The sequence below is a fragment of the Homo sapiens genome, chromosome 20, assembly GCF_000001405.40.
Source record: "Homo sapiens chromosome 20, GRCh38.p14 Primary Assembly".
Taxonomy (NCBI): domain Eukaryota; kingdom Metazoa; phylum Chordata; class Mammalia; order Primates; family Hominidae; genus Homo; species Homo sapiens.
In genome coordinates, this window is record NC_000020.11 from 37490241 (window position 1) to 37557837 (window position 67597).

Below are 67597 nucleotides of genomic sequence, written 5' to 3' on the forward strand. Positions count from 1 at the left end.
CTATCCGGACCAGTCACCAAATGACCTCCTAGCTACTCATTTCAATGCACCCTTTTCCTTTCTTAACCACCCTACAGAATTTGATAATCAATTTTAACTTTTTCAGGATCAGAAAGTGCACCACAAAGGTCTTTTCCATGCTTTGCTCTCTTCCCTTGAGACATCTCCAATCAGACCCACTTGTTTCCTTTCAGCCGGGCTCAGAGGATAGATCCCAGCTCACTTACAAGTCTTTCTTCTTTTCATCCTCATCCTCTTTCAAGACCAGGAAATTCTAGGGTTTCTCCTGTTTTCAAAAACCCTCCCTTGATCGCTCACATTTTTCTTGCTACCATTCAACTCCTTCCCTAGTCATCCAACCTTCTCTAAGGAAGGTTCTGCCACTCCTCCACCTATTCAGTCCGTTGACCCTGGGGAAGCTAGCTTTTACCCCTTTGCCCCCAAAACAGTTCCTGCCAAGGTTCATAGGAGCCCCCGATTGCTGGATTCAAAGGACTTTCTGCTTCTTATTTTTCTGAGATTCGGGGCATCGAGCTGTGGTGATTACTTTCTCCCTGAAACTCTTCCCTATCTTGGTTGCTATGGCAACCTCCTCTCCTAGTTATTTGTCTCATTGCTCAGGTCCTTCCTTTTCCTCTCTCCTTTGTCACCCACCCACACCTCCGTCAGCCCCTCACATGTCTCCGGGACTCATGATGCTATGAGCTCTCTCCCATCTTCCCTCTACACTCTCCACCTCCCATCTTCCCTCTACACTCTCTGCCTGATGGTCTTGCTCATTCCTGGAGTCCCATTAACTTCTGTCCCCAGGTTGGTCCCTCCAGTCAGATTTCTTCCTGAGTCCCAGCTCTGGCATCCAGCTGTCTGCTAACCTCCTCCTGGCTGTACCCCCGGCCCCTCATCTCTACTTCTCTGAGACTGAGCCCATTCCCCCCACCCAAACTGGCTACCATGCTGTGTTCCCCATCTCAAGCACCTCCTCACCATCTGCCAAGGAACCCAAAGACACACGAGAATCACCCTTGGTTCTACCCTCTCTCTCACCCCAACAGCCAACAATCCTTATGCATTTCTGACTTTATTTTCTAAATTGGTCTCCCTGCCTAGAGACTATCTTCTTCCAAATATAGTCTTCACACTGACCATCTCAGTGGTCTTCCCAAATAACAAATCTGAATGCATCACTCTAGTGTAAAAACTTTCAACAGTGCCCAGTGACTGCAGGACAGTGTCCAAACTCCTTGACATGGGGGCATCCAAGGCTCTGCAGGGTCTGGTCTCTGTCCACTTCATCTTGCTCTTCCCATCCCCTCCTTCTTTTGTCATAGTCCAGGAACACCAAATACCCTCCAGCTCACTCCTGCTGCTCCTCATTCCCAAGGCTATGCTTGTGCTGTTCCCTCTGTTTAAAAGGTCTTTCCAGTTCCTTCTAGCTTGCTCATTCCTGCTCATCTCTAAGGAGATAAGTCACCCTAAGACCAATGGTCACCTCTTCTGGAAAGTTCTGTGCATATTTATGTTTCGTTACTGCACTTACCATACTGTACTATGATGGTCCATTTAAATGCTGTGTAGTAGGATCATATTTTATATATTATTTGATGTGCTTCCCCACCCCCCACCACACTTCCTTGCCCATCACCATGTTGGTGCACAACAAACTACACCAAACATTAGTGGCTTACAAACACAATTTATTGGCCAGGTGCAGTGGCTCACACCTGTAATCCCAGCACTTCGGGAGGCCGAGGCAGGCAAATTACTTGAGCTCAGGAGTTTGAGACCAGGCTGGACAATATGGGGAAGCCCCATCTCTATCAAAAATACAAAAATTAGCCAAGTGTAGTGGTGCACGCCTATAGTTGCAGCCACTTGGGAGGCTGAAGTGGGAGGATTGCCTGAGCTTAGGAGGTCCGACGCTGCATTGAGCCATGATTGTGCCACTGTACTCCGGCTAGATGACACAGAAAGACCCTGTCTCAAAAACAACAACAACAAAAACAAAAACAGTTTATTATTCCTCATGGTTCCGGGGTTGATAGGGCTCAGCAAGGTGGTTCTTGCTTAAGTGTTTCATGCAGCTGCAGTCAGATGGCAGCTGGGGCTGGAGTCATCTGCAGGCTCATTCACATAGTTGACAGTCAGCTGGGGGCTTGCTGAGACCGTTGACTGGAGTGACCACATGTGGATTTACCACAGGACCTGCACTTCTCATAGCATGGCAGCTGGCTTGTAGGAGGGAGTGTTCCAAGGCCAAGCATTGCAAGAGGCCTGGCAGAGGCCATAAGGCTTCCTGCGACCTAGTCTTACAAATCCCAGAATGTGCCTTCTGCTATATTCTATTGGCCAAGAAAGTCACTAAGGCCAGCCTAGATTCATGGGGAGGGAATTACACTTCTCTTCCTGATACAAGGAGTATGATATATATCGCAGGAAGGCAAGTATTGGTGGTGGCCATCTTTGGAGACTAGCTACCAAGGTCACTTTTTCCTGATTCAGTCAGAGCTTTGCAGGATTTGGGTTGTTGCAGCATGAATGCAGTGAGAAAGATGGTCAGTAGTTTCAAAGAGTCTCTTGAAACTTACAGCAGACAGGATGCTTTGTTGCAGTAGCCGGGCTTTTGTAAAGAGGAAAGAGCTTGAGGGACTGAGCACTTGAAATTGATGCCAGAATGGTAAACAGGGAAGAATACAGAAGCTGTTTTTCTGCCTAAAAGGAAATAAAAGTTTGACCAGCTAGTGGGAATAAAGGAATCACAAAGAGATGTAGCTCATAGTAGATACTAGAGCTCCCAGAGTAAATTTGAGGTATCCCAGAGCAGAAGGGACTGTTGCCTGGCTCCTCAGGTGTTGCCTGAGAGAACACAAGCTCCTGGCATGGGCTGGAGAGAGGCTGAGGACCCCTGGTGGGAGAAGGTGGCTGGGAGGTGTCCTCCAGGGTCCTGTTTGTCTTTGTAACACGGTGGTGATGGTGAGGGTGTAGAGAAGAGGGTGAGTGTAGCCGGTGGACTTGGAGGTGCCTCATGGTCAGGACAAAGATTTAGTAGGGATTCTGTGGCTCAGTGGATGGCAGTGGATAGTTGCTGGCAGACCTGAATCACTTGTATGCCCCTGGTGCCAGGTCAGAATAGAAGCTCCCAGAACACTGACTACCCACAAGGAGAAGGAGCAGTGGGAAGCAGAGGAGCTGGAAGTGGACCAAGAATCTACTTAAGATAGTCTTTTGAAATGTCCAGATGTGGCTGGGTTTACCTTCAACTAAGTTTGTGCTACTGAGCAGAATGGAGTGGCAGTGGTGTTGGGAAGAGTTAACCTGAGTAATGAAGCAACATTTTGGAGAGGCTCTGTTTGTAGGTTTCTGGGCTAGCACCTGGGGCCACCTTCAACCTTTCATTCTGTCTCATCTCTCCCGTGCACTTGGCACCATGCCCCCTATTTCTACCTCCAAAACTTCTCTTGCCTCCGCCTTCTCTCCATCTGCACTGTTGCTTAGCTCAGACCTGCGTTATTTCTCACCTGGACAACTGTGGTGCCTCTTAGGTACTTCCCTACCTCCAGGCTGTTGGGGCCTGATCAAACCCTTTTCTGCTGGCAGCCAGAGGGATGACCTCTGTTCTTTTTCTAGAACTGCGCCAATCCTTCTTGGAAATCATTCTGCACCCCAACCTATTTGCTTTGAAATTCACCTTCTCATTTATTGCACAACCCACTTTAATGGCCATCATTGATTTGCCAGAGGTGAACCCCAACTCAACTGGGCCAATGGAAGCTTTTGTCTAGATTTCTGGACTTGGGAACAGAGAGAGCTCATAACATGTATGGAGCACTTAGTGTCCATCCCCGAGGTAAGTACTTGATGGACATCATCTCCTTTGACCCTCACAGCATTAAGCTGGTGCTGTTGTTATCCCCATTTCCTATGTGAGGACACTGAAGACAGAGAAATTAGACAAAACAATGAGTAAGCAAGTAGCCCTGATGCTTAACCAAGTTCCTGCGCTCCTACCTCGATCTCTTTGTGGTCATGAACCTGAGAGGTGTGAAACATTGGCAGTCACGAACGCCAGTGTGTGGAAGAGGCATCCCTGAGAGAGGGAGCTGGCAGGCAAAGAGACGTGGAGACATGGAGATGGGAGAGGGGCAGGCTGCCAGTTAAGTCCCTGGCCCCGGGGGACCGGAAGGTCAACTGAACCTAGCTTGGCCTGTGGTTTGCGTATAGAAGCCAATTAAGTTCCTTCTGTGCCTGAGCTGGTTTCAGTTGAGCTTCTTCCACTGGCAAAGAAACTTAACTAAATGAAAGTGATCACACCTGTCTCCCTGCTTAAGAACAGCCACGGCCAGGCATGGTGGCTCACGCCTGTGATCCCAGCACTTTGAGAGGCCAAGATGGGCAGATCACCTGAGGTCAGGGGTTCGAGACCATCCTGGCCAACATGGTGAAATCCTGTCTGTACTAAAAATATAAAAATTAACTGGGCGTGGTGGCACACGCCTGTAATCCCATCTACTCGGGAGGCTGAGGCAGGAGAATCGCTGACCTGGGAGGCAGACATTGCAGTGAGCCGAGATCATGCCACTGCACTCCAGCCTGGGCAACAGAGTGAGACTCCGTCCATTAAAAAGCAAAACAAAAGAAAAAACGGCCACTGGTTCCTCATTACCCTTGGATAGAAGCTCACTTCTTGTCATGACACAGCAGCACTGCAGGTGCAGCCAGCCTGATCTGTCACTGATCTCCCTCCTGCCACACCCATGCCCCCAACCCTGTGTGTCTCAAATCGGCTGGACTCCCTGCAGTTCCCTTAAGAACCCAGGAAGGTTGCTGGCCCTCCAGGATCAGGTGAGGTGAGATCCACCCACAGCTTGCTCCTCATCCCCAGCTCTAACGCCCCTTGAATCCATCTAGGATTTCACCTGGGCAGTCTCACCAGCTGTGGGCCTTTCCTTTTCTGGAGTCAAAACTTAGCTTCTCTTATGTGTCAGCTCCTAAGAACATTTGACAACATCTTAGAAAACTGCAAAGTATCCAAATGTACCCAGAGGCAACCACTGTTCACATCTTGACACACTTGTTATCAGAATTGTTTGTTTTTAGGGACAGTGCCTGGTTCTGCTGACCAGGCTGGAATGCAGTGGCTATTCACAGGCACAATCACAGCGCACTGCAGCCTTGAGCTCCTGGGCTCAAGTGATCCTCCTGCCTCAGCCTCCCAGGTAGGTGGGAATACAGGTGCATGATGTGCCTGGCTTATCAGAATTTTTTTTTTTAATCCAAGAGAATAGAAGGGCTTTTGATGAAGAGCAGCAAGTTCGGGATGGACCCTCTCCCAACCCCAAACTCTTACCCGAGAGTGTGTGATCTCTGCTCCTGGAGGTTGTCTCCTAGCTGTAAGCTCTCAGCTTGTATTAGGAAGAATGCTTTCACCAGAACGTAATATATCACCTAAAAGTGGCTAAGCAACAAGAACATTTATTTCAAGTAATGAAAAGTTCAAAAGTCAGTGGTTCCAGGTATCTGAGATCTGAGTGAACAGAGAACCATGAGTCTCCTGGCCTTCCCCTCCTGGTCACAAGATAGATAGCTGTCAGGGCTCCAAGCACTATGTTTTCACTCAACAGCACCTAGGCAGAAAGAAAGGGGGCAGCCAAGAAACTTCTCCAAGTGCATCCCTCTTTTTCTTTTCTTTTTTCGAGACACGGTCTCACTCTGCCACCCAGGCTGGAGTAGAATGGCATGGTAGTAGCTCACTGAAGCCTCAACCTCCCAAGCTAAAGCAATCTCCTCACCTCAGCCTCTTGAGCAGCTGGGACCACAGGTGCATGCCACCACGCCTGGTTAACTTTTGTATTTTTTGTAGAGATGGGGCTTCACAATGTTGCCCAGGCTAGTCTCGAACTCCTAGGCTCAAGCAGTCTGCCCGCCTCAACCTCCCAAAGTGCTGGGACTACAAGGCGACAGCCACTGTGCCTGGCCCCACATGCATCTCTTTAATTAGGGAGGAAAGTGTTTCCCTGAAACTGCCTGAAGATATCCCCTTACAAGTCCCAAGTCAAAACTGGGTCATGGGAGCCCTCTAGACAGCATCTGCTACACCCCATTTCTAGTTCATAAGATCCACTGATGTCCCAGTGGATTAGGCATTGGGTCACTTGGAAACTACTCCCCTCTATCCCTACCTCTCCTAACACAGTCTTTAAGTACCTCTGTTGGTTATCTTTTTAAGAAACCTACTTGCCCCTTCATTCCTTATTCTACCACATGTCCACAGAAGCTCTTGCCTCCCCACTATTGTCCCTGTCAACCTTCCTACCCTCTTCCCTTCACTGCTACCTCCCAACTTTTATATCTTTACTTTCACATTGTGACAGATGATAATGTTGACATTCTATTCTGCAACCATAATAAAATTCAGGTCAATACAAAAGTTGAATATTAATGAAAACTAGAAAGATAACATTTTCATTATTTAAGTATACCATATATTTCCTCTGGGTATCTATATATGTAAGTTTTTAGAAACGTCTAGAAAAGTCCACATTGAGCCCATTACTGTGGTTACCTCTGGAGAGGAGGAAGGGAATAGGGTGGCAGTGGGTGGCCAAAAGGGACTCCAGCTTCATCTGCAATGTTCTCTTTTTTAAAAAAGGGGAACGTATTCATGTTTTGCTTGTGTCATTCGACTTCAATTTTTTAAAAAATTACTATTTATTTTCAGCCAATAACGTGGGCTCCGTGTGTTTGGATGTGCTTGCATGTTTGTGCCCAGGGAGGAGGAATATTTACTTTGTGTGTGCCTGTGAATGAAGTAGAGTGATTAGTAAGCAGATGAAAAAGAAATGTAGCAAGCAAAAGCAAAACAAAAAAGGGGGCTGGAGAAAACTAATTCACAACAATAATAAAAAGTATAGGAATAAACCCATTAGGAAATGGGCAAGTTCTTTATGGGGAGAACAACAGTGCATGAGTGAAGGACATACAAGATAATAAGAATAAACGTAGAGCTCTACTGTATTCATGAATTCAAAGGCTCGGTATTGTATTGATGTCAATTTCTCCAACTTGACAAGCTGGCTTTACAATTCATGTGGAGGAGTTAGTGTGCGGTACTAGTTAGCTAAGAGAGCTGAGAAGGAAGCACAACGAAACATGGCATTTGACTTCACAGATACCAAAAGGTGGGACAGCAAAGAAAACAGTCTTGTACTGAAAGGAATAAATGGATTGTTGGGAAAAACAGGGGCTTCAGACACACCTGACTCAGAATATCAGGGAGTTTTACTTCAGGTCAGAGGGGAAAGGAAGAACTAGTCAACCCCTCATACTGCAATAATTGGCTGCCCGTTTGGAGAAAGGTTAGATCATATATCAATATGATAATCAAAATATATTCCAGATGCATAAAGAACCAAATAAAAACAAAATTATAAAATTATTAGAAAAGAAGAAATAATATATTTAAATCTTAGGAGTAGGGAAGGACTAAACATGGTATCTGTATAAAAAAGGATCAAAGGAAAAGATTGATAAATTGGATTATGTCAAAACTAATAACTTCTAACAAAAGATTCTACAAAGAGTTAAAGGCAATGACAAGCTGGAAGAAAATATTTGTCACATATCTACAAAAGATCAATATCCAGATTATATTACAAAACTCCACAAGCCAGTGGGATAAAGACAACCTAATGCTTAAAATGAGAAAAAATAACAGGCAATTCAGAAAAGAGAAAATACAAATGCTCAATATACATATGAAAATCTCACAAGCAAACAGGAAAATACAAATTTTAAAAAGGATTCAATTTTTCACCCATGAGATTGGCAAATATTTAAAACAACCGCCTATGGGTGTGGGGATTACAGCCCTCTCATACCCTCTGGCTGGAAGCTTAAATGGTACAGAAATCATGGAGGACAGTGGTAGTATCTGCTAAAACTAAAACTGTGGACATATTAAGACCCAACATTCCATTTCCCAATCACTCCCAGAGATATCCCACCACAAAGGAACATGCAATGTGGTTTCTGCAGCACTGCTCATGATGGAGGAAAGAAAAAGAAGCAATTAAATGTCCATGGAGCTTACAGAAGATAAAATGTGGTACATTCATGGGAATGAATACAACATAGCTATTAAAGGCAAAAGCAAGCTATGTGTAGCAATAGGAGTATATTGTAAAAATGTAACACTGAGTGAAAAAAACCTGCAGCTTATAGTAAAATCGCTATAATGTGGTATGACTCATTGAAAATACATCAGGACTATGTGTTACTATGGATGGAGATACATAAAACTGTGGAGGGGGTGGGAAATGAGGACTCCAGAGGGTGGCCAAAGGGGACTACAGTTATATTCATATTGTCCTACTTTTAAAAAGGAGAATGTATGCACACTTTACTTGTTTAATTAAAGTATAATTTGAAAAGATTCTAATTTGTTTTCAGCCAATTATGCTGCCTCTGTGCGTCTGGCTGTGCTCAAATTTTTGTGCCCAGAGAGGGAGAACGTTTACTTTGTGTGTGTCTGTGAATCAAGCACAGTGATTAGTAAACAGGTTGAAATGGGATATGAAAAAACAAGGGCCAAACAAATAAGAGCAGAGGGCAACCTATTCACAGTTAACAGCAAAACCTATAATATACCTAGGAATGAATTCAACAAGAAATATGTCAGACTTTAACCAGAGAAAACCATAAAACTGTCCTGAAAGATGTAAAAGATGACCTGAATTGAGAATAGAGCAATGTGCCGTGGTAGGAAGACTCTATATGATAAAGATGTCAGTTTTCCTTAAATTTATCCATAAACTCAGGCCAGGTGCAGTGGCTCATGCCTGTAAACCCAGCACTTTGGGAGGCTGAGGTGAGTGAATCACGAGGTCAGGAGTTCAAGACCAGACTGGCCAGCATGGTGAAACCCAGTCTCTACTAAGAATACAAAAATTAGCCAGGCATGGTGGCGCACGCCTGTAGTCCCAGCTACTTGGGAGGCTGAGGCAGGAGAATCACTTGAACTGGGGAAGTGGAGGTTGCAATAAGCTGAGATCATGCCACTGCACTCCAGCCTGGGGAACAGAGCGCGACTACATCTAAAAAAAAAAAAAAAAAAAATTATCCATAAACTCAATGTAACCCCAATAAAATCCCAGCAGAAATTTTCCCGAAACTTGAAAGGCTTATTTTAAAATTCATGTGGTAGGACTAATATGCAAGAATGACCAAGGTAATTTTGCAAAAACAACAAAGAGGGTGAGATTTGTCCTGCCAGTTAGCAAAGCATATTATCAAGCTCAGGAGCAGACAAATATATCAGTGGACCAGATTTCCTACTGGGATTTAGTATCGGACAAAGGTAGCAATTTTAAATTAGTGGGGAAATGATATAGAACTCCACAAGTAGTATTGGGACTAAAATTATTTAACCATTGTTGGGGAGATGAGAGGGAACTAAAGTTAGATCCTAAGATTCATGTATGCATATGGAATTTATTTTTTGCATGTGGTAAAAAAGGCATACACACACACACACACACACATATATGTAAATGATAAATGTTAGAGAAGAAATACAGGAAAAATGCTTATGACCTCAGTACAGGAAAGGCTTTCTTAAATAAAATTGAAAAAAAGACATAAAATTAAAATAGATCGATTTGACTGTATCAAAATTTAAGATTTCTCCAAAGACACAATACAATTAAATGACAAGAATCACAATACAGAAAATATTTGCAATACACATAAAGTATACAAAATACATAAAGAACTTCTAAAAAATCAATAAGGAAAAGACAACGTACCCTAAAAAAAAGAAATGGGCAAAAGATTTGGACAAGTAATGCAGAGAAGGAAATATAAATGGATAGGAGACACAGACTTCAGCCATCCTGGTAATTCAGAAAAATGCAAACTAAAACAAGATATTATTTTTCACCCACCAGATTGGTTAAAATGTAAAACTTGGAGATGGTCTGGAGAAATGGACACACATACTGCTGGCATGAAATTAAATCAGAAAGGTACTTTGAAGAACATTTTAGCAGTTACTATTAGAATTTAAGATGTGTAGACTCTATGACCCATCAATTCTGTTTCTAAGTATCTGCTCCAGAAAAACACTTGTACATGAGCAAAAGTGGCATGTACAAGGATGCTGTTACAGGTTTGTCTTATTGAAACAAGACTGGAAGCCTTTTAATAGTCGATCAATAAGCAACAACTAAATAAATCATAGCACAATCAGTTCTGGTTGCCAGCGGCCAGCTGAAAGGGGCAGTGGAGCCAGCTGCGGCAGGTGACACGCGACATGAGGAGAGTCCCGTAAGGTGCCCTGAGCTCAGGAGCAGCACCTCCAGTGTGTACACCACCACATCTATGCAAGCAAACAAAAGCAACAATAGAACACAGGACATGTTTCAATGCGCATAGGAGAACATTTTGGATCAACAGCAAATGCCTAACAGCAGCTGCCTCTAAAGTGGGGAAGGGGCCTGAGGTCAGGCTGGGGAGGCCAGTAGAGACTTCTTTACCTAAAATGCTCTAATTTTATTTAAAGGAAAATGTATTCATGTATTACTTGTATAATTAAAATTTAATTCAAAAATTCTAATTCATTTTCAGCCAATTAGCTCTGATTTACATGTGTGCTGTGTTTTCATTTGTGTGCCCAGGGACAAAGCACATTTGCTGTGTGTGTGTCTGTGAATGAAGCATAGTGATTAGTAAACTGATTAAAATTTGGAAAGCAAAATGAAAAAAGGGAAAGTTTTTCCACTCACAAAAGCAACAAAACTAATAAGGTTTTCAGGAATAAACCTATTAAGAACTGTGAAAAATCTTTATGACAAAAGCAACCAACCTTTATTAAAAGGCATTAAAAACAAAACAAAACAAAACAAATACAATTCTGATTAAAAAGAGACAGACACCATGTCCACAGATGGGAAGAACTTATATTCTAAAGATGTTAATTTCCCCTTCAATGCAATTCTTCTCAAACTTCCAACAGACATTTTGTTCACAGAACTTTGACAAGCTGATTATAAAATGTACCTGAAAAAGTAAATGTGCAATATGACCAAGACAATTTTAAAAAAGAATAAGGGGCTGCGCACGGTGGCTCATGCCTATAATCCCAGCACCTTGGGAGGCCGAGATGGGTGGATCACTTGAGGTCAGGAGTTTGAGACTAGCCTGGCCAACATGGTGAAACCCTATCTGCACCAAAAAATACAAAAATTAGCCGGGCATGGTGGCGCGTGCCTGTAGTCCCAGCTACTCAGGAGGCTGAGGCAGGAGAATCACTTGAACCTGGGAGGCGGAGGTTGCAGTGAGCGGAGACTGCACCACTGAACCCCAGCCTGGGCGGCAGAGCAAGACTCCGTCTCAAAAAGAAAAAAAAGGAATAAAGGCCTTGGGGGAAGGGTGGAGTGCTTATCTTATCAAGCCATAAGACACTTTATTAAGCTTTGCTCATTAATATGTACTATTGGCTCAGAAATAGACAAATAGATCAACAGAACCGGAGTCTAGACAGGGAATTGAGAGAAAAGATGGTGTTGGAACAATAAATGGTGCTTAGCAAACTGGATATCTGCAAAAAGAGCAAATTAGAGCTCTGTGTCACACCATACATGAAAACACATCTCAGATGGGTTAAAGATTTAAACATTTCAAACAACTATAGACGTTTTAGATGCAAACACACAATGTATATACACTGCGGTGGGGACCTGCTTTCATCAGCAGTGCGGCAGGACACTTAAGCATCCAGTAGGGTTCCAGGCCGACCTCACCTCCCACCTTTGGAAAGGGCCTGCCGAGCATCTCCATCTGGACCTCACAGACTCCTCTTCCTCCTTCTCTCCAGCTCCACCTGGTCCTGGGAAGAGGGACTGCCACACCGGATGGACTGAGGTCTGAAGCCAGCTCCTGCCACTTGTGCTCTGTGTCAATAAGGCATCTCCCTCTCTGGCTTCCAGTTCCTCCTCTATGAGTAGGTAATGGGGTTACGCTCCATTTCTTGTGGGGAAATGTGAAGCTCGTATGAGATGATCAATGTGAGCATGGATAAATGGCATGGAGCTTACAAGGATGAGGGGAGCAGATACCTCTACTTTGTCTTGATCCACTCCCCATAACCCCTGCTACGCAAGACTTAACATCCAATTCTTCTTCCTTGCATTGTAACTTCTGGATAATTGTCGTAGAATCTTTTTGGTCAAAAGAAGTTTGAGTGTTGACTTCTGACATTTGATTCCAAGGCAGAAAATACTGATTCGGCACCCAAGGAGCTTACTACCTGTTGCTAGGTGCTGAGAAACACACAAAATAATAAGACATAATCCCAGCCAAAAGACAGGATAAAACTGGTGCTAATTAGAACTATAGTCGGTACACAGGTCAGATAAAAGCTCCCAAAAGAACATGGAGATCAAGTTACTCTCTAAAAGGTACATAATTTAATTTTGCCCCATTCAGTCAAATACACATTATTGCCCCAAACTAATTTATCCACCTCCATAGTTGATCCCAGCCCCTTTGGGAGCTCATCTCACTAATTGTCTCCATCCCTAATCGCTCAATTACTCAGGCTCCTTATCCTCAGAATGTTCATCTGCCAGCATTTCTCTCTCTTTTAAGATTAAAAGTCCTGGATCTTGCTGCTTCTTTCCTTAATCGACTCCCACCCAAACTGCTCTGGCAGAGATTCTCAGAGGTCCCCCAATGGCCCCTTGGGGTGCTCATCAGCAGGGCCACCATGCTACCCAATTCCAGAGGCACCATGGAGGTTGTGCAGGTGCACACTGGAGTAGTTCAGGGATTGCCCTGGTCCTCCTGACCTCTCTGCACACACCCACTGCTGACCACCCTGTCTTTCTGCTGAGACACCTCCCGGCTCTTTCTTTTCAGTGCTCTCAGAGGATTCTTCTTCTCTTTTCTAATCTCCAAATGTTGGTGCTCCTTGGGCTTGATTTTTTTGTCCTCAGCCATCCCCTCGCCTAAAAATGCCCCAGAAGCCTGTCAACATCTGGATCCATATTTCCATTTGGGAGCCCCCTGGAGCCCTGGACTGGTCTCCATAATTTCTCACCTTGTGCTCTGGAGCTGTGCCTTCAGCTGTTTCTTCTCCATCTGCATTGGGATGTCTCAGCTTTTACCACTGGACTTGGGGTCTACCTTACAGACCTGGCCCCTTTCCAGGGCTCCCCAGCTCTGAAAATGGCATTGCCATCTCACCAGTAAGGCAAACCAGAAGCTCAGGGGTCATCCTGAACGCTGCCCTCTTCCAGCCCCTCTTCATTCCATCCAGCACCAAGACTAACCAGAATATGCAGATCATGTCCAAATCCTGTCCACTACAACAAAGCTTCCGAACTAGCCTCCCTGTCTACCCATGCTGCTCTAATGATTTCTCCACAGAACAGCCAGAGTCCCAGGCAGATTACAGCAACATACCAGGGCAGGTCACATCCCCTGCTTCCCTCGCTCTCAGGATGTTGGCAGGAGCTCAGCCCTGGTCTCCAATGCTCTGTATAGCCAGAACTGCTTGTCTCTCTGGTCTCACCTCTCCTTCCTCTCTAGTCAGGCCCTTTGCTCAGAATGCTTTCCAATTTGCTTTGTGGTCAACTTTGTTCTCTTCTTTCTATCTTGGTTTGGAGGATCACCTCCTCAGGGAAGCCTCCCAGAGTCAGATGAGGGCAGGTCCCCTGGTGGCACACCCTTCAGTACTCAGTACCATTCCTTCAGAGTGCCTATCAGTGTTGGAAATTGTACATTTACATATGTGATTATCTGACTATGTCTTTCTCCCCTACCACCATGAGAACAGGGATTCTGACTATTTTAATTCATTCACCCAAGTATCCACAGTGCTAGGCACACTGCTGGGCTGGGCACACAATTAGGTGCTAAAAGAGAATTATGTGGAATGTATCAACTTTCGTATTAAACAATGGATGCTTAACACTTTGGGAGCTGAGCCTATACACCTGCTCATCTTTCCTAGCCTCAGCCTCCCAGCCCCTACCCTTCACATCTCCAAATCTCCCTTCTGGACTCCTTAGAGGACTCCTAGTGACAGATCCATGTCCTCTCACATCTCACCATTATTCCAGCCTAGGCCATCACTCCCTCAACATGCTCTTATTAAGGCCATCAAAACTTACTAATTATGAAATCCAAAGGAAAAATTCTCTATCTTATTGGAATTCTCTGCTGCATTTGACAGTGTTGATTACTTTCTCCTTGAAACTCTTCCCTAACTTGGTTGTCATGGCAACCCCCTCTCCTGGTTGTTTGTCGCATCTCTCAGGCCCTTCCTTTTATTTCTCCTTTTTTGCCTGCCCACACCTGGCTCCTCAAATGTCACTATGACTCATGATTCTGACCTGAGCCCTCTCCCATTTTTTCTCTACACACTCTCCCTGGTAATCTCACTTATGCTTAGGGTCCCCATTACTCTGAGTGGTGACAGCCCTGGGCTAGTGCTTCCAGCTAAATCTCTTCCTGAGCCCTGGACACCAGGATCTAAGTGTCTGCTGGGCCCCACTTGGCTGTGTCTGAGTCCACTATCCTGTCCCTCAAACTGGCTCTCCATGCTGTGTTCCCCACCCCAGGGGCCTCCCCACCATCCACCCAGGACTCCACTCAAGATACACGGGACTGGGCATGGTGGCTCATGCCTGTAATTGCAGCACTTTGGGAGGTCAAAGTGGGAAGATTGCTTGAGCCCTGGAGATGGAGATCAGCCTGGGCAACATGGTGAGACCCTGTCTCTATGAACGAACAAACAAACAAACAAAACCAAGACACATGGGAATTACCTTTGGCTTGACCTTCTCTCTCACTCTCACAGATAAGTACTCACTAATTATTTCTGGTTTTTATCTACCACAAGTTCTGATCTCTCTCCATCCCCACTGGTCTACTTCAGGCCTTCCCCTCTCTTACCTGGAAGTCTCCTGCCTCTGAACTGGCTACTTCTTCTAATGGATATCTGGGAGTTTTGGCTTTTTAGCATGCCTTATTCCTCCCTGAAGCCCCTTATTACTTTTAGGGAAATTTTCTATCTTATGTGGCTGTGGTGGGACCTGGGCCGTTCTCTCACATGGAAGCTATGGAGGCCCCTCCTCCAGGTCCTGCCTCTTACCACCCAGGTCCTATCGGGGATGGCACAAGGCCCAAGCTCAGCCAGCTAAACCAAGCCTCTCTCTGGACTTTGACTTCTGTCCAAATAGCGAAGAAATAGAATTCTTTGATGTCTAGGCAATACCAACAAATAGAACTGCTACTGAGACCCTGAATGTCCCATTCAAGCCTGTGACCTGGACCTTACCTATTTCATTGCTCCCTGGATATTGTCACAAAGTCTTTTTGATACAAAGAAAAATTTCTGAATCTCTATTTCAGACACTGGATTTCAAGCAGAAAATAATTATTCTGCCCCTACCTAGCTGGCTGCCTGTTGCTAGGTGCTGAAAGGTACAAGAAAATGAGAAAGACATGGCCCTAGCCACGAGGCAGACAAACCCGTGCTAATTAGAGCTGGAGTCAGTACCCAGAGGGCAGAGAAAAGGCCTCCCAAAGAACATGGAGATCAGGTTACTTGCTAAAATGTACATAATTTACTTTTGTCCCTTTTCACCAACACTGCTAATCCCTTCACCTCTACACTTAATCCCAGAGCTCCAGGGCCCCTCTCACTGCCCCGCCCTGCCCTTCCAACTGGGCTTGTACTGCTTCCTCCCTCCCATGTCTCCTGGAAGAATTAGCTCCTTCCTGGACCCACTGCCTGCTCCAACTCCCCCTCCCTCCTTTCTCAGCCAGACCCAGTTCATTCCCCCCACACCAAGAGGAGCTTCTGCCCCGTGCCCCAAAGTTGCTGTGACAAAAGTCCCCAAAGGCCAGGTCTAGGAGATGCCTGAGCCTCCACTGACCTCTGTGCATGTGGCCCACCAGTGGCCACTCTGTCCTTTTGGAAACTGTCCTCTGGCTTCTAGGAACCCCATGTTTTTGGTCTTCTCCTCTGGCCCCTCCTTCTCAGTCTCCTCAGCAGGACTCTCTTCCTGTACCCATTCCTAAAATGTCACGAACTCGTTTCTGGCCTTGTCCTTCTTTGAGTGCATCTCTGGTTCTTCATCTATCCCTGTTGAGATGCTCACCCTTCTTTGGTGAGCTCCCAACCGGTACAGGTACATACACTTTCCTACTTGATGCCAGCTATGCACATTTTCCTTCCTTGCCCACCCTCGCCCTTTGCTCCTGCCTCTGACTCAGACAGGTGGGAGGACTCTAGGTGATAGCCTTCTGGACTGCTTCTATCACATCTATCCTTAGGTCATCTCAGTCCAGAGCCAGCTCAGAAATTGTCCCCTGGCCCAAACTGTTACTCTAGCAGCTTTCCCTGAGAGGTGGCCATGCTGCCTGCTTTCCTTGCCCTTTCATTTTCCTCTGCCCCATCTCTCACAGGAAACTGTTCTTGATGAGGGTCTAGTGGCCCCTAATTACTACATCCAGTGGGCTCTCGGTCCCTGTCTAGCTGGCCTTTCTCTTTTGTCTGTTGGCTCTCTTTTGGAAGTGCTCCACATCCCCAGGTTTCCATGCCAACATAGGCTACAGGTGCTTTTTCTATGTCTCTCTGACTTCTTTTTCACCTTTGTGGGCTCCCCTCTCTCTGCCCACCCCTTAAATGGGGGCAAGGCTCTTTCTTGTTCCTGGACCCCTCTTTTCTCAGCTGACACGTTCTGCTAGAGCCAGCTCACCAAAGCCCATGGCTACAATGACCATAGTCTCAAACCAAATCTCTTGTTTAAATCTCCTGCTGGATCTAGACCCTCTATCTAGCTCCTTGCAGGCCACCTCCTCCTGGATGCCCACCTCTGACTCAACCTGTCCAAAATTGAGCTCAATAACTTTCTCTTAGCCCCCAAACCTGCTCTTTCTCCTAGGTGTTCTTCCATTCACCCAGTCACTCACGACAGAAAACAGGAAAGGTATCCTTTACTGTCTTTCTTTAACACCAGCAACCAACCAGTCAGCAGATTCTCCCAATTTCACCTCCTGGATCCGACCACTTCCTTCCATCCTCTTGGCCCCTACCCTTATCCCTCCTGGACCCCACCTGGACCAAGGCAATCATCTCCTCTCTGGCCCACACGCCTCCAAATTTCTCCAAGCAACCAGAGTAATCACCTCAAAAGAGAAATCCTACCATGGCACCTGCTTGCACAAAATGCTTCAGGGGCTCCCTGCTGCAATTGAAGACCCAAGTCTTAAATTAGACATAGTAACACTATGTGATCTGGTTCTGCTTTCTCCACCCCTAGCCTCTCATTTCATGCTTCAGCAATCCCCAGCTGTCTGAGTTCATCCATGATGGCTCTCACCTCTGCCTCTGCCTTCTACTTGAGTAACTCCTACCCATCCAGTCACCTCTTCTAGGAACCTCCTTGGATATTCCCATGAAATTTCACACCTGCACCACCAACCCCAGCTGCCCATGCTTCCATGTCCCAGGCACCTCTCTGGCCTTCTCCTTCCTATGTATCATTTTAGTGTCTGTCTGTGTGTTTTTCTTAACTCTTTGAACTCCCAAGGGCAAGGATCATATTTATCTTCAGGTGTGTGTGTGTGTGTGTGTGTGTGTGTGTGTGTGTGTGTGTACTTTTATAGATACAGGATCATGCTATGTTGCTTAGGCTGGTCTTGAACTTCTAAGCTCAAGCAATCCTCCTGCCTTGGCCTCCTAAACTGCTGAGATTACAAGCATTAGCCACTGTGCCTGGCCAATATTTAAAAACCTATCATCATGCCTGACGCAAAGTAGATACTCAATAAATGTTGAGTAAAGTTACAGGCCACTTACTCTCTCTGAAAACTTCTCTCTTCTTCCGACTTTCCAAGAAGTGTACACCAATTCACATTCCCCCCAGTAGTGTGAAACAGTGCCTATTCCACTATCCTCATGAACATTGGGTATTCTTAAATTTCTTCCCCTAATTTGTTAGGGAAAATTTGTATTTCCTTGTTGTTTTTATTGTTGATCTTTGGTTATTAGTGAAGTTGAATGTTTTTTCAAAAAGTTTTTCAGTCAATTCCATTTCTTTTCCTGTAAACTCAATTCAGGTGACTTACACACACTTACCTGTTTTGCTTTTACTATTAAAGTTTTGGGTGTGTTCTTTTATACATTAAGAATCTGCAACCACTCTGCTTTTTGGTTGTTTGTGATATTACTTGACTTTGAAAATATTTAGTTTTAATGTAGTCAAATTGGTTGGCCTTTGCCTTCTTGATGTCATTTTGCTGCTTTTTAGCTTAAATGGGCTCCCTCATTCAGTCACTTGTTAAATATTCCTTTTCCCTCTGGTTTTTAATGGGCTCATTTTTCCTTTTGACCTTTGAAAATAATTTTTGAATTTGGGTGTGTGCTCTGAGGTGAAGTTGGAATGGACTTTTTCTCTTTTTAGTGAATCAACAGTTCATGCCTCAATTTTGGGTAACCCTTTCCTTCTTGGCTCTGGCTCTGAGCTTAGCTATTCCCGGCTGATTACAGCATTTATGGTCCCAGCCTTCTCAGAGCACATACCACCTGAACAGGAACTGGAAGGCTACAGGAAGGTATGATTCCAGGCACAGTGACAGTGAAACACAGGGAGGTGTTTAAGGGATGGGAGCAGAAAGCCTTTCTGGAAGCCTGACAGAAGAGTGTGTGGAAAGATGGATCACCTACTTTGCCAATGTGAATGGCTAAATCTAGCTGGCATCCACCTGTCCTAGAGGCTTCCAATTCTGCAAGGAAACATTATTCGGGGTCACAAGAGACAAAATGCCCACCCCACTCCTCACCTACACCAACCTACCTGTATAGACTCTGCCAGCACATTTCACCATCAGCAGAAAAATCATCTCAGCCAGCTCCTGCCAAGTTCACCTTCTGGGGGCTGCAGCCATCATCACGATTCCTCCATGCTGCAAGATGAGTTCTTGACCCAGAACCTGGGGTCCCCATCCTCCTTGTTCAATTACTGCTCTAGGCACCAGGGTATCTGAGGGTAATGCTAGAGCTGGAAGGGAACTGTGGAATTATCTAATCCAACTACCTCATTTCACAGACGGGGAAACCAAGGCCCAGTGAGGGGAGGTGACCCACAGCCATCCAGCAAGTGAGTGGAAAGCATCCTTGCTGGGAAAACTCAGTGTGAGGACTTTGCCCGTCGAATCTTGACCACAAAAATATGTGGACCCTGGGTTCTAAAATAATTACATGGTAAACTTGTATATTGTTCAGGAAAGTGGCATGGTGCGTAAAGAAGACAGTGAAGTCAGAGGAGTACAGGCCTATTTTTGCCAGTTCTTTCTGGAAGAACTGAAGTTTGTTCTCTCCTCTAAAAAATAGGGATAATCAAGAATCCAAGATGATAGAAGCAAACTCACCCAACAGACTGAGGGTAAGTCTACATAGGGTCCTCAAACCTCAAGACCCTAAATGGGTAATACCATGAGTATGTGAGGCCCGCCCCCACCGAAAAAAAAAAAAGAAAGAAAAAAAAAACCCTTGTAAACTGTACAGAACTGTGCCCATAGGAGAGGTTGGTCATCCTAGTACTGGCCACCATGTAGGTGTCAATTCTCAATACTCCAGGCAGCCCAACTTAACTAGCCAAGGGTGGTTCCTGGCCTTCCTCTATCATCTTTTTTTTTTTTTTTTTTTTTTGAGACAGGGTCTCGCTCTGCCACTGAGGCTGGAGTGCAGCAGCATGATCTCGGCTCACTGCAGCTCCGCCTCCCGGGTTTAAGCGATTCGTATGCCTCAGTCACCCGAGTAGCTGGGGTTACAGGTGCATGCCACCATGCCCAGCTAATTTTTTGTATTTTTAGTAGAGATGGGGTTTTGCCATGTTGGCCAGGCTAGTCTCGAACTCCTGGCCTCAGGTGATCCACCCGCCTTGGCCTCCCAAAGTGCTGGGATTATAGGCGTGAGCCACGGCACCTGGACACTTCTTGTATCATCAATAGCTTAATGCTGGTATTTTTCCTCTTTGATCTAATTTCCCATTTCAGTTATTTCACCCCAGCAAATATTTATTGAGTACCTCCCAGTGATGGCTTGAGAACAGATGAGGTCACCTGCCGAGTGCTAAGCCTCCCAGGTTTGGGTGGGTGGGTCGTTGCATGCTTGCTATCCAAGGCTAAGCCCCTATCTGTCCATCTAGTGCCGTCCACTCCAGGCCACTTGGGACACAGGCCATCACTTATCCCTGTTCGCTGTTGGCCTTTCTCTTCTTGGTGTCATTTCCTTGCTTTTCAGCTTAGAGAGGTCCTCCACTCAGATACTTAAAGATTTTATTAAACATTTTATTCCTTTCCTCCTGGTTTTTAATGGGCTCATATCTATTTGGCTATTAAAAATAGCCTCTCTCTTCCCTGGCCTCTTCCCCCTCTGAAAAATGATGTGTCCCAGACTTCCAGTCCTATCTGAGCACCGGGAGCCTCCCTGGTGCCTTTGCCCCAGCTCCCTAACTGCAGGCAGCCCTCCACCTCCTTCTTCCCCTCATGACTACAGGGAAGACAAGGACAGTGGTGAAAGTGAGGCTCTGAAGGGCAACAGAATGGGACACAAATCCCAGCTCTGCCCCCCATCTTGGGAAAGTGCCTTCATCTTTTGAAGCTCTTCTGTATAGTGGGCAAAACCACGTCAACCCTAGGATGTTCTCTTAAGGTTTCAGGGAGATATTGTTGACAAAATGCTCATCAGGGCCTGATCCAGAAAAGCACAGGCCAAATATTAGCTACATAAAAAAAGACCAGTCCAAACGGGTCACTTCCACTCATCCACCTCTTTCCCTTCATAGTTGGAAGAGGTGACCTGTTCCTCTCATCTCCACTTCTTCCTCTTATTCTCTTCTCTTCCCATGGTGATGTGATGTCTGTCTCTATTGCTCTGCCAACCCCAAGATGGATGACAAGACCTCCTAACTGACCAACCCAACTGCCTCTTCTTGGTTGTCTTGCTGGTACTGCTCACCACTGGAGGCTTCATATTCCTTCTCAAAACCCCTCCCTCCACACCTTCTCCCTGGGCAATCTCCTGGAATCTCAAGTGAAAGGGGCCATCTCTTCCGGGAGGACAGGTGGGCTCCTCTGGCTGGGCACCTGCAGAAGCAGAGCAGGAACACCTAGGGGTAGGGAACCAGGCTGTGAAATGCTCTGCTCCATTAACAGAGAGAATGCCATCCTCTAGGCAATAGGGAAGGACGAAGTTAAGCCAAGAGCCACAGAACATGACCTAAGCTGGTAAAGATGGCCAATGGTGGCCATTTGGTTGATGGGTTGAAAGAGACAAGATTGAAAGCAGAGAGACATCTGGTGCAACTGTTCAGCAAGAGATGATCTGAATTAAAAGAAGGAGATGGATATAGGAAAGATCAAGGGACCGGAGAGACAGGACTAGAGGTGCAGTGGTGTCATCACGACCAGGGATCGGGAGGCCCAATCCAATCTTGCTGGTTTTGGACATCACTCATACTGCACACCCAGACTGTTAGGAGGGCACAGCTGCCAGGGCTATTAGTCACAGTAGCTGTGGTGTGTGCTATGTGCCTGTGGTCCCCAGTTCCTGTCAGTACAAAATGGAACCATATGGCGTTCATAAAAATGGCTCTGAGGGTGGAAAGAAGAACTGGATCCTATTTGGCCAGTAAGTAAAAACAAACAAAACCAAAAGCCAACCACCAAAAAGCAGCCCCCCAAATGGCCCACCCCATCTGTGAATAGTAGTCTAACCCCCACAGTATTGTAGCTGGAGTCTGGGGGTTGGACTGAGGACAGTTTTTCCCTGGAATGGTCTGAGGGAATAGGATGAAAGGACTTAAATCCCGGTGATGGGCTCATATGGGTGTGTGTGGCAGTGGGGCCCGGCTGCAGGGAGTTCTCAGACTGTCTAAAGAGGACACTCATGATCTAGGAGGGGAAGAGGAGATGGAAATGGGAAAATGAGCAAGGCAGAGGACCATCTAAGATGTGATCAGAGTTCAGGAATCAAGGGCCAGCCTGGCCTAGCTGTGAACTCTTGGGCAAGTCAAGAAACCTCTCAGCAGAGCTTCGGTCAACTCTCTGTGAAACAGTAGTTCACGATCTGCACTCCTGCAAGCTCACCTGCCTGCCAGCCTATGGGGAGGAATTCATAAAAGCGGGAAAGCTGGGGAAGTCCCATATGCAGGGTTAGGGGGTGGGAAAGGTAGAGGGAGGGAAGAAGAGGGAATCCCCTTGGCTTACAAGTGACCCAGGAGTCCACCTACATCCAGACCTTACAGGGTGTCTACCACCTGGTGGGGCTACTCCTAAACCACATGTGAGCTGCTGCCACAGCGAGGATGCCAGGCTGGGCAGTCTTTTATAAGGTTCTTCTCGCATATCTTTGTTCACAATACTAGTCTGGAGGCTGGAAAATAATCTCTGTCACTTCAGAGTTGCCAAGAGATTTGGGAGGCAAACAGAGTTCCTTTCCTTCTAGGAAAGACTGGGCCACCCAATTACTTAGGGACTCTTAGCAATTGATTGAACCACCTATTCATCTAGCCACCAGGTCAGCCAACCAGCAGGTACTATGCCAGGCCTGGTCAGGTAAATTCTGTGCTTGGTCAAGGAACAAAGACTAAGCCCCTTATCTTCAAGGGTTGTGCAGGGCCTTGATGACCAAGCCAAGGGATTGGGCCCATAAACAATATGGAATTACTGAAGGGCTTTGTCTGTCTTTCCTGCCTCATAGACACTTCCATGTCTTCTTTGGCTCTAAGCTAAGATCCTTGACAGTTCTGCACCCAAGAGACTTCAAGTTTATTTTTTAATGCAAAAGATCCTTTGATTAAACACTTGATTGTCTTAATATACTTTCTTTCAACCACTGTCTCTAAGACTAAAATAACAAGGAGATAAATGTCACTGATGTTTCACAGAAGACAGCTTTGGAAATGTTAAAGATATCTTGGTCCAGCCCCCTCCTTGACTTATAAATGGGGAAACAGAGGCCTAGAGAACAGTAAGGAGAGCAAAGCCACATGGAAAATGGATGGGAATCAGTCCCAGGGCCTTAGCACCTGCCTGCCTGCCCCCTCCTTGGAGGGTCACCACTACCAGTGTGGGGCAGGAGGCTGGCAGAGGGTTTGGCTTTGGAAAAGGTGTTGAGCTGTCCAAGTACAGGCTCCACACAAGCTGCTCAGGAAAAGTACTGAGAGGCCAGAACCACCCAGAAGATTAGTCTTTGAAGAAGACTCATATCTGACCCTTTGGGATATTTGACAAAGCACTCTCAAACATATGCTTCCTCTGGTTCCTCGTTGGGAGGAGGCTGGACAGACAGGGGTTACTCTCCAAGAGAGGGAAATCCATGGAGGGTTGCTGGGTAAAATGGTGGCTAAGTAGGGGCTCAAACTGAGGACTTTGGTCTCCCAGAAAGAAAGCTACACCTTGGTGTTTTCCTTTTCAGGATACTGCCTTTGCAGAGAAGGTAAAAAATAATTAATGGACTTCACACAGAGGTACTGAGATATGGTCTCCCAAATAATCTCTACCTAACTCCACTAAAGCCCTAATAACATGGTATTATCTACCCACAAGAATGACTCTGCCCTCCCTCCTGCTGATCTGAGCTCCTCAAGGAGGGCACAGTCATTCTGCACCAGCTTCTCAGAGCTTGGAAAAGAGCCTGGCAAATGCTCCTCAAATGAATGAATGAGAGGGAGAGCTGGGGGATCAGATCACATCCCTAACAGGCTGGAGCTTAGTAAAGGCCAGTGGCAGGGAGCCATAAAACAGAGGAAATAACATTTACGGAGACTGTGCCTTGGGGCCGATGCTGTAGTGGTGGTGTGTTCTCTATGAGACAGGTGAGGTATAGTCACAAAGGCAGGGCGTAAGCGCTGGGACTCTCTCAAGCCTTGCATCAAGGTTCTTCAGTCCTTAAAGTCTATCTCTGCCCAGCCTCTGAGTCCCTTTTCCAGGATCCCAAAGGGAGACCCAAGGCTTCTGTCTGAAGCCTTCAGTTGCTGCTTAGGCAGGTTCTCTTCTTCACCTCAAGCCTGCCTAACAATAGAAGTTTTTCTCAACATACTTCATTCTCCCCTTGAAGCCTGGCAGATCAAACTGTGTTCTTCCTGGGACTTTCAGGAAGATACTGGGGAGGGAGGGTTGCTGGGCTGAGACAGGCCAAGCTCCCTAGGCAGGACCATCTTCCATCAGGGAGAGCACTTCTTCAGTCATTCCTCTTTTCAGAACAGTGGCCCTTTCACACATTTTGGTGCGTTGGGGAGTGAACTTTGCATTGGATGGTAGAAGACAGGGTTCTGGCTCTGCCCACCAAATGGACACAGGTGACAGCCCTTCTCTGGCCTCCTTTCCTGCAGCTATTCAATAGGAGTTGGCTTTCCTTCTATCATCTTTCACTGCTTCCTTCTCCCCAGCCTACCTTTTCTCCTGTGTCCCTGCCTCACCCACACTCACTCCTTATGTCTACTTCTCCCCATTCCCAGTCATCTAGAGAAGCCAGTAGCCTTCTCCATGGCCCTGCTACTGTCACCACTCAAATGCTGTCCTGTTTCTTGCCGACAGAATCCCATCTCAAAGGCTGTTCTGACTGGGTTACTCCCCAACTCCCATCAGATCCTCGTTTGTGATGGTTCCCAGTTGGATGGAAATGAAGAGTTCTTAGGGCTGAGTTTAGGGGCCTGCCAATAGCATTTCAGCTTTAGATTTCCTTAGTATCTCCCAACAATTTGCTAGCTTTAGATAGACTGACCTCTTTATCCCAAAAAGCCTTTTTGGGTTCTGATTCTAGGGCAGCCAGATAGTGGTGGTCCTTCATTTTACTTTCATCCCAGTCTCTTTATCTGTAAGCAGAGATGCTTGATTAGATGGTAAAATAATAATAACATCTCATTCATTACTTCACTGCTCAAACCTTTATATTTGTTCTTCAGGTCTCCACCTGAAAGTCAATCCTTCCAGGCCTACATTGGGTCCCCTCTTAGACCTTCTCTTCTAGCAGCTGACACAGTCCACGGTTGTGTATCGCTGGCATTATCTGCTCAATGTTGTGCCCTTTCCCATTAGCCTGGAGGGCTCCCTAATGGCAGGAACTGTCCACCCTGTAGTCTCAAGGCCTATTCCTGCATGGGATTCTGCCAAATACCAGCCAAATGACTGACAATGCAGGCCCCCTTGGGAGACAAGAGGAGCCCATGAACTCAGTCGCTACAGAAGGGGAAGTCTGCGTAACACTAGCAGTAGCACTCAACAGAAGGCTGAGTGAAACGCTCCAGTCAAGTAGATCCCCAGGGAGAAGAAATCCAGGGAAGCTTCCTGACAGAGGAAATACCTGGGCTCACATGGTACACTGACTAAAGCATAAAGCCCATGCCATCCTGAAAGTGCACTGCCACCTACTCAGAGCCCAGCTAACATCCTCAAATGGGTCCAGGAAGACCCTAGATCTTGGGAGAAAGAACTCCCAGGATATTAGGACTAGAAAAACTGTCTGCTCCAAAGACCACATTTTACCTCTCTGGAAACTGGGGCCCACAGCAGGGTAAGAACCAGTTCCTAAAGAAGCCCAGACCTAGGCCTTATGGTGTCTTGTGGTCACTAGGTACCATGTGGGCAACCGTTTCACACTGAGCCACAGTGACCAATGTAATTGTGTGTTTTTCTAAGGCCTGCTGCCCCTACTCTTTTCCAGAAAAGGTATCTACTTTTCATTTTCCTAAAAGGCAGTTCAGGAAGAGGGGGTGGTTGCCTGGCAAGGTAGGAAGCACTGTGGGGTGACAGAATGCTGATTTGGCAGTCACTTTGGGAAGGGGTGGGCTGCAGGCTCCCTGCTGGAAAGGGCCACAAATCTTTCAGAGGGAGGCCTGTTTGTGACTCTTAAGCGGGCTTGACCTAAAACAGAAAGCTGCTTTCCGAGGGAGAGCAAAATAAGCAATAATCTTGGCTTCATTTATCATCCAGGTGTCGCCACAGGAGAGTAGGGACACAAAAGCCTTTTTTTTGTTTGTTTTGTTTTTGGAATTTGCAATTGTCTATTTTGTTAAGTCTTCCCACTAGGCTACAATCATGAGCTCCTGAAGAGTCAGGTCTGAGTCTTGCCCCTGAAATCCCCAGCAAGCCTAGTACAGGGTCTCAATGTTTGTTGAACAAACCATCCTTTCCAGGTATGACTCCTCAGCTTGTCAAGACTTTGCAGAACCACGAAATCTATCCAGAAACACAGAAAAGAAGAATTCAGAGATAAAAGCATAAAAGAATCAGGTAAGAAAATTACCCAGCAGATATGATCGATAAAAGTTTGGTTCTTTGAAAATACCTCTAAAATAGACAAATCTTTGGCAAGTTTTGAATGAAAAAAGGAATAAAGTGACAATGGGGAGACTTAAGTGAACAGGAGAAAACCATACTCAATTTTATAGCAACAAATTTAAAGCCTAGGTAGAACAGGTGATCTTCTATGAAATTACCAAAGCCCTTCACGACTGTGACTCAATAAAACCTCACGACAGCCCTGTGCCTTGGACAGGCAGTATTCCTACCATGCTTTCTAGAAGAAGGAGATTCAGAGGTGAATACTCAGCACAGGACCTGACAAACTAGCCTACACTGTCTCAAAGGTCATGGCCATGGGAGCACGTGCATACCTACAACATGGAACCACACCACTCTCGGCACTTCCAGCCATCACCTTACATCCGGCTGGTTGGACAGCCAGTCTTATTTATTTTTCCACTTGAAATGCCATAAGGGGTTTCACTATTTTTACTTCAAAAGCAGCACCATAAAAATCCTTGATGATTAGAGCTCCAGCTGTCTTAAGTTGTTTGTCAAGGGATCGGTTACTCAAATCTCCTATGGAGGGAAACAATTTCAGGCAAGAAGCCATGGGAGCTGAGAAACGCAAATGTCTCATCTCTGAAAACTTTCAGACTCCCTCCTGTTCACCGCCTGTCCTGCCCCCTGCTCCCCCTCCCCCATCCCCACCATCTGCTCTCCAGAAAGCAGATCAAATTTTCAGGCTAAGGTACTCTGGCGCCAAAGACTCAGCCCCTCCATGCTTCCCCCTGCCCCCCACCAACTCCGAAATCCAACACCACGACCCAAATGGACTGCAGCCACATAAAACCACAAAGTAAAGTTTATAAAGCTTTATTAAACATTTCAAACAGCTGTGCAACGAACACACCAAATAAAAGCTCTAGAATAGCAGTCCAGACGTTTCACAAGTATGGCCTCACAGTCCCATTCCCTAGATGGACTGCCTCCAGTTCTGTTCTCTGCCTGGCCCATCTCTCTTTCCCCTCAGGCAAGAGAGAGATGGATGGATCAGACTGAAAGGACAGGCATGCTGATCTCCAGCAGGCAGGGGCCAGGAGAAAGTCTCGTTTGCCAACACTTGTTACTGAAGCGCAGAAAAAGCAGCAAGTGACAGTCACAAAGTCTTCCTGGGTATTCTTCATAATGTACAGTCTATATGCGCAGGAACGAAGAAGCTCCTGGCGGGAGGATGATGGCCACTGCTCCCCTCTGTCTTGTCTGAACCACCTCGGAGTCCAGTGTGCTGGTCACTCTGCAATCCCCATGCTAAATAAAAACTGTAGCGGCACCTACCATATATAGCTAGCTATTGCTAAACCTCAAAATCAGACCACGTTCGATAAAGCTTCTTTAAAAGGAATATACACATGTATTTGTACACACACACACACAGGGCACACCAAAAAATATCCAAACATCTATCAAGGGGATCAAGGCCGTTACGAAACACACAGGTACTCTCCCACTCACTCAGCTGGGGACTGCTAGAACTACGTGAACACACCATACTTCAATGCTGCAGAGCATGCACGGGAGACACAATGAGGCCCCCTCCTTGGGACAGTTGAGAAAGGCAGGAGGAAGGGCAAAGGAAGTGAGGCTGGGCGGGAAAGCTTGAGCCCAGACACCCAGGTGAAAGAGCAACATCTATCTGTTGCTTCCTTTCTTAAAAATGAAGTGGAGAAAATACTGAAGATTTGTGGACAACTAACAGTCAAGACATGTTTCTGTCTAGCCTGCTGAACAAGGAAAGAAGGATGAAAAAGCGAGGCTCTCGGGCGTCAGCAATCTCTTCAAATTCGAGATAAGTGCAAAAATGAGCCCTGTCTTGGACAGGTACTCCCCAAAAAAGGAAAAGGGTAGAAGAGAAATAAAGGGAAACCAGAAGAGGGACTGAGGAGTCAGTAACATTCTGGGAAGGAAGGAGACCCTGACAAGGAGGGGTCACAGAGGTGACAATGAGACTGGCATTTTATCTGCCCCAGGTCACATTGGGGCAGCTGACCAGGATGGACCCAGACTCCTCACAGTAATGAGGCGAGAGGGGTGGTCATGCGGCCAGCCAGGACCTAGATGGGGACAGAACACACACAACCACAAGACCACCCACGACTATAGGACTTTACAATAAAAGCACCGGTCAGTGCCATTATTCACATTGTAAGGATAAAACATCACAGGCCAAAAAGGCGCCGTCAGGAATGTGACACCCGCGAGGCTGCGGGATTTGAAACTCCAATGCTTTATGACCTATGTCAATGCCTCCCCTCCCGTCTTCTGCTTCCTTGGAAAGCTAACAGGGCAGGCCGTTAGGTGCCCACAACGCCGGGATCATGCGCCGATTCTGGAAGCGGGGAATCGGAGCAGTGGTACAGGAAACAGTTTCCCCAGCAGCTATAGCAGATAAGGAACAGGGCTGCCAGGAAAACCAAGGCACAAATTGTGCAAGGCTTCCGTTCCAGGAGGAAGCTGAGCAGGTAGAAGCCCATGAACATGGAGTGGCTGAACCACAGGGCGGGGTTGAGGGGCTTGGGGATGAGGAGGACGGGCAGCAGCCACTGGAGGCAATACATGATCTCTGCCGGGCAGGGCCTTCACCAAGGCTGCCGGGCACCGCTGCAGGAACCGACCTAATGGGAGCCAGCGGGCGCAGGCGGCTGCCCTCCGCTTTCTTCAACCCTCACTCTCCAGGAGCTGAGCCGCTGTGCTCTCTGGCTGTCAGCCCGGGATCACCAAGGCAGCAGGGATCCTGAAGAGAAAAGTCAACACAACAGACAAACAGACAAAGAACAGACAGACAGACAAAAAAAAAAAAAAAAAAAGAAAAAAAAAAAAAAAACAGGAACAGAATGTATACTTATTTGGGAAAATGGATCATGGTTAACAACAGCAAATGTGAAATGCCCTTTCCTCCCTGCCCACCCGTGAAAGTTCTACTCCTCTCCAAGTCACTAATTCGGGAAGCTTCCTGGGATGTCTCCCCGGGGCTTCTCCTGGGGGATCGGGGAGAGGGCTCTTTGGCACGGTTTCACACAGTGGGCTGGCTTTGCCTGGGCCCTGCCCAGCAGAGATCATGTATCGCCTCCTGGGGCTGCAGCCCGTCCTCAAGGGGCCCAGACCTCACAATACCGCCCAGTGGTTGCCAAAGGACGACCAAGGGCTCCCTGCTGTGCCCCCACGTGGTAAGGACAGGGTTCTGTATCTAGCATCTCTCACAGCCATAGGTGCTCAGGCACTAAGTGCAGAGTTAAAGCTGTTAGCGGGGCACTGCCGGCCACCAGACCACAGGCAAAGGATCCTGAGGCAGCTACAGCCTCGAAATATTTTAAGATGGCAGCCTAGGCTAAGCTTGCCTTTTTCAAACAGCCCAGCGTCACTTTGCCAGAATCTGCCAACTTCTCCGAAAGTCAATGTAGAAAAAAAGTCACTATGCTACTTTGTCCAAACTGAACTCGTTTGGATCATTACACCTCCATCTGCTGCTGGCACTGTATAGAACCTGACCTCTGGGAGCTTTTAATGAAAATTAATTTTCTATCCACATAGGGGCAAATGCCAGTTGGTCCCTGGGCCAGGCAGCTTGCTGGAAAGAGGTGCTTTCGGCTGGCTACCGGTGCGCGGGGACCACACTCACAAACCGCATTCCGGTCTTCCCGCCCGAAAATCCGCGCTGTGCGAGGGACCCACAAGACTGGCGGTCTAAAAGGGACCCGCCTCACTTGGAAACGGGGCTGCGGTAGCCACAACCCTCCGGTAGCGGTAGCGTAACCCCGTTCGGTGATCCAGCCGCACAGCGCAACGGGTACAAAGAACCCCACTGGCTAAGGCCGACCTACCAGGGCTTGGGGGAGGGGAGCGGAAGACTGAGGTCGAAACGACCTGTCCAGCAGAAAACTATCCCCAAGCATATTCCAACCACTTCTCCGTAGAGCTCATTCCTTCCGTGCATACGAAGGGCGCCAATCCTTCCTGTATCCCTCCTACAGATACCGGGTGACTACTGCTTTTGCGCCCAAAGCGCAGTGCTCTGGCTCAGCTCCCTACAGTAGCGACCTCCACCGCAGATTCTCATCTCCTCGCTACCGTAAGAGAGATGTAAAGAATCAGACGGGTTACGCGCTCAGGCACCCTCATGAAGCAGAGGACCTGGGCTTAAAACTCATTCAGTATCAGGAAAAGAGCGCCGAGCACGGGCCTATTATGCCAAAGCTTCTGAAAGGGGCACCACGTTTTTTGCTCTATGGGGCAGATGACCCCTCCCTAATTTCGGTTTTCCATCCATCCCCAAGGTAGGCTTTGGAGTGGCACCGGAGACTGAGCTCAAATTTGCAGGCCAGGGACTGGGGAGAAGGGCGCCACACTAAGAGACCTGCACCCCCATTCTCGCCCTGTACTCTACCCAGAGTCGTGGTACCCCTCCATTTTAAAGCAAAATCCAAAAGCAAGCACGGCGGAATCTTCTGGAAGGGGGCTAAGATGGAACTCAGGAGGCGGGGGTCGGTATGGAAAGAGCAGATGGATTATTTTTTTCCTCTCCTGGCGAATGAGGAGCGCCCCCAGCCACCCCTCCTCATAAACACCCCCCAAGGCGCGCATGCGCACTTAGGTGGCGGGCGGGTACTTAAGGCGCGGCCACCGCGGCTGCGGCAGTGCGCCCAACAGCGGACTCCGAGACCAGCGGATCTCGGCAAACCCTCTTTCTCGACCACCCACCTACCATTCTTGGAACCATGGCGGCAGTGGCGGCGGCCTCGGCTGAACTGCTCATCATCGGCTGGTACATCTTCCGCGTGCTGCTGCAGGTAAGTCTGACGGGGTTTCGGGTGGGAGAGGGTTCCCAACTCGCGCCCCTAGAACCCGCAAGACTGCGTCGCGATTGCCGCTTCCCGGACCCGTCCTATTCCGATTGCCGCGATCCTTGCCTGCCCAAGTGCCGCTGCCGGCACCGCGCGCCCCCTGCCCATTCCCTGCGCCGTCCTCCTCGCGCTGACCCTCCCTAGTGCGCCCGCGCCTGCCAGGGAACAAAGACTCGGGGCGCGGCGGGCGACCGCTGCGGACGATCACCCAGGCATTTAGCGACCTACGCGGTAAGAAAAACCCGCTACACCCGGACTCGACCCCAGGAGGGAGGCGGGGCACTACTGTGTTGAAAGACTTTACAGCTCGCAGAGTGAAAATTTTCCACCTTAAAAAATTGCGCATTGCGGAGAAATTTTATTTAAAAAAACATATAGCGCTTGCGGGGGTGGAACAAAAAATAAGTTAGAAAAAGGCACTTCTCAGAAAAAATAAAAATTACTTCGCAAAAAAAAAAAACCCTACAACGAATTAGAGAAAAAGTAGTTCACAGGAAAACAGAAAAACGCGCATTGCAGGAAAAATAAATCGGAGAAAAGCACTTGGCAGAAAAAAATGCATTAGATTAAAAACGCACTGCAGAAAAAAATTAGACAAGGGAGCTAACGGAAAAAAATGGATCGGGCAAAAACGCTTTAAAGAAAAAAATTAGAGGAAAAAGCCCCTCGAGAGAAAAATAGAAGGGGAAAAAAAGCACTTCCAAAAAAGGACAATTGCTTTACAAAAAAAAAAATAATAATAAAAAAAATAAAAAAGAGGCAAAAGCGCTTGGTGTAAAAAGAGATAAATCAGAAGAAAGCGCTTTGCCCATAAAATCATTTACCCTAAAAGCTCCCTTTGCAGGAAGAATTCCCTGCTAAAGGAATCCTTTGCCAAAGGAATCGCATATTTCCTTCAAGGTGTTCCTGGAATGCTGCATTTACTGGGTAGGATTCGCTTTTCGAAATCCTCCAGGGACACAGCCCATTGCGAGAAGTGAGGTATACCTAAGTTGTGGGTCCAATCAGCTTGCCGCCATGCAGCTCTCAGCACAGTTGGAAAAGCTCCAGCTGCCCTGACTCGTGGACAAGCTGCGCCCGCGCCCGCCTCTCCAGCCTACGCTGGATGGGCGGGCGGGGCAGGGGGTGGGGCGGGGGTGGGCACGGCAGCACCACAGACATGCTGTGGGTGCTCTCCACTAAGGGTGGGTCCTGGGTTTCTCGTCGCAGGTGTTCAGGTACTCCCTGCAGAAGCTGGCATACACGGTGTCGCGGACCGGGCGGCAGGTGTTGGGGGAGCGCAGGCAGCGAGCCCCCAACTGAGGCCCCAGCTCCCAGCCCTGGGCGGCCGTATCATCAGGTGCTCCTGTGCATCTCGGCCAGCACGGGAGCCAGTGCCGCGCAGGAATGTGGGGTCCCCTGTGTTCCCTCGCCAGAGGAGCACTTGGCAAGGTCAGTGAGGGGCCAGTAGACCCCCGGAGAAGCAGTACCGACAATGACGAAGATACCAGATCCCTTCCCAACCCCTTTGCACCGGTCCCACTAAGGGGCAGGGTCGAGAGAGGAGGGGGGATAGGGGGAGCAGACCCCTGAGATCTGGGCATAGGCACCGCATTCTGATCTGGACAAAGTCGGGACAGCACCATCCCAGCCCCGAAGCCAGGGCCATGCCAGCAGGCCCCACCATGGAAATCAAAACACCGCACCAGCCAGCAGAATGGACATTCTGACATCGCCAGCCGACGCCCTGAATCTTGGTGCAGCACCAACCGCGTGCCTGTGTGGCGGGACTGGAGGGCACAGTTGAGGAAGGAGGGTGGTTAAGAAATACAGTGGGGCCCTCTCGCTGTCCCTTGCCCAGGGCACTTGCATTCCAGCCTCGCTGCATTTGCTCTCTCGATTCCCCTTTCCTCCTCACTGCCTCCCAAGCCCACCCTACTCCAAAATAATGTGTCACTTGATTTGGAACTATTCAAGCAGTAAAAGTAAATGAATCCCACCTTTACTAAAACACTTTCTCTGAACCCCCCTTGCCCCTCACTGATCTTGCTTTTCCCTGGTCTCATGCAGTTGTGGTCAATATTGTGGTAATCGCTAATTGTACTGATTGTTTAAGTGTGCATTAGTTGTGTCTCCCCAGCTAGATTGTAAGCTCCTGGAGGACAGGGACCACCTCTACAAAAAATAAAAAAAGTACCTCCCCTGTCTCGCACAGTGTCCCAGGACCCTGCGGTGCAGTAGAGGCGCACCAAAACTTTGTCTCTTGTGATTTCTTTAGCGGCATCAACATACACTTCTAAGACTCAGCTGATGTGCCCACTGTGGAACAGGCACACTGCTTGGGGGAGGGAGGAAAAGGAGGGCCATCAAAATTGCAATAAGCTGGGCCCCTCACACACCCAACCCCATCTCAATGCTGTCCTGTGATAAAGGACCATCTCCCCCTCTCCCCAAAGAGAAAGGCTGACATCTTCACTTGTGGTCCTGGAATAAGGGACCACTTCCCCCTCCCCAAAGGGATAGGTGCTTTACTTGTGGTCTTAGGATAAGGGGCCAAAGCAAGTATCACTTTGGGAAAGATGAGAGGAGGGGAAAAAGGTGGGAGTAGCCCTCCAAAGAGGTACTAGGGACCAAGGGGGTGATTTCAGAACACAAAGCCTTACTTCAGGTCTCCATCCAGGAGCCCCAAAGAAATGAGTAGTGGGCAGGGTGGACAGTGGCTTAGACAATGAGTATGGGATAAGAGGTGCAGCGTGGCGCCTTCTTCACCCAGCTTAATGCTGCAGGCCCCACATCCACCAGGACCACTACAAAGACAATCTGCCTGGCCTTGCTACTCTGCAGGGTCTCCTGGCCCCACCTCACCCCAGAAACCTCTCTCCCCAATACTGGGTTTCTGCTTTTCCCAGCACCAGCCTCCGTATTCTTAGGAATGCTTACCAGGTCCGTGGCCCTGGGCTCTCCCCTGCCATCACGTCAGGGTGGGCAGTGCTCGGCCTCGGACTTGTCTTCCTCTCCCACTCCCCAGTGAGTCAGGGCTCTTTCTACACGGGGTCAGCTGACTGTCTCACCAAATGGCCCTGCCGCCTGTTCAGCCTTGTCTCTGGCTTTATGTGTCCCTGTCACTACACACCTGTTGCTGGGTCAACACCAAGGGAGGGAGTTGGAGGGCCATAAATCTCTCTTCCTGCCACTTCTTCGAATCCCTTAGTCACAGCTGTCACAAATACTTCTGAAGCACAAAGTACCTTGCCCCCTTAAGCCTGATCATGTTTCCCTCCCCTAAGCAAGCCCTTAAGTTTCTTAGCCCAATCACCAGCACCTCTAAAGGCATCTAAAACTTCATTCGGTATCAGAGAATTATAGGGGTGGGGAGGTGCAGATCCCGGTTCTGGTCTTGACTTTGCCATCAATCAGCCTAGGGAACCTGGACATGTCACCTTGTACCCTTCATCTCCAGTTTCCCTCTCGAAGAGGGCCTTTGAGATGCCAGTGAACCCTAACACGCTAGAAACTGCCATAGCAGTGGCAATCAGGACTCATCAGGACTTGAAGAGGATGTGCAATCTGAGACTTCATCTTTCTTAGGCTGGGTGGCTATAGCTGCTACCATAGCCTGAAGGTGAGGCAGGTCTCCTCTCGCCCCAGTGTGACTCATCAGCAGGCAATGCCCACACCTCCTCCCTTCTGAACCCCATATCTTGGCAGGCCTCAAAACTGGGAGTTTCTGTGGTTTTCCACACTAAACCCACAGAATCATGAACATACCAACATGTGTTCTCCATGAAGGCTGACCCTCCCTTCGGAGCTTTTGAGGGGTATGCCCATAGCCCCACTGCCCTTCTTGATGCTCTAACCTCAGCCCAAGTGACAAGGTAGCAGATTTCAGGGAGGTAGGCCAAAGCAGCATGGTAAGAGCTGGCTGCTCTGGACACAGCACCTCTTGTGCCCCCACTTAGAGGACAAGAGGCTCCTGGTAGCCCCAGAGCTTTCCATATCATCTTGGCAAAGCCCTTTTCCTCCATCCGTCCATCAGCAGGGCTGTGAGTGTGGCAAGGTGAGATGACAGATTTCCAGGCAAGGGCTGCCCTGGTGGCCTGCACCTGCACGTGTGGGCTTCAATGTGCAATGTCCACTCCCCATTTGCATCCTCCACCCACAAAACTTCATGTTCTGGCAGCAAACTTAACCCACCAGAGAAGACAGTGCATTCACTTTCCATCCAGTGCAATGCCATGCAATGCCTAGATGGTCCAAACACACCTTGTTTATAAAATTTTTTCCACAAACTATACCATTAAACATTTTATTCTGATAGAGAGCAATGCGAAGAATTGAAAATGACTAGTGTTTTACTGCACAGCCCTTAGTCACAGTGCTGAACGTCCCCTTTGCCTAAACCATCATTGCTCCCAGAAGACTTTGCCCCCACAAGGCCAAGGACAGAGCAGATCGGTTGGGAAGGAATTGGGAATAGCTCTGTGGGACTCCAGCAACAGGTGAGAGACCCTTGAGACTAATACTCCAGGATGTTAGTTTCTTAGCCTAACGAACTGAAGTTAAGTCCAGAGGTGTTTAGGTACCATGACTTTTAGGGGTGCAGGGTGCTATGTGACACTGTTACCTTTATCTGTGGAATATTTGAATTGTCACTGAAGGAAGGGATGTCTGCTGTCAGGGAAGGGCAGGGGCAAGTTCCTTGAGCTTGGGCAACGGATTACTGTTGGATCGGGGAGCAGGTTTGCTGTGAGCCATTTACTAGATATCTATTTTGAAATGTGTATCTCCTCAGGAGCCAACACCCCAAAGGGAGATTCTGAATTTGCAGTTAACTTCCCCCCCCCACCGCCCCCACCCCCCCTCAGAGATTTAAACGTGTGCACTCATGCACATACACAAAACACTAGTCAAACAACAATCTCTTTTCCCCCCGGTAACCTCTGACTTCCTCTATATGCCCCAGAGACACGTTGTCACCATCTTCCCTGGGAGTGATCCTGTTTATCCTCCCCTCCCCGACTTGCCCTCCCACAGGGCCCATGCATGCCCCAGCAGGATCCAGATTCCTGAGCATTTCCAGAGCAGGAAGTCAGAGAGGCAGGCAACGCGTGGTTCTTGGTATATCGCACAGGGACAGGCTTGAAATGGAATGCATGTGTTTCAAAGATAGGAGAACAACAACAAAAAAAGACAGTCTAACCCAGATTCCTCTTTGAAACAACATATTACAGATTAAAGGTTAAACTGTTTTTGGCAGCAACTCTAACAAGACTAATTTCAGATATGGAATTGACCTGGTCACTGGAAACCGACCAGGCTTCCCGTGATCAAATCTTTTAACAGATTTGCTTGACATTAATTAGTCTCTGATTTAAAACAAACAAGCAAACAAGATCTAACACTTGGCATTAGCACTTAAGCTGGAACTTTTTTTTGGTCCCAGCTTTGGTGTTGCCGTCCAGAAGGCTGACGGGATGACTGGACCATGTCAGGCAGGGCAGAGAAGCCGTCCCCAACACACCAGTTCCCTGAAAGGGATAGACGATCCAAACCTATAAACAGAAAGGCTGTTTCTTTCCGAGGACAGACCCCAGTCTCCCAACATTCGGCGATGAAATGGGACACGGAGGCCTGGAAGGAAACTAAAGGAGATTTGGAAAGGGGAAGGAAAAAACAACTGTCCCCCATCCCCCATGCTTCCTTTCCAGGCCATTAGTGCGCCAGGCATTCCGTTCCTTCAGCTGCCCTTGAGGGCCACTCCCCACGTCTATAGAAGGAAAGGGAAGGGATGTCCACCCTTGATGTAAAGTTGGAGGGAGTAAGAAGCGCCCGCGACTCTTAGCAGAGCGTCAGCCTATCACCCCAGACACCGAAGCGGAGCCTCAGGAGACCCTCTCTCCCCTCACCCCCACGTCCCCCCACCTCCCCCCCAAAAAAGCAACTAAAGCAACGCAACTAAACTGATGGGGACAGAATGACAGGCCTCTCACAAGCTGGGCACCCTGCCGTGGAACCCGGGGCTGCAGAGATGGTGGTCGCGCTCCCAGCCCCGTGCCCCCGGCTCTGCCTGTCTCATCCTGCAAGGGCGCTGACCTTGGACAAGGCCAGAGCCAGCACCCAGGAGTACTATGACCCACCTCCGGGCTGGGAAGGGACCCCCCAAGGCCCAGGCTAGGTCCAATCACGGCAATCACCTGAAGCCGGACAGGGGCGCCCTGCCTTCCCGGGGTATGCGGAAGGAAAACCCCAGTGACGGGGACCCGGCGACGCCTAAGGTGACCCAGAAGGGACAATATGGCGGCGCGGCCGCATGGAGGGCCTCTCATCCCGCCCCAAGCAGGTTGACGCCACGGTACCTGCAAGCCCTGCCATGGCGCCGCCGCCACTGTCGCCGTCTGCCGCAGCCTGCCTCCACCTCAGCTCGCCACCGACGCCGCAGGAAGCCGGGGAGACGCCCCCTTAGTCTTCTAGTCGAGCCGGCCGAGGACCCATCCTGGGATCGGGCTGTCTACCGCAAACGCCTGATCACAAGGTCCGAAGTGGGGGCTCATCCTCGCCCCATTTCCCGTAAATATCAGCCACAGACCACCTTTGAGGACTTTGTATGCACTTTTACAAAACTCTGGGAGCCCCGAGATCTTCAAGCCCGAATAATTTTTATCAGGCGCAGTGTGGACAGCCCCGAAGCGCGGCCGGGTCCCCTCATGCATATGCAGCAGATTGTGATCCTTACTCCGTGAGCGCTGGGCGGGCCGGGTTGTGTTCATGTTGGTGAACCCGCTTCGTTCTTGCCCGCGTGGATGGTCCGTGGACTCCGGGAAAACCTTCTCGTGGCTCAAAGTCCACCCCCTCCCTAGCGTTTCATCATGCAGCCAAGGCTCAGGAGCTGAAAGGTCCGGGCTCAGAACTTGGGACTGCCTTGGGTCAGGCCTCGGCTCCCCCACTTGCCCCGTACCTTGGGCCAGCGAGCCCCTCGCCCACCCCGACCCGGCTTCTGTTGAAATGCCCACCTTAGGGCTTTTATGAGGCTTGAATGAGTCCGTGTAGTCATTTATTAGCTAATTAAGCATATTCCTTGGGCGCTTACTGTACCCAAGCGCAGTGCTAAGGGCAGGTAGAGTCGGTAACCTGGGTCTGTCCCTGACCTCAAGGCACTGCCAGTCTAATGGCGGGTAGGCGGGGAGACAGTCATATAATCACTGTATATTAGTGACTTTAATCAATACATAATTACACATCATGGGAAGTGCTGTGAGAAGAAGTAGAGAGTGTTAGGAGAAATTAATGGAGTACTAATGTAGGGAAAGGGTGGAACCTCCTTGGGAAGATGGCATTTAGGTTGAGAAACAAAGGACGATTAGGGTAAGAGTGAGAGGGGAAATGTTCTAGGCAGAAAGAACATTTGTCCCAGATCTGGAGCTGGGAAGCGGCAGAGTTGGGGTGAGGTGAGCACAGAAGAAAACAGGTCAGCTACATACTGAATTTGGCTTTTCTCTTGAGAGTCAGGGAAGCCATTTTCATCAGGAAGAGGATAGCAAATTAGGATTTCTGAAAGGCCACCCAGGCCGCATGGCTTGGAAAGCACTCAGGAGTGGGTGTAGGCAGACCAGTTAGGAGGTGGTTGCAGCTTTCCAGACAAAAGCCAATGCTGACTCAGACAGGGTGGTAGCTTGGGGAGGTGAAGGGAAGGGTGGAAGATTGGACTTGGGTGGATGTGGAGGCATTGGCAATAACTCCTCGCTAGGTTTTAGCCTTGAGTAAATGAAAGGGTAAAAGATTCCTTGACCAAGACAATAAAGCCTGAAAGAGGAACGGACTGAGGGGGAAGATCAAGTTCGGCTTTGAGAAGTTAAGTTTGAAATGTCGGGGCAACATGCAGGCAGAGAGGGTGAGTAGGCAGGTTTATGTGACACAGAAGCTGCGAACGGAGGCTGGGGCAGGAGATACATATTTGGGGGCCATCAATACAAAGGTCATGGTGCTGGGTGAGAACGCAAGTGAAAGAAGGTGGAGAGAAAAGAAGAGGAGGATCCGGGAAAGGAGACTAAGAAGCAGTGGCCAGTGGGGTAGAAAGAGGACCAAGTGAGTGTGGGTCCTAGAGAGGAGGTTTCAGGAAGGAGGGAGTGCTCAGTGGGGCTGATGCTGTTGAGAACAGAAATGGAGCCGTTGGGGTTTGGGAATAAAGAAGGTTGGTGGACTGTATCTTTTATGTTGCAAGTTAAACACACAACTACATCAAGTGGCTTAAAAAAATAAGTAGCCTGCCACTCAGTGGCTAGGCAGTGTCATCAAGGACTGAGGTTCATTTTATCTTCTGTCCTTGTGCTGGTTTATGCTCATGGCCACAAGATGGCTATCCAGTTCCTGAGGTCACATCCAAAGCAAGGAGATGTCCATTTCTCCTCCAGCTGAGACTCAAAACAGGCCTGAATGTGGCCTCCCACCATCCTGCTGCTTACAGGCTAAAGGATCAATGCATCCATGGCAGCCACACCCAGTATCCAACACTGAATGACAAGAGGAGTCTTGTAGTGGAAGCTCTTGTTTAGAAAAAGAGAGAGCTGGCTTTGCAGATGCCGCTGGGATCCCCATACTATCAGCCATGGTCAGCCCCACCTTGTTCTTTGACATCACTGTCGATGACGCGCCCTTAGGCCCCTACTCCTTCGAGCTGTTTGCAGACAAGATTCCAAAGACAGCAGAAAACTTTCGTGCTGTGAGCACTGGAGAGAAAGGATTTGGTTAAAAGGTTTCCTGCTTTCACAGAATTATTCCAGGATTTATATGTCAGGGTGGTGACTTCACATGCCATAATGGCACTGGTGGCAAGTCCATCTGTGGGGAGAAATCTGATGATGAGAACTTCATCCTAAAGCATACAGGTCCTGGCATCTTGTCCGTGGTAAATGCTGGACCCAACACAAACGGTTCCCAGTTTGTCATCTGCACTGCCAAGACTGAGTGGTTGGATGGCAAGCATGTAGTCTTTGGCAAGGTGAAAGAAGAAAGAAGGCATGAAGATCGTGGAGGCCATGGAGCGCTTTGGGTCCAGGAATGGCAAGACCAGCAAGAAGATCACCATTGCTGACTGTAGACAACTCCAATAAGTTTGACTTGTGTTTTATCTTCACCACCAGACCATTCCTTCTGTAGCTCAGGAGAGCACCCTTCCACCCCATTTGCTCCCAGTATCCTAGAATCTTTGTGCTCTCGCTGCAGTTCCCTTTGGGTTTCATGTTTTCCTTGTTCCCTTCCATGCCCAGGTGGATTGCAGAGTTTATGATTATGAAATAAAAACTAACAAAAAAAGAAAAAGAGAGCTGAATGTTGAGAGGCTGTGGAGCAACAAATTCTTGCAGTGCTGACGGCAGAGCAAATTGGTACAGCCACTTTGGAAAACCAGCATCTACAAAATCTAAACATACACCTATGCTGTGATCTAGAATTTCCACTCCTAGGTATGTACCCGAGAGAAATGAGTGCCTATGTTTACATGGAGACTTGTGCAAGAATGTTCATAGCAGACTTATTCATAGCTCAAATTGGAAATAGTTCAATGTCCATCACTGGAGAATGGATAAATTGTGGCATGTTCATGCAATGGAATACTGTGTTTTACATATAAAAGAACAAACTACTGTTACATGTAATAGCACCAGTTAATCTCACATATAGTATGTGGACTAAAAGAAGCCAGATACAAAACAGTACATACCATATGAATCCATTCATATAAAGCTCAACTAATCTATAGGGTTAGAAATCAAAATGGTAGTTACCTGGGTCAGGTCAGGAGTAGGGATGGGAAAGGAGCAAGAGGAGCTTTTCTGGGATGCTGGAAGGATTATATCTTCTTCTGGCTGGTGATTATGTAAGTGAAAATTCATCAAGTAAAAATTCACCATAAGACTAGGGGACTTCGGGAGGCAGAGGCTGCAGTGAGCCAAGATCGTGCCACTGCTCTCCAGTCTGGGCGACAGAATGAGACCCTGTTTCGGGGGAAAAAGAAAGAAAGAAAGAAAAAAGACTGGGGGCTTTATATACTTTACGTATGTTATACCTCAAGAAAAATAGAAGAAAGGGGCTGGGTGTGGTGGCTCACGCCTGTAATCCCAACACTTTGGGAGGCCAAGGCAGGTGGATCATGAGATCGGGAATTTGAGACCAGCCTGGCCAACATGGTGAAACCCTGTCTCTACTAAAAATATAAAAATTAGCTGGGTGTGGTGGCACGCGCCTGTAATCCCAGCTACCCGGGAGGCTGAGGCAGGAGAATCACTTGAACCTGGGAGGTGGAGGTTGCAGTGAGCCAAGATGGCACCACTGCACTCCAGCCTGGGCGACAGAGCGAGATTCCATCTCAAAAACAGAAACAAGAAAAATGGAAGAAAGGAAGGGGTCCTGCCATCCCATGGAATGTGACATGCTGCTAAACAAGGATCAGGTCTGTTTTGCGGGATACCACCTTCCAGTAACTTCAGGCTGAGTGTTAGCATGTACAAGGCCTCAGTGGCCAGCCCTTTCTCCCTGGGGCCCAGAAAACTGGGGAAGCTGAGGCAGGGCTTCTAATGCACATGGAACTCGCTCCTGCTCAGCTGGACCCTTTCCCCTCTGTCCTCAAGATTGCTCCACCTTCCCAGCTCAGTTCCAGGCTGTGGAAACACCATCAACACCGGCTTTGACTTGAGAGACCTGGAAGGTCATTCTGCCCTAAAATTTTGCTGAGCCAAACTCAACTTCCTACCAAGGCTTCCCCAACTTGCTCCCACCCACCAGACACCTGGAGTCACCCATGACTCCTGCTCCCTCTTGCTCCATACTCCTCAACTCTTGCCCATTGCTCCTGAATTTCCTTTAGGCCTTTTCTGTCCCCACTGCCAAAGTTTGGTCCAGGCCACCATCCCTTCTCCCCTGAACCCTGCAGCAACCTCCTCACTGGTCTCTCTGCTGCCTGTCTCACCCAGAACCTTCATCTTCCACCCAGGATGATTTTTTCTTTTTTTTTTTTGAGACGGAGTCTTACTTTGTAGCCCAGGCTGGAGTGCAGTGGTGCGATCTCAGCTCACTGTGACCTCTGCCTCCCAGGTTCAAACGATCCTCCCACCTCAGCTTCCCCAAGTAGCTGGGAGTTCAGGTGCACACCACCAAGCCCAGCTAATTTTTGTATTTTTAGTAGAGGTGGGTTTCACCATGTTGGACGGGCTGGTCTCAAACTCCTGACCTCAGGTGATCAGCCTGCCTGGCCTCCCAAAGTGCTGGGATTACAGGAATGAGCCACCATGCCTGGCCCAGGATGATCTTTGTAAAATGACCTTGTCACTCTTCTTGAGGTGGTGTCCCCTGTCCCCTGTCCTCATCTGTCAAGATCTTCCCCAGTCTTTAAAGGCCCAGATCAAATGCCACCTCCTCCATGAAGCCTTTGCATTCATTCATCAAATATTTTTTGGTTACCTAAAATGTGCCAGGCACTGTGCTAGGCATGGAAGATAGAAAAGAGAATAAGAGCTGGGCACAGTGGCTCGTGCTTGTAATCCCAACACTTTGGGAGGCCGAGGCAGGTGAATCACTTGAGCTCAGGAGTTTGAGACCAGCCTGGGTGACATGGTGAAACCTTGTCTCTACAAAAAATAAAAATAAAAAAATTAGCTGGGCGTGGTGGTGCGCATCTGTGGTCCTAGCTACTTGGGAGGCTGAAGTGGGAGGATTGCTTGAGTCCGGGAAGTTGAGGCTGCAAGTGAGTCATGATCATGGCACTGCACTCTGGGTGCAGTGCCTGGTGACAATGCCTGGGTGACAGAGGGAGACCCTATCTCAAAAAAAAAAAAAAGAATATATATATGTTTTCTAAAAAGACACTACAGACAGTCTGGAGAGATGGGCAATTATGCAATGCCAATGCATGTGCATTTTCTGTCTGTTAACCCCCATGAGACCGTGAGCTCTTGGAGGGCAGGGTTCATTTTGGGTCTGGTAGGAAGGAAGAGGCAGTAACTGTTGAATGAATAAGTGAATGATTGAAAGGCTAGACCGAGCTCCTCCCTTTGTCATGTATCCTCCAAGTCTCTGATTCAGCTGGTAACCAGGTCTATGGAATTCAGTTGGGACTGGATGGCAAATTTGGGGCTAAATGATAAAGAATCAGGAAATGGTTATGTTATGAATAGAACAATGTTTTGTGAAATCACAATACTTACTTTCCTATACATCAGTCTGCTTGACAATTACTTTAAAAAAAATCAACATTATCTCCTTACCAATACTTATATATTCAGGAAATTCTACCTGTAATGGAACAATAGTTAAATGTTAAAGCACTAAAGAAGCTATGTGATATCAAAAGATTTTAAAAGGGATAAAAAACATTATTACCAAGGTGACCAGAGAATGGAGTAAGCTCCAGGATGGCGCAGACTGCAGCCAGAATGCAAGGGTTCATTTCCATTCTACATTTACTGGCTGTATGTCATTGAGCAAGTTAATAAACCTCTCTGTCCCTCAGTTTCTCCATCTGTGAAATGGGGACACATTTGACTCTACCTCATGTGATCATTTGTGGGAATTCAATGAGTTTGTGTTATAAAATGCTTAGAATAACACTGGTTGGCCGGGTGCAGTGGCTCACACCTGTAATCCCAGCACTTTGGGAGGCCAGAGCAGGTGGATTACCTAAGGTCAGGAGTTCGAGACCAGCCTGGCCAATATGGTGAAACCCCGTCTCTACTAAAAATACAAAAATTAGCTGGGTGTGGTGATGCACGCCTGTAATCCCAGCTACTAGGGAGGCTGAGGCAGGAGAATCACTTGAATCCAGGAGGCAGAGGTTGCAGTGAGCAGAGATCACGCCATTGCATTCCAGCCTGGGCAACAAGAACAAAACTCCATCTCAAAAAATAAAAGACTAGCACGGGTTACATAGTTAGTACCCTTAATTACCTATTGTTACAAATATGTAAAATTATCCTGGGGACTGGAGGCACTGTGGGAGCCCTGGCAGGGAGGGCCTCTCCCCACCATGGCTTTTAAGGTGTCAGGACAACTGGGTTTAAATCCCTGACCTACTTTCCTGACCTTGGGAAATGTTCCCAACTCTAAGGCCCTTTTGTTCCACACTTCTCAGGGCTTTCTCAGATGGGAAGCAAGTATGCTATTTTAGCCAGGTCTGTGGTGACACCTAATGGTAAAATGGGGAACTGCCTGATCTTACTAAACTTCCATCAACCTATTAATAGTACAAGCAATAACTATATATCACGCTCTTACCATGTGCCAGAAACTGAAAGCTGTGTGAACTGTCTTAGTTCACAGCTTAGGCTGACTGATTTAACCAATCAGCAAGTCCTGACAGCCCTGCCTCCAAAATAAGTCACAACCTAGCCCATCTTCTTATATCACCACTGCCTCCATGCTTGACCAAGCCACCACCACCCAGACACCAGCCTCCACCTCCCCATCACCTCTTCCCACTTCTTCTCTTGCTCTCCAGTCCATCTAAATCCTAAAGAAATGGGAGGGTCAGTGGGAGGTTTTAAAGAGGAAAGTGATCTGATCTGACTTGCTTTTTTTTTGAGACTGAGTCTCGCTCTCGTTGCCCAGGCTGGAGTGCAATGGTGCAATCTCGGCTCACTGCAACCTCCACCTCCCGGGTTCAAGCGATTCTACTGCCTCAACCTCATGAATAGCTGGGATTATAGGTGCCTGCCACCATGCCCAGCTAATTTTTTGTATTTTTTTAGTAGAGACGGGGTTTCCCCATGTTGGCCAGAATTCAGGCTGGTCTCAAACTCCTGACCTCAGGTGATCCACCCACCTCGGCCTCCCAAAGTGCTGGGATTACAGACGTGAGCCACCGTTCCTGGCCACGACTTCCATTTTTAAAAGATCACTGTAGCTGATGTAAATGGATTGGAGAGCGAGAGAGGAAGTGGGGAGGTGGTGGGGAGGTGGAGGCAGGTCTGGGTGGTGGTAGCCTGGTTAAGCATGAAGGCAGTGGTGATACAGGAAAGTAGGCTAGTTTGTGACTTTCTTTGGAGGCAGGGCTGTCAGGACTTGCTGATGGGTTAAATTGTTCAGTAGGTAGTTAGTCAGACATGGTCAGGGCAGGAGAGCTCTTCCCCCTGCCTCCCCACCCACCAGGATTCTCAGGCGACCATCAGGTGATGGTCAGGTGGTTGTTAAAACTGTCTCTCTAAAATAATAATTGGTTGCAGCTGGCGTCAGAAAAGGTGGTAGACTGAAACACCTGAAACTGGTGATCAGCAGCTTCCTGATAAGATCACAGGAGTTGGGTGAGTGGGCTCAAGAATGCGCACTATGAGGCAAAATGGTGGGGTTTAAGTGGTATGTGGCCTTCTAGGAACACTCGAATGGTAAGGGAAGAATGCCTCAAGTGAGCATGTGTACAACTGCAGTAAACACACTGCGCATGCGGCCCGTCCCAAGTGTGGGCAGGCCCCTGTGCATGCAGACAGCCCACCCCAAGGGAAGAATCAGGGGAGAAGTAACGCAACTCCAGAAGCATGCCAACGTATAAGACCCCAAGTCAAAGGTCAAACCACACACTTGACTCTCTCAAGTCGCCAGCTTGGCCCCCTTCCAAGTGTACTTTACTTCCTTTCATTCCTGCTCTAAAGCTTTTTAATAACCTGAAACCACCTTTGCAAAATTATGACTGAGACAGTGAAAGAGATCCAATTTAACAGACTCTTGCTTCGAACCTCCAAGCTGTCCTTGTTCATTCCTGGGTGTAGGCCGAACGAACTTTGGGAGAAACTTAGTTTATGGTTTATAGTTTAAACAAAGACGGTACCAGCCCTTTCCCAAAGCAGACTTCCTTCTTGCCTGGAGACTAGATTGCCTTTGTAGGACTAATATTAGCCACAAGATTAGAAATTATGGTTTAGGAGTCATGCAGCTGGAGGCTCAAGATTCTGAACTCTTGAGATCAATGCTTGAGATATTTTGCAGACCCTGCACTTGATGGATCAGCTGGCCCCACTCAAATCAATAAACTGGCTCATCTGATCTTGTGGCCCCCACCCAGGAACTGACTGAACCCAAGAAGACAGCTCCGACTCCCTATGATTTCATCTCTGACCAATCAGCACTCTTGGCTCACTGGCTTCCCCCACCTATCAAGCTATCCTTAAAAACTGCTCCCCAAATGCTCGGGGAGACTGATTTGAGTAATAATAAAACTCCGGTCTCCCGCACAGCTGGCTCCGTGTGAATTACTTTCTCAATTTCAATTCCTGTGTCTTGATATCGGTTCTGTATAGGCAGCAGGCAAGGTGAACCCCTTGGGCAGTTACAAAACTTTCACTCCTGCTCTGGAAACTTGCCTTGGTTTCTCACTTATGCCACCTGGATTGAGTTCTGTCTTCTGAGGAGGCAAGAACTGAAGTTGCTGCAGACCCATATGGATTCACCACCAGTAACAAAACCAATCCATTGCTCCTCTCCTTGGCCTGTAAGACCCTGTGTGATATGACCATGACCCAAGTTGCTCCCTTCTCATTCTCAGAGGTTCAGTCACACTGACCTGCTCTTTTGGTCTCTGCAACAGACATGATGGCTTACGTCTGTGCTCACTCAGATTCCTTTATCTTTGATGGGTTAAGGAGAGGACTCAAGGATCAATCTTGGAATTTTGGCTTGAAAAATAGATGGATTTACTGAAATGAGTAAAACCTAGGGAAGAGCAGATTTAGGCAGACTATCTTGAGTTCAGTTGCCCAGAGGATGGAGAATCCTTTTTGTTCTGTTTGTCTCAGATTATCCCAGGAGATTGCCCCTGACACAGGAATGGGAGGCGGTAATAGGTGTCAGTGTTGCTCAAAGAGACCCCTGGGCTTCTGCTGCCCTGGCCATTGTATGGGATAGTGCCAATGACTCTTTCTGAAGAGTCAACAAAAGAATAACAGAAATCAGAGTGCTTTTCAATACTTATTGCTCAAGAGGATACTTTTGATTATTTCTTGGAGAAGCCAGATGGGCCCACAGATGCATTAGAATAGGAACTTCTTTCTGGCAAATGAGTCCATTGAGGTGGAAATTTATTTGAAAGACTCAGGTTAATGTGATTCCCACAAAAGTGTGTAGGAAATGTGGCCCCAAATTCCTACCTAAAATATTAAGTGTACCCATTTTATTCCTTTGGTGGAAAACAGATAATTTAAGTACAAAGGAAATGTATCAGCAGGACCTTGGGGCTCATGGAATTGAGAGGCAATTGAAGAAGCAAACTTGGAAAGCTCAGGAACCCAGCAGGCTCTCTTCCTGCTGCAGGGCCTTTGCACATGCTGTTCCCTCTGCTGGAGGATCTTGCCTGCCCTTCACCTGGCTGACTCCAGCTCACTTTTAAGGTCTTAGCTTTAATGTTGCTTCCTTAAAATCCCTACCTGGTTCTCCTGATGAAGCTGGTATCCCTGGCAGATGCTGTCCGGGTACCAGGTCCTTTTCTTTTGTAGCCCTTAATATCATTGTGACTTAATAATTATTCATTTGATTAACATTAACATCTGTCTTCCCAAGTAGACTGTAAGCTCCATGAGGGCAGGGGCTGTTTGTCTTGGTTCCTGTTGTACTTCCAGAACCTAGCACAGAGAATGGTAGATGAAATTATGCTGCAGGGACAAACAACTCCAAAACCTCAGTGGCCGATGACGACAGATGTTTCTTTCTCGTTCATGCTACATGTGCATTGCAGCTCAGCGGTATCTGCTCCATGCTGTTTTACTCTGGGACCCAGTCTGATGGAGCAGCCTCAGATCTGGCAAGGGCTGGGTATGACTCACTGGTGTGTGGCAAGCCTCTATCAATGGACAAGGCAGAGGCTGGTGCAGCTTGAAGGTGGTTGAGCAGAATTGTGCTGAGGTCCTGGCAGGGAAGAGGGAGTTAGTCCTAGAATAGCTGAGCGTAAAAGACACAGACTTTCCCCTGAGGATCTTTGTCATCCACCACACATGCCTCTTCCAATAAAGCTGAGTTTTAGAGAGGTTAAGTGATTTGCTCAAGGTAATACAGCTGCAAGTAGCATAGACGTTAATATGGTTTGGTCTGTGTCCCTACCCAAATGTCACGTCAAATTGTAATTCTCAGCGTTCGGGGGGTACCTGGTGGGAGGTGATTGGATCATGTGGGCGGATTTCCCCTTTGCTTTTCTTGTGATAGTGAGTGAGTTCTCACGAGATCTGATGGTTTAAAAGGGTGTGGCACTTTCGCACTCTTTCTCTCTTTCTTGCTACCATGTAAAGAAAGTCCTTGCTTCCTCTTCACCTTCCGCCATTACTGTAACTTTCCTGAGGCCTCCCAGTCAGGCTTCCTGTTAAGCCTGTGGAACTGTGAGTCAATTAAACCTGTTTGCTTCATAAATTACCCAGTCTCAGGTAGTTCTTTATAGCAGTGTGAAAACGGACTAATACAGACATTAAGAACATAGGCTTTGGAATCAGAAAGACCTGGGTTCAAATCCTGCCTCTTTGTGACAATGAAACATCAGCATAATGATAGTAATACATTATTACACACTGAATAAAATAAGAATCCATGAGTCTATGCTGTTAATAAAGAAATAAATGGGAGCAAAGGAGAGCTCTTCCTTACAAGTTGAATGCCAAACAGCTTATTAATTACAAAGGAAAAAAAATGACAATATAGTGGAGAAACCTGACAGGCTGCACCTTAACTGAGTGATCAAAGTTAACATCACCAGTAACAGGACAAACCACACTTCTCTGGTATTCCTGCCAAAAGTACATAATCTAGTCATGAGAAAACAATTAGACGAACTGAAGTTTGGGGACAGTCTACAAAATAACTGGCCTGTCTCTTTAAAAAATGCCTTTATCTAAGATAGAAAAAGAAAGGAGCTGTTCCAGTTTAAAGGAGACAGAAGATATATAATAACTAAATGAAACATGTAATTCTGAACTGAATACTGCACTGGAAAAGATTCGCTACAAAGGACATTATTGGGAAAGCTGGCAAAACTTGAACGTGGACGATAAACTAAATAATAGTATATTATTTATTGTTAAATTTCCTGATTTTAATAATTATACTACGGTTACAAAAGACTAGATCCTTGTTCATCTGAAATCTTTAGAAAAATAGAGGCATGATGTCTGCAACTTACTTTCAAATGATTGAGATTGATCTATCTATCTATCTATCTATCTATCTACCTATCTATCTATCTATCTACCAATCAATCATGGATGAAAAGAGTCACACTGTAAAATATTTGAAGAAACTTATTCTGAACCAAATATGAGTAATCATGGCCCGTGACACAGCCCTCAGGAGGTGCTGGGAACATGTGACCCAGGTTGTTGGGGTGCAGCTTGGTTTCATACATTTTAGGGAGGCATGAGACTTCAATCAAATGCATTTAAGAAATACATTTTTTAAAAATTTTACAAAATAACAATAAAAAATTACTGCATAAAGACAACAAAAAGACAATGAAAATCACCCAAAATATCATAAACTGGATATATTCATGGTTAAAAAAAAAAGAAATACATTGGTTTGGTCCAGAAAGACGGGACAACTTGAAGCAGAGATTGGGGGAGGGGGGTGTTCCAGCTTATAGGTAGATTTAAAATTTGTCTGGTTGGCAATTGGTTGAGTTTATCTAAAGACCTGGGATCAATAGAAATGAATGTCTGGGTTAAGATACTATGGAGACCAAAGTTCTTATTTGCAGAGGAAGCCTTCAGGAAGCAGGCTTCAGAGAGAACAGGTTGTAAAATATTTCTTATCAGACTTAAAGTCTGTGTTGATGTTAATGCCGGGGAGATATAAGGAGGCATGTTCGACTCCCACTTCCCATCACGTCCCAAAACAGTCTCTCAAGTTAAATTTGAAGAGCCCTGGCTGAGGGGGAAGTCCATTCAGATGGTTGGGGGCGGGGGACTTAGAATTTTTTTTCTCGTTTACACTATATTTATCTGAGAGAGAGAATTTTAAAATAGATGTGGCAAAATGTTAGCAGTAAGTGATTCGAGGTAAAGGGTATATGGGAAATCTTTGTGCTATTCTCATAACTGTTTTTGTTAAGTTGGAAATTATTTCAGAATAAAAGTTAAAAACTTACAAAACAACACATTTAAAAATCATGGTTTCTGTCAGTTTGGGTTCACAAGAAATTAAAATAAAAAGAAAAAAAGAAAAAAATCATGGCTTCTCTAGTCTATATTTCATCAAAATTCCAATTTTAGCAATGTGAAAAAAACTGTCAGAACTGAATACACGTGGCCAGGCGCAGTGGCTCAGGCCTGTAATCCCAGCACTTTGGGAGGCCTAGGTGGGCGGATCACCCAAGGTTAGGAGTTTGAGACCAGCCTGGCCCACATGGCGAAACCCCATCTCTATTAAAAAAAAAAACAATATTAGCCAGGTGTGGTGGTTCACACCTATAGTCCCAGCTACTCAGGAGGCTGAGGTAGGAGAATGGCTTGAACCCAGGAGGCAGAGGTTGCAGTGAGCTGAGATTGTGCTACTGCACTCTAGCCTGGATGACAGAGCAAGAATCTGTCTCAAAAAAAAAAAAAAAGAAAAGAAAAGAACTGAGTACACATGAAAGGGTGTGATCAGAAAGTGAGGCAAATCATTTCATTTCGCCTCCCTATGCCTCAGTTTTCTCATCTGTATAATGGGGCTGATAATTCTTAGTGTGGCTTTGAGTACAAATCACAAAATGGATGAAAAATCTTTAGCATTAAGCTGACACATAGTAAATGCTTTAAAAATGCTAGCTAAAAAGCTAGTAGAAAACTTTTGGGGTAATGAATACATTAATTATCATGATTGTGGTGACAATTTCACAAGTATATGTATGCACATGTCAAAACTTACCAAACTCTGTTTTTTAAATATGTACAGTTCCTTGTATGTCCATTATACTTCCACAAAGAGATAAAAACAAACTACTATAAGCTCCTTTAAACCAACTTCTATTTACCCCATGCTCTCCAGTCCCCTGTAAAACACAGCAACAGGGACCGTGCCCTTCTGAGCATCTGGTGCACTGTGGCATGTGCAGGAGCCCCTGCCCCACCCAGACAACTCCAAGTTCACCAAGAGTCAGCTGTGCTTGTTCACAAACCTATTTATGGCCGTTGATCGAATCATTGTAACCACCCAATTTAATTTAATATGCAGGCCGGGCATGGTGCTTACGGCTGTAATCCCAGCACTTTTGGAGGCCAAGGCAAGTGGATCACCTGAGGTCAGGAGTTTGGGACCAGCCTGGCCAACATGGTGAAACCCCATCTCTACTAAAAATACAAACGTTAGCCAGGCGTCATGGTGCGTGCCCATAATCCCAGCTACTCGGGAGGCTGAGGCAGGAGAATTGCTTGAACCTGGGAAGGCCAAGGTTGTAGTGAGCCAAGATTGCACCACTGTACTCCAGCCTGGGCAACAGAGTAAGACTCTGTCTCAAAAAAAAAATAAATAAATAAAATAATATGCAAACTGACAAAATGTAAGAGACCACAAAATTATAGATTATAGATGAATCTCAGAAACATTTATGTTGAGTGAAAGAAGCTAGACAGAAGAGAGTCCATGCCATCTGATTCCATTCATATGAAGTTTTAGAAAAGGCAAAACTAATCCATGGTGGAACATCAGAATGATGGTTTTGGGGTCAGGGATTGCTGGGAAGGGGCATGAGGGAACTTTCTGGATTGATGGCCTTGTTTTACATCTTCATTGTTCCTCTCTGAGCAGGAAGGACAAGGGAGCTGAGAGACCCAAGAAACAGGCAGACAAATCTAGTTTCTCAGAAACATTTAATAGGGACTTACAAGCAAAAGCAGTATCTTGGGCAGTCTCAGGATGGTGGCTCCCTGCACCTTCCCTCCTGAAAATATCCTTTTTATAGCAAGCTTTCAGAGTAAAGCTTGTGCAGCTGGTCACGTCTCAGACTTCCTTTGGAAACTCGTGACCACTGTGGAGGTTAGATAAACATCTTTATGAGGGGTGACCTGTGCTATAGGCATTGTGTGTTTAAGAGGGATTGTCTATGCTACAGCAACACGTTGGTATGCAGGAGTCAAACATCGGTCATCATGGTTTCACTTCAAGATGGCGTCACTCTTGCTATGCAACAGGTATTTTTCTACATTCATACACATTTGGGTTACACAGGTGTGTGAATTTGCCAAAGCTCAGAATGATCCGCTTAAGATTTGTGCATTCCACCACATGTAACTTTTACATAAGCAAATATTGAACTCTGGTTAATGATACAGATGTTAAGGCCGGGTGTGGTGGCTCATGCATGTAATCCCAGCACTTTGGGAGTCCAAGGCAGGCAGATCACTGGAGGTCAGGATTTTGAGACCATCCTGGCCAAGATGGTGAAACCCCGTCTTTACTAAAAATACAAAAATTAGCCAGGCGTGGTGGTGCATGCCTGTAATCCCAGCTACTCAGGAGGCTGAGACAGGAGAATTGCTTGAACCCAGGAGACAGAGGTTGCAGTGACCCAAGATCGCGCCACTGCACTCCAGCCTGGGCAACAGAGCAAGACTCTGCCTCAATAATAATTAATAATAATAATAATAATATATACAGATGTTGAAGGGTTTAGAAAGAAGCGTACTGATATTTGCAACTTACTTTGAAATGCATCAAAAAGTAAGATGACCAGGCATGGAGGCTCATGCCTGTAATCCTAGTACTTTGGGAGGCAGAAGCAGGAGCCCAGGCGGTCAATTTCGAGGCCAGTCCGGGCAACATAGTGAGACTGCCCCCGCTACAAAAAAAATTAAAAATTAGCCAGGTGTCAGCACATGCCAGTAGTCCCAGCTACTTAGGAGGCAGACATAGGAAAATTGCTTGAGCCCAGGAGGTTGAGGCTGCAGTGCGCTGAGATTGTGCCACTGCACTTCAGCTTGGGCAACAGAGTGAGAACCTGTCTAAATAATAATAATAATAAGATGAATGGATGGACAGAGAGGTCAACATTTCATAAAGCAAATATAACAAAATGTTACTTGCAGAATCTAGGTGGGATATACGAGGGTATTAACTGTAAAATTATTTAATATTTTCTGTAAGTGTGAAATGTTTCATTTAAAATGTTGGAGAAAACAACAAGCAAAAGACCCAATATTGGCAAGTTGTTAGAATACTGCTCTCTAGTAAGACATGAGCAGGGCAACTGTGAGAGAGAAATTTTCAAGAAGTCTGCATGCAGGTCACTTTACAAGTCTTGAGTTCTTATTCCATTTTAAAGATGCAAAAATTGGAAATCATAGATGTAGCAATGAACTGGAATTCTGATCAGTGGACTCCTCAAAGAAAAGCCTTAGCCCCGTTTCAAAAGATTGGAGAGTGAATACACATTTACATGTTTTAAGTTAAAATGAAACACTGAGGCTTTGTATCTAGCATTTTAAGACTTTTAAAAAAATTCACTGACTGCCAGCCCATATAGCATGTTTGTGTGAATCAGAAACAGTCACTCCCTCTTCTGGCTGGATACAGTTTCACAGCGAGGGAACAAAGCTAGATTTTTGTCCTTCCTTGGCTGAATGTGCTTGTGCAATATACATCGCACTCAACTGCCCATGGCATGCTAGACACTAATTTCCAGGCCCAAACACAAATAGGTAAGAGGACTGTGGCTGGTTGTATCACCTATCCCCCAAGTCTGAGGGGCACCTCACACTCAACAGAAAGGTCCCTAACAGAATGCCACCCTCCCTGCCACCACTCCCCACTGCCAGCTTTCCTGGGCCTCGCTCCAATTTCATGATCACCTTGACCTCCTCCTTCCCTGTCTGTCCATCTCCTAAGAATGGGGCTGGTGGTGATGAGAGGAGGAAGGAGGGGGATCTCAAGGATTATCAGGGTGATAATCAGAGAAACTGACTTTTCAGAAAAAGTGATTAATAACCCTCTCCTGCCCTCAACACCCTACCTGTTTTCAAAACGTGGAGATGCGGGGCATTCTAGGTGGTGCAAGGAAGGAGGTCTGAAAAGAAGGAGAAATGAGAGCAGGAGGTCTGAGGGACTCTTTTTGATCCTTAGTGCCTTCCCACGCACACCTAGCAGTGGTTGTCCTGTCCCCACGGCCCCTCCATGGGGACTACAGACTAGCAGGGACATGTATCTTGATGCCAGGCCCAGGAGGCCAGAATGGCTCCAGGTCCTAGAGGGCTGGGTGGCCTAGCCCTCAGCCAAGGCTCAGAGAGGGAAGCTAGAGCCTCCAATACCCCTGACTCTGAATCAGCCCCCACTGCACTAAGCCAGCAGAGCTTAGCAGCTTGGATTCAAGGACACCTCTGTGGTCCCTCAGAGTGTTTCAGTCCTGCCTGCAACATTCATGCCCTGTGTGACCTTGGGCAAGTCACTTTACCTCTTGAGGCATCAGATTCCTCAGCTGTACAGGTCTAATCATAGCACTGTTCTCCTGGGATGGTTGTGATGTTCAATGTGTTTATGCAGATGCAGTGCTTGGCACAGGACATGGCATACAGAGAACACCCAGGAAGCAGCAGTGGCCCTTGCAATCCCTGGGATCCCATGCAATCCTCTGGGTCCTGTGAAGGAGATCTCTATTCCTACACACTTGTCAACTGTAAGACAAATGCTGAAAACCTTTTTGTGGTCTCAACGATCAGGTTATAAACTCAGCTGAAGAACTTGGTGAAAGTATTTTGAACACGATGAAGAGACATTTAAACAACTGAATTAAAAGGTCTTCGTAAGTATTTTCCCAAGCTGGAAAGCAGCTGTGAGTAGATAAGAACCCTTCTTCCATCGTTTTGCGGACATCAGTGAATAACTTGACACAGTCTACAGAAGGACAGATTCTGGAGATTGCTTCAGATGGCTTCCAGAAACAAAAGGTTGTTGTACAAAAGTCATTACATCATTTTGATAAGGAATGAATTATCAGTGTCCACCTCTATCAGAGAAGGGGGTTAATATCATTCTTCTGGATTCCAAGTTTGTATGTTCAACTGTCTACTAGTTACCTTCACTGGGATGTCTAACAGGCATCTCAAATCCAACATGTCCAAAACAGAGATCTTGACCCTTGTTTCTTGATCCCAAACTGCTCTACCTGTGGTCCTGTCTCATTGATGGCAATGCTATCCTTCCATTTTCTCAGGTGAAACACCTTCAAATCATCCTCCACTCTTCTTTCTCTACATCTGGTCAATCTCTGTGACTCTACCTTTGAAATATCTCCAGAATCCAACTACATCTCACCATTTCTATGACTAATACCCTGGTCCAAGGTATGATCATCTTTCACCTGGATTATTGCAAATGCCTCTTTCCTGCCCTTCGTGTTTCTAGCCTTGCTCTGCTATAGTCAAGACAAGCAGCCAGAGTAATTTTGTTAAAAATAAATTAGATTATGTCAATACTAGACAGATGTGGTGGCACACACCTGTAGTCCCAGCTAGTTGGGAGGCTAAGGTGGGAGGATCACTTGAGCTGGGATCAACCTACTGCACTCCAGCCTGGGCGATAGAGCGAGACCTTGTCTTGAAGCAAAAACAAAACCAAAAACCAGATTATATCAATACTGTACTCAAAATCCTTGATGTCCCTCTATCTCTTCCAGAACTAAATCCTAAATCCTGTAAGACTCTCTGCGAATTGGCTCTGTGCTATCCCTCTGACCTTATCCTCACACCACTCCAGCCTCATTGTCATTCCTTGAAGATTGCAGACATGCTCCCCACTTACAAACTTGCACTGGCCGTTCCCTCTGCTGGAATGCTCTTCCCAGATATTTTCATGACTCACTTCTTCACGTCCTGTAAGGTTTTTTATTTTTTTTAGTTGAGACGGAGTCTTGCACTGTTGCCCAGTCTGGAGTGCCGTGGTGTGATCTCGGCTCACTGCAACCTCCGCCTCCCGGGTTCAAGCGATTCTCCTGCCTCAGCCTCCCAAGTAGCTGGGATTACAGGCACCCATCACCACACCCAGCTAATTTTTTGTATTTTTAGTAGAGACGGGGTTTCACCATGTTGGCCAGGCTGGTCTCGAACCCCTGACCTCATGATTTGCCCACCTTGGCCTCCCAAAGTGCTGGCATTACAGGCATGAGCCACCGTGCCCAGCCCACGTCCTGTAAGTCTTTACTTAAGTATGTCCTATAAAGAGGCTGACCCTGACCATCCTTTCTGAAACTGCAACCTACCCCCACCCTCGAATCCCTCTCTCCCTGCTCTATGTTTTTCCCCATAGCACTGATGGCTTGGTAAGATATTACATAATTTTTATTTAGTATGCTTATTGCTTGGTTTGTTTGTTTGTTTGTTTTTGTTTTGAGACAGGACTTCACTCTGTCACCTAAGCTGGAGTGCAGTGCCACAATTGTGGCTCACTGCAGCCTATGCCTCCTGGGCTTAAGCGATTCTCCCACCTCAACCTCCTGAGTAGCTGGGACCACAGGCCCACACCACCACACGCAGCTAATTTTTGTATTTTTGTTAGAGACTGGGTTTCACCAGTTGCCTAGGCTGGTCTTGAACTCCTGACCTCAAGTTATCTGCCCGCCTTGGCCTCCCAAAGTGCTAGGATTACAGGTGTGAGCCACCGCTCCCAGCTATGGTTAGTGTTTATTACCTGTCTCCTCCTCTACAATGAAAGCTCCATGTGGGCAGGGATATTTGCCTGTTGCGTTCACTGATGTAACTCTTTCTTTATAGCATAGTACCTGGTGAAATAGTATAGGTGCTCAGTGAATATTTGTTGAATATTTGGGTGTCCTCTAATTCAGTTCCGACACTGTCTACACAGAGACAGTGTCAGTTCACACAAGTTAAGGGCTCCGTCCCCAAGACTGCCACCCGTGCCCATCCACCCGTGCCTACCAGTCCGGGCCTCCAGAACTTCTGACTGATCAGCTTCAAGTTGAGCTTCCCACGACCCTCTCTTTGGATTCGATTAGTTTGCTGGAGCAGCTCACAGGACTCAGGGAAACACTTATGTTTACTGATTTATTATAAAGGATATTGCATAGGATACAGATGAAGAGAGTGAAGGGTGAGATTTGGGGGAAGAGGTGAGGCACTTCCATACCTTCCCCAGGGCGCCACCCTCCAGGAACCTCCCAGTGTTCAGCTATTTAGAAGCTCACCGACCCTGTCCTCTTGGGTTTTTCTGGAAGCTTCATGACATGAGCATTCCTTCCCCTAAGTAGGACCCTCTCGTGTAAGGGTCTTAAGACCCCAAATCAGAAAAGTAGGTGAACATTAGAATCCTGCCTTGGGGCAGGAGCAAGGAGGGCAGGAGAAGGCCAGAAAGAGGCCCACCTGAGGCCTGACACAAACATGATCGCAAAAGATTGGAACAAGGGCTGTGGGAGTTAGGAGCCAAGAACAGTGGGCGAAAACCGAAGTATATACAACACCACACCTCGACACGAAAAAGCCTTGCTGAGAGAAATTTCAAAAGACTGAAATAAATGGAGAGACATGCTATGTTCATGGGCCTTATGACTTGATATTAAGAAATTATTTCTTAACAAATTCATCTACAAATTAAACACAATCCCAAGGAAAATTCCAAAAGACTTTTGTAAAGGTTAATGAGATAATTCTAAACCTTATATAGAAATGGAAAGGACCTAAAATAACCAGAGTAATTAAAAAAAAAAAAAGTCAGCTGGGTGTAGTGGCTCACACCTGTAATCTCAGCTCTTTATTACTTCCTCTGCTTGAAGAACTTCCTTTATTATTTCTTGTAGTGAAGGTCTACTGCAAGTGAAATATGTCTGCTTCTATTTGTCTGGAAAGTCTTTTTTTTGGGATACCTAATAGTTGTACATATTTATAGAATACATATGACAATTTGATACATGTATACAATGGATAATGATCAAGTGAGGGTAATTAGGAACCTCAAACATTTATCATTTCCTTGTGTTGGGGACATTCCAAATCTTCTCTTTTAGCTATTTTGAAATATATAACAAATTCTTATTAACTGTAGTCACCCTACTGTGCTGTCGAACACTAGAACTGATTCCTTTTGTCTAATTGTATTTTTATACCCAGTAACCAAACTCTCTCTATCCACCCTTCCCTCTACCCTTCCCAGCCTCTGGTAACCAACATTCTACTCACTATATCCATCAAGTCTATTTTTTTAGCTCCCACATATGAATGAGAACATGTGATATTTGTCTTTCTGTGCCTGGATTATTTTACTTAACATAATGACATACAGTTCCATCCATGTTGCTGCAAATGACAGAATTTCATTGTTTTTATGGCTGAATAATATTTCATTGTGTGTATATACTGCATTTTCTTTATCCATTCATCTGTTGATGGACACTTAGGTTGATTCCATATCTCAGCTGTTGTGAATAGTGCTGTAATAAACATGAAAGTGCAGGTATTGGCTGGGCACAGTGGCTCACGCCTGTAATCCCAGCACTTTGGGAGGCCGAGGCGGGCGGATCACGAGGTCAGGAGATCGAGACCATCCTGGCTAACATGGTGAAACCCCATCTCTACTAAAAATATAAAAAATTAGCCGGGCCTGGTGGCGGGTGCCTGTAGTCCCAGCTACTCGGGAGGCTGAGGCAGGAGAATGGCGTGAACCCGGGAGGCGGAGCTTGCAGTAAGCCGAGATCGCGCCACTGCACTCCGGCCTGGGCGACCTAGCGAGACTCCGTCTCAAAAAAAAAAAAAAAAAAAAAAAAAAGAAAGTGCAGGTATCTCGTTGATATATTGATTTCCTTTCCTTTGGATAGCTACCCAATAGTGGGATTGCTGAATGATATGGTAGTTCTATTTTTAGTTTTTTTTTTTTTTTTTTGAAATGGAATCTTGCTCTGTCACCCAGGCTGGAGTGCAGTGGCTCAATCTCGGCTCACTGCAACCTCCACCTGCTGGGTTCAAACAATTCTCCTGTCTCAGCCTCCTGAGTAGCTGGGACTACAGGTGCATGCCACCATGACTGGCTAATTGCTAATTTTTTTTTTTTTTTTTGTATTTTTAGTAAAGGCAGGGTTTCACCATGCTGGCCAGGCTGGTCTTGAATTCTTGATCTCATGATCAACCCTCCTTGGCCTCCCAAAGTGCTGAGATTACAGGCGTGAGCCACCACACCCGGCCTATTTTTAGTTTTTTTAAGAAGCCTCCATACTGTTTTCCATAGTGTCTGTACTAACTTTCATTCCCACTAACAGTGTATGGGCATTCCCCTTCCTCTGCCTCCTTGCCAGCATCTGTTATTCTGTCATTTTGATAATAGCCATTTTTAATGGGTTGAGATGATATCTCATTGTGGTTGTGATTTGGATTTCCCTGATGATTAGTGCTGTTAAGGATTTTTTCATATACCTGTTAGCCATTCGTATGTCTTCTTTTGAAGACATAGAGATGCCTATTCAGGTATTTTGCCCATTTTTGAAACTGATAATTTGATTTTTTTTTTTTTTTTTTTTTGCTGTTAAGTTGTTTGAATACCTTTTATTTCTGGTTATTAGTCCCTTGTTGGATGGATAGCTTGCAAATATTCTCTCTCATTCTGTATGTTTTCTCTTCACTTTGTTGATTCTTTGTTCGTTTGCTGTGCAGAAGCTTTTTAGCTTGATGAAATCCCACTTGTCTACTTTTACTTTTGTTGCCAGTGCTTTTGAAGTCTTACTTAAAAAATATTTGCCCAGACCAATGTCCTGAAGGATTTCCCCAATGCTTTTTTTTTTTTTTTTTAATTTTTTTAGTATTTATTGATCATTCTTGGGTGTTTCTCAGAGAGGGGGATTTGGCAGGGTCATAGGACAATAGTGGAGGGAAGGTCAGCAGATAAACATGTGAACAAAGGTCTCTGGTTTTCCTAGGCAGAGGGCCCTGCCGCCTTCCGCAGTGTTTGTGTCCCTGGGAACTTGCGATTAGGGAGTGGTAATGACTCTTAACGAGTATGGTGCCTTCAAGCATCTGTTTAACAAAGCACATCTTGCACCGCCCTTAATCCATTTAACCCTTAGAGGACACAGCACATGTTTCAGAGAGCAGGGGGTTGGGGGTAAGGTTATAGATTAACAGCATCCCAAGGCAGAAGAATTTTTCTTAGTACAGAACAAAATGGAGTCTCCTATGTCTACTTCTTTCTACACAGACACAGTAACAATCTGATCTCTCTTTCTTTTCCCCACATTTCCCCCCTTTCTATTCGACAAAACCGCCATCGTCATCATGGCCCGCTCTCAATGAGCTGTTAGGTGCACCTCCCAGATGGGGTGGCGGCCGGGCAGAGGGGCTCCTCACTTCCCAGACGGGGCGGCTGGCCGGGGGGGGGCTGCCCCCCACCTCCCGGACGGGGCCAATGTTTTCTTCTAATAGTTTCATAGTTTCAGGTCTTTTATTTAAGCCTTTACTCTATTTCTATTTGATTTTTATATATGGTAAAATATATAAAGTTGTCTAGTTTCATTCTTCAGCATATGAATATTCAGTGTTCCCAGCACTATTTAATGAAGAGACTATTATTAATATTTCTCCAACGTATGCTTTTGGTGCCTTTGTCAAAAATGAGTTGGCTGTAAAGGCATGGATTTATTTCTGGGTTCTCTATTCTGTTCCACTGGTCTAAGTGTCTGTTTTTATGCCAGTACCACGCTGTTTTGGTTAACTTTGTAGTATATTTTGAAGTCAGCTAGTGTGATACTACCAACTGGTTTTTTTGCTCAGGATTTCTTTGGTTATTTGGGGTCTTTTGTGGTTCCTTATACTTTTTTTTTTTTTTTTTTAAAGATGGAGTTTCGCTCTTGTTGCCCAGGCTGGAGGGCAATGGTGTGATCTTGGGTCACCGCAACCTCCGCCTCCCGGGTTCAAGCGATTCTCCTGCTTCAACCTCCCGAGTAGCTAGGATTACAGGCATGCAACACCACACCCAGCTAATTTTGTATTTTTAGTAGAGATGGGGTTTCTCCATGTTGGTCAGCCTGGTCTTGAACTCCTGACCTCAGGTGATCCACCCACCTTCGTCTCCCAAAGTGCTGGGATTATGGGCATAAGCCACCATGCCTAGCCCCTTTACACATTTTAGTATTGTTTTCTCTTATATCTGTGAAAAATGTCATTGGAATTTTGATGGGGATTACATTGAATCTGTAGATTGCTTTTGGTAGTATGAATATTTTAACAATATTAATTCTTCCAATCCATGAACATGTGATAATCTTTCCTTTTTTTTGTGTATGTGTGTACTCTTCAACTATTTTTTTCTTTCTTTCTCTTTCTTTCTTTCTTTCTTTCCTTCTCTCTTTCTTTTTTTTTTTTTTTGAGACAGGGTCTCACTCTGTTGCTTAGGCTGAAGTGCAGTGGTGGCATGATCATGGCTCACTGCAGCTTCAACCTCCCAGGCTCCAGCGATCCTCCTACCTCAGCCTCATGAGTAGCTGGGACCGCAGGCATGTGCCACCATGCCCAGCTAATTTATGTGTTTATTTTTTGTAGAGATGGTATCTCCCTATGTTGCCCAGGCTGACCTTGATCTCCTGGGCTCCAGTGATCCTCCTGCCTTGGCTTCCCAAAATGCTGGGATTACAGGCACTGTAGCCAGCCCTTCCTCTTCAATTTCTTTCATCAGTGTTTTATAGTTTTCATTGTAAAAATCTTTTACTTCTTTGGTTAAATTTATTCCTAGGTATTTTTTGTGGCTATTGTAAATAGAATCACTTTCTTAATTTTTTTTCAGATTGTTTGTTGTTGGCATATGTAAATGCTACTGATTCTCGTATGTTGATTTTGTATCCTGCAACTTTACTGAATTTCCTTATCAGTTCTAAAAATATCTGGTATCTTTACATTTTTCTAAATATAAGATTGTGTTGTCTGCAAACAAGGAAAATTTGACTTCTTTCTTTCCAATTTGGATGCCCTTAATTTATTTCTCTTGCCTAACTGCTCTGGCTGAGACCTAAAGTGAGAATCTCTGCCTTGTTCCAGATCTTAGGGGAAATACTTTCACATTTTCCCTGTTCAGTATAAAGTTAGCTTTGAGTTTTTTATACATAGCCTTTATTGTTTTGAGGTATGTTCCTTCTACAAAAACTGCTGAGTTTTTGTTATAAAGGGATGCTGAATTTTATCAAATGCTTTTTCAGCATCTATTAAAATGATCACATGGCTTTTGTTCTTGAATCTGTTAATGTGATGTGTCATGTCTTTCGATTTGCATATGTTGACTCATCCTTGTATCTCTGGAATGAAACCCACTTGATCATGGTGAGTGATGTTTTTAATGTGTTGGTGGATTTGATTGCTAGTATTTCATTGAGGATTTTTGCATCTGTGTTCATAGAGATATTGGCTGTGGTTTTATTTTCTTGTTTTGTCCTTGTCTGGTTTTGGTATCAAGGTAATTCTGGACTCACAGAATAAGTTTAGAAGTATTCCCTCTTCAATTTTTTGGAATAGTTTGAGTAGAAGTGGTATTCTTTAAATGTTTTGTGGAATTTCAGCAGTGAAGCCAATCAGTTCCTAGGCTTTTGTTTGATGGGAGACTTTTTGTTACTGATTTGATCTTGCTATTCGTTATTGTTCTGTTCAGGTTTTGTATTGTTTCATGGTTCAACACTGGTAGATTGTACACGTCCAGGAATTTGTCCATTTCTTCTAAGTGTTCCAATTTGTTGGTATACAGTTGTTCATAATACTCTCTAATGAGCCTTTGAATTTCTCTGGTATCGGTTGTAGGCCTCCTTTTTCATCTCTGCTTTTATTTAGGTGGGTCTTCTCTCTTTTTTATTAGTTAGTGCTCCTGAACAACCAATGTGTCAATAAAAAAATTAAGAAGAAAATTTTAAATTGTTTTGAAACAAATGAAAATAGAAACACAACATCCCTAAACCTATGGGATACAGCAAAATAGTGTATAAAAAGGGAGGTTTATAGCAATAAGCACCCATATCCAAAAAAGTAGAAAGGGCTAGGTGCACTGTCTCACACCTATAATCCCAGTACTTTGGGAGGCCAAGGCAGGATGATTACTTGAGTCCAGGAGTTTGAGACCAGCCTGGGCAACATAGTGAGACCTTGTCTCTACAAAAAATAAAAAATAAATCAGCTGAGTATGGTGGCCCATGCCTGTGGTCCTAGTTACTTGGGAGGCTGAGGTGGGAGGGTTCCTTGAGCCCGGGAAGTTGGGGTTGCAGTGATCTGTGATTGTGCTACTGTACTCCAGCCTAGGTGACAAAGCAAGATCCAGTCTCAAAAAAAAAAAAAAAAAGTAGAAAGACTTTAAATAAACAACCTAATGATGTACCTTAAAGAACTAGAAAAGCAAGAACAAACCAAACCCAATATTACTAGAAGGAAAGAAATAATAGTGATAAAAACAGAAATAAATGAAGTTGAAATGAAAAAAATACAAAAGATCAATGAAACAAAAAGTTGGTTTTTTGAAAATATAAACAAAATTAACAAACCTTTATCTAGACTAACCTATAAAAAAAGAGAAGATCTACATAAATAAAATCAGAGATGAAAAGGGAGTCCTTACAACTGATAGCACAGAAATTCAAAGGATCATTACAGAGTATTATGAACAGCTGTATACCAACAAATTGGAAAACCTAGAAGAAATGGACAAATTCCTGGACATGTTGTTTAATTTCCATGTATTTGTACAATTTCAAAAGTTCCTCGTTATTTATTTCTAGTGTCATTCCATTATGGTCAGAAAAGATGTTTGGTATAATTTAAATTTTTAAAAATTGGTTAAGACTTGTTTTGTGGTCTAAAATGTGGCCTATCCTGGAGAATGTTCCACGTGCAGATGAGTAGAATGTATATTCGTCAGCAGTTGGATGAAATGTTTTGGGCTTGGGCTATGAGTCTCCACCTGCCTTGGGTAGCTCTCCTGAGCCTTGGAGGACCAGCTCATCATGAATCCTAGGCTTTAACTGTTCCTTGCTGCTATCTGTAAGTAATAAATCTTCATGTAACTTGTGTGTGTGAGCATTCTGCCTCAATAGACTTGAGCAAGCAACAAAGCGCAGACTAAGATGCAGAGGGCTGAGGTGGTAACCAGTGCACAGTGAACCTGCTTTACAGCAGGTCCTGTCTCTTCCTCAAGGAGATTATTACTCTTTAGAACTCAATTCATTTGGTCACCTTGTTGTCATAGTAAGTAAGTAGGTAGCTACTCAGACACGAGCAGGGCAGGAGAGGCCCCCCAAACCCAGGAATGTCAGGCAACCATCAGGTGATGGTCAGACAGCTGTTAAAACTGTTGCTTTAAAATAATAATTGGTTGCAGCCGGCGCCAGGGAAAGGCAGTCTCCCAATAGATAAAAACACCTGAAATGGGTGATCAGCTTACCGATAAGATCTCAGGAGTTGGGCGAGTGGGCTCAAGCATACGCACTAAAAGGCAAAATGGTGGAGTTTAAGTGGTACGTAGCCTTCTAGGAACACTTGAATGGTAAGGGAAGAATGCCTCAAGTGAGCATGTGTACAACGCCAGTAAACACACTGCGCATGCGGCCCGTCCCAAATGCGGGCAGGCCCCTGTGCATGCAGACAGCCCACCCCAAGGGAAGAATCAGGGAAGAAGTCAGGCAACCTCAGAAGCATGCCAACGTATAAGACCCCAAGTCAAAGGTCAGACCACACACTTGACTCTCTCAAGTCGCCAGCTTGGCCCCCTTCCAAGTGTACTTTACTTCCTTTCATTCCTGCTCTAAAGCTTTTTAATAAACGTTTACTTCTGCTCTAAAACTTGCCTTGGTCTCCCGCTCTGTCTTATGGCCCTCAGTTGAATTCTTTCCTCTGAGGAGGCAAGAATTGAGGTTGCTGCAGACCCATACAGATTTGCCACTGCTCACATTGTGATCTTAGTTCTGTGATGAGCTCAAGAAAAGTTATGATTTTATAAATAAATTATCTTTTTCTCTTTTTTAGGATGAGTGCACCATTCTCTTGCAGCCCTTTTTGTTTTTTTTTGAGACAGTGTCTCGCTCTGTTGCCCAGGCTGCAGTGCAGTGGTGCAGTCTCGGCTCACTGCAACCTCTGCCTTCTGTGTTCGAGCGATTCTCCTGCCTCAGCCTCCCGACTAGCTGGGACTACAGGCATGCACCACCATGCCTGGCTAATTTTTGTATATTTAGTAGAGATGGGGTTTTGCCATGTTGGCCAGGCTGGTCTCGAGCTCTCGATCTCGAGTGATCCACCCACCTCGGCCTTCCAAAGTGCTGGGATTACAGGCGTGAGCCACCGTGGCTGGCCTTCTCTTGCAGCTTTCTATATCCTAAGCAGAAATGGAATCCCATATTAAAATTTTTCTAAGATCAGGTAACTTCGTTTTGTTTCTACATACTAACAACGAACACGTGAAATCCCCAAATTACAATGGTACCATTTAAAGTATCTTCAAAGAAAACAAAATACTAAGGTACAAACTTACAAAACACATACAGGATCTGTATGCTGAAAATTACAAAATGCTGATGAACAAATTCAAAGAAGACCTAAATAAAGAGAGACATTGTGTTCATGGATTGGATCACTTAACGTAGTAAAGATGTCAGTTCTCCCTAAATTGATTTATATATTGAGTGCAATTCGTGTAAAAGTCCCAGAGAGGCTTTTGTAGACATAGACAAGCTTGTTCTAAAATTTATATAGAAAGGCAAAACTTTGTGAATATACTCAAAATTACTGAATTGTATACTTTAAAGGGTGAACTTTGGGGTATGTGAATTATATCTCAATAAAGTTGTTATAAAAACATTTAAGCTGGGCATAGAGGCTCATGCCTGTATTCCCAGCACTTCGGGAGGCTGAGGTGAGTGGATCACTTGAGGTCAGGAGTTCAAGACCAGCCTGGCCAACATGGTTAAGCCCTGTCTGTATTAAAAATACAAAAATTAGCCAGGTGTGATGGTGCACACCTGTAATCCTAGCTACTTGGGAGGCTGAGGCAGGAGAATCACTGGAACCCTGAAGGCAGAGGTTGAAGTGAGCCGAGAGTGCACCACTACACTCCAGCCTGGGCGACAGAGTGAGACTCATCTCAAAACAAACAAACAAACAATGACAACAATAACAACAACAAACATTTAAGAGGGCCCCCACCATCAGGTGCTGCTTCTGCCCTTGCAGAGCCTGAGGGTGAGACCCTCATGTTTTGTGCCCTTGTACCTCCCTGCTACACCCTAGTCCTGGACCTGGTGGAAGATGCAGGTATTTATCCTCTAAATTCTGATTCTGGGGTTTAACTCTCCTGGCTTGCCCTCTGTATCCATCCAAGCTCAGGACTGTGGGCGGGTGACTCCCTTGGGCTAAGACACAAGAAGCCATCAGGCTGCGTGTCCATCGATGTCTGTGGCATTGTCAGCGTCTGCCACTCTTAGTGTCATCTGGCTACCGCCATCTTCCCTGTCCTTCTCCTCCTGGCCTCGGTTCTCTTTCAAGGAATATACCACTTTCCCACCCTGGGGCCCTCACACAGGCTGTTTCTCCTCCCTGAAGCACTGTCCCCACCCCCTTCCTATCTCATCCTTCAGGACTCAGCCCAAATGTCACCTCCTCAGAGAGGGCTTCTCTTCCTGCCCTGTCCCAAAATGTTCTCCATTATTCTCTCTCATAACACTCAGAATATTTTCTTAATAGCACTTATCTCCATTTGGAAAGTGTGTACTCATTTGTTTTTCTAAGTATTTAGTGTCTGTCTTCCCTACCAGGCAGTGAGATTTAGGAGAGAGGGACTGGGTCTGTTTTGCTCGTGGCTGTATCCACCATATACTTCTCTGTGCCTGGCACATAGGTGGTGCTCAATAAATGCTTGTCAGGTGCTTTATGAATACAACACACTCCTGGCCCTGCTCCCCTAAACAAGCACTCCTAAGTGGGGGAGGGAGGCATTGAGGCAGGCACCTGTGGCACCAGGTGGTCTGTGCTATGATGGGCAGGTGAGCAGAGGAGTGCAGGAAGCTAAATGAGGCAGAAATTAATTCTGGGAGCTCAGAGAGGGAAGAAAATCTAGAGAGCAAGTGCAATGTGAATTGGGTTTTGAAGGATGAATAGGAGAGTGCTGGGTACGTAAGGACATTGGAAGAAAATCTCAGGCAGAGGTAAGAGCATAGAGAAGAGTTTGGAATAGATAAGAGCCACTGCCTCTGGCTGTGTGAGTGCATGTGTGTGCATATGTGCGTGAGTATGAATGTGTGTGTGTGTGTGTGTGTGTGTGTGTGTGTAGGGTGGTAGGGTGGTAGGGTGTGAATCTGGAGATGCAGGTAGAACCCTGGACACAAAAGGTTTTTAAGGCCAGGCATGGTGGCTCATGCCTGTAATCCCAGCACTTTGGGAGGCCAAGGCAGGGAGATCACTTGAGCCCAGGAGATGGAGACCAGCCTGGGCAACGTGGCAAGACCCCGTCTGTACCCAAAAAATGAAAAATTA

At 46.3% G+C, this 67597-nt stretch overlaps 2 protein-coding genes and 1 pseudogene across 10 annotated transcripts, besides 7 other annotated features; 2 read left to right on the forward strand and 1 right to left on the reverse strand.

Annotated features, from left to right (window-relative positions):
- Nucleotides 17330–17419: an enhancer, noted in NCBI's record as "active region_17845". NCBI's record gives its function as "activates an Ori minimal core promoter by ATAC-STARR-seq in GM12878 lymphoblastoid cells {active_cell/tissue: GM12878}" and the evidence as "EXISTENCE:reporter gene assay evidence [ECO:0000049][PMID:35858748]".
- BLCAP (BLCAP apoptosis inducing factor) lies at nucleotides 27177–37636 on the reverse strand. 7 transcript variants are annotated; one of them, NM_001167820.2, is made up of 3 exons: nucleotides 37553–37636; nucleotides 31079–31211; nucleotides 27177–29110 (listed from the first exon to the last, which is right to left on the reverse strand). In NM_001167820.2, the coding sequence occupies exon 3, from the start codon at nucleotides 28932–28934 to the stop codon at nucleotides 28671–28673; it is 264 nt and encodes an 87-aa protein (NP_001161292.1). In that variant the 5' UTR covers nucleotides 28935–29110; nucleotides 31079–31211; nucleotides 37553–37636; the 3' UTR covers nucleotides 27177–28670. The 7 variants fall into 7 exon arrangements, with proteins under 7 accessions (NP_001161292.1, NP_006689.1, NP_001161293.1 ...); NM_006698.4 differs by lacking the exon at nucleotides 31079–31211; NM_001167821.2 differs by lacking the exons at nucleotides 31079–31211; nucleotides 37553–37636 and adding an exon at nucleotides 37391–37492.
- Nucleotides 28355–29218: an enhancer, noted in NCBI's record as "H3K4me1 hESC enhancer chr20:36146997-36147860 (GRCh37/hg19 assembly coordinates)". NCBI's record gives its function as "activates a minimal SCP1, AML or CMV promoter by ChIP-STARR-seq in naive H9 embryonic stem cells {active_cell/tissue: H9 hESC(naive)}" and the evidence as "EXISTENCE:reporter gene assay evidence [ECO:0000049][PMID:30033119]".
- Nucleotides 29219–30082: an enhancer, noted in NCBI's record as "H3K4me1 hESC enhancer chr20:36147861-36148724 (GRCh37/hg19 assembly coordinates)". NCBI's record gives its function as "activates a minimal SCP1, AML or CMV promoter by ChIP-STARR-seq in naive H9 embryonic stem cells {active_cell/tissue: H9 hESC(naive)}" and the evidence as "EXISTENCE:reporter gene assay evidence [ECO:0000049][PMID:30033119]".
- On the forward strand, nucleotides 31010–33450 carry NNAT (neuronatin). 3 transcript variants are annotated; one of them, NM_005386.4, is made up of 3 exons: nucleotides 31010–31163; nucleotides 32118–32198; nucleotides 32427–33450. In NM_005386.4, exons 1-3 carry the CDS (start codon nucleotides 31092–31094, stop codon nucleotides 32517–32519), a joined length of 246 nt encoding a protein of 81 aa, NP_005377.1. In that variant the 5' UTR covers nucleotides 31010–31091; the 3' UTR covers nucleotides 32520–33450. The 3 variants fall into 3 exon arrangements, with proteins under 3 accessions (NP_005377.1, NP_001309731.1, NP_859017.1); NM_001322802.2 differs by having other exon boundaries at nucleotides 32118–32193; NM_181689.3 differs by lacking the exon at nucleotides 32118–32198.
- Nucleotides 36004–36722: an enhancer, noted in NCBI's record as "OCT4-NANOG-H3K27ac hESC enhancer chr20:36154646-36155364 (GRCh37/hg19 assembly coordinates)". NCBI's record gives its function as "activates a minimal SCP1, AML or CMV promoter by ChIP-STARR-seq in primed H9 embryonic stem cells {active_cell/tissue: H9 hESC(primed)}" and the evidence as "EXISTENCE:reporter gene assay evidence [ECO:0000049][PMID:30033119]".
- Nucleotides 37440–38157: an enhancer, noted in NCBI's record as "OCT4-H3K27ac hESC enhancer chr20:36156082-36156799 (GRCh37/hg19 assembly coordinates)". NCBI's record gives its function as "activates a minimal SCP1, AML or CMV promoter by ChIP-STARR-seq in naive H9 embryonic stem cells {active_cell/tissue: H9 hESC(naive)}" and the evidence as "EXISTENCE:reporter gene assay evidence [ECO:0000049][PMID:30033119]".
- Nucleotides 37479–37528: an enhancer, noted in NCBI's record as "active region_17846". NCBI's record gives its function as "activates an Ori minimal core promoter by ATAC-STARR-seq in GM12878 lymphoblastoid cells {active_cell/tissue: GM12878}" and the evidence as "EXISTENCE:reporter gene assay evidence [ECO:0000049][PMID:35858748]".
- Nucleotides 37619–37928: an enhancer, noted in NCBI's record as "active region_17847". NCBI's record gives its function as "activates an Ori minimal core promoter by ATAC-STARR-seq in GM12878 lymphoblastoid cells {active_cell/tissue: GM12878}" and the evidence as "EXISTENCE:reporter gene assay evidence [ECO:0000049][PMID:35858748]".
- On the forward strand, nucleotides 39763–40504 carry PPIAP3 (peptidylprolyl isomerase A pseudogene 3; annotated as a pseudogene).
- Nucleotides 40505–67597: the final 27093 nt, after the last annotated feature.

Bases quoted from the DNA above. Each gene is read 5' to 3' on its own strand.
- NNAT (NM_001322802.2), top strand. From the start codon at position 31,092: ATGGCGGCAGTGGCGGCGGCCTCGGCTGAACTGCTCATCATCGGCTGG. The intron at 31,164-32,117 runs GTAAGTCTGACG...ATTTCCTTCAAG, and splicing joins TCTTCCGCGTGCTGCTGCAG to GTGTTCCTGGAATGCTGCAT. The intron at 32,194-32,426 runs GTGAGGTATACC...TTCTCGTCGCAG, and splicing joins GACACAGCCCATTGCGAGAA to GTGTTCAGGTACTCCCTGCA.
- BLCAP (NM_006698.4), bottom strand. From the start codon at position 28,934: ATGTATTGCCTCCAGTGGCTGCTGCCCGTCCTCCTCATCCCCAAGCCC.